The sequence below is a fragment of the Rhinolophus hipposideros genome, assembly GCF_964194185.1.
Source record: "Rhinolophus hipposideros genome assembly, chromosome: 2".
In the NCBI taxonomy this organism is placed as follows: Eukaryota; Metazoa; Chordata; class Mammalia; order Chiroptera; family Rhinolophidae; genus Rhinolophus; species Rhinolophus hipposideros.
In genome coordinates, this window is record NC_138048.1 from 53,784,345 (window position 1) to 53,855,690 (window position 71,346).

General features: G+C 48.9%; 2 protein-coding genes across 2 annotated transcripts; both read left to right on the plus strand.

Annotated features, from left to right (window-relative positions):
• Positions 1–7,425: 7,425 nt before the first annotated feature.
• On the plus strand, positions 7,426–20,740 carry LRRC15 (leucine rich repeat containing 15). Its single transcript, XM_081070346.1, has 2 exons — positions 7,426–7,615; positions 15,302–20,740. Exon 2 carries the CDS (start codon positions 15,305–15,307, stop codon positions 17,054–17,056), a length of 1,752 nt encoding a protein of 583 aa, XP_080926472.1. The 5' UTR covers positions 7,426–7,615; positions 15,302–15,304; the 3' UTR covers positions 17,057–20,740.
• A 12,499-nt stretch (positions 20,741–33,239) lies between these two features.
• CPN2 (carboxypeptidase N subunit 2) lies at positions 33,240–35,129 on the plus strand (the record flags this gene model as incomplete). Its single annotated transcript, XM_081075160.1, has 1 exon — positions 33,240–35,129. One exon carries the CDS (start codon positions 33,240–33,242, stop codon positions 34,875–34,877), a length of 1,638 nt encoding a protein of 545 aa, XP_080931286.1. The 3' UTR covers positions 34,878–35,129.
• Between the last annotated feature and the right edge of the window lie 36,217 nt (positions 35,130–71,346).

Sequence of the window (71,346 nt, forward strand, 5' to 3'; positions counted from 1 at the left end):
TCTAAACCTTTCATCATTCCTGTGCGGCAGGTTGTTATCTGAGTTCACACTTGGGGACGAGGCAGCTCAGAGAGGTGGATTAATTTTCCAAGGTCCCAGTCAGCAAAAGGCAGAGCTGGGATTCGGAAAACACCCCAGAAGCCTGAGTCTTTCTGTGGCAGTCAGCACTTCTGCTCCTGCGTCTGAGACCACATCCATCCAAGAACTTGATGGGTGTCAGGGGCCTGTTTCAAGAAGAAAATGTCATTCCCTCTATCTTTGCTCTTCTCAATCCCTCCCTCTCTGCTGGACATTTCCACTCAATTTGTAGACATGGTTAATCCTCTGTCATCCTAAAAAGCCCTGTGTCCACTCCAGGATTCTTCCTGCACCTGCTCCTGCCACTTCCCTCCCCACACACACACCACTGACCCTGCCCTTGCCACGGGTTTCCTGATGTCCTGTTGGCCTCCTTCGAGGGCTACCACATTCTTCTTAAATCTCTGCCCTCTCTGATCTACAAACACCCCGTCCTGCTGCTCCTATATCCACTCTCCCCGCCCCTTACCACCACCCATCCCCTCACCCCCCACTGCTCTTTCCTGGTCCCTTCCGTTGGTTTCCTCTTCTTCTGCCTGTCTCAGTATTATCAAGGGTCCCAGGCTGCCTTTCTGGATCCTCTTTTTGTCTCTCTACACCCAGACCCCTTGAGAATCTGATGAAAGTAATGAGGTGTCTCTCCAAAAAGGGCACATGCACAGCACATTTCCACATGCTTTGGCACCCATTTTCAGGATATTCATAGGTTGCATCTCCTTTTTAGTCCTTTAGTTGTAGAGAGCCTGCTTTAACAGCTGGCATTTGTAGACTCCAGCTTAAGCGCCGTTTCTGGGCAATCTCCCCAGTAGTCCCAGGGCTCAAACACAACCTGTCCAAAATGAGTCTGCCACCTTGCCCCCCACAACCCTCTCTGTGTTCTCTAGCCCTCTGAATGGTATCCACCATCTACTCGGTCACCCATGCTGAAAAACTGGCCATTTGCTTTCATGAATTTTTCTCTTTCATCACCTGTGGCATGGACTGCTAATATCCCCCCAATGGCTGCTTGCTCCTACTTCTGTAGTTATAAGTGTTTTAGTTTTGTACACAGAGTTCAGCTCAAGACTACATTTCCCTTACAAGTAGGGGCAGCCACATGCCTATGTTCTGGCCAATATGAGCAGATGTGATGTATGTAGCTTCTAGGTCATGCCTTCAAGTGAAAGAACTGAGCCCTTCACTTCCTCTTTACTGCTTTTCCTTTGGCCGGAATATGATTGTGAAGAGAGAAGCTGGAGCAGCCATTTTGGACTGGAATGCAGACTGCGGATGGTCAATTAGAGCAATTAGACGCTGTCAAGCCACCCCGCCAGCCCTAAATGGGAAATAAACCTCCACCTGGCTTAAGCTGGTGCTCTTTTTGGCTCACTTTGTCATGGGGGCCTCACCCCGATAGGAACAGCCCCACTGTGTTACCCCACTCACCACAATAACCAATCCATCACCATGTTTTACCAATTTCACTACTTACGAGTATATCACTTCCTGAGTCAGTCCCTTCTCTCTATTCTCTCTGCCCTGTCTTAACTCAGGCTTTAATCATCTCCCATCTGAGATATTGCTAAAATTTTTTGTCAGGTCTTCCTTCCTTTCCCCATTCGTCCCCTCCCCACTCCCTGCTGTCTCCCATCCCCAAACCCACCCTCTCAAGTGCTGCCACAAGTACCCCGCCTCTGTACCCGTGTTTCTCACCCTCGGTGCTATGGACATCTCAGCCGGGATAAATATTTGTTGTGAGGGGCTGGCTGTCCTGTGTTTGGGAGGATGGTGTAGCAGTGTCTCTGGCCTATACTCACTAGGTGCCATTTGCATTCTCTAAGTTGTGACAACCAAAAATGCCTTCAGACATTGTTAAATGTCCCCTGGGAGAGGAAGCAAAATCACCACTGGTTGAGAACCACTGCCCTACACCAATCTGACTGTATCTGTCCCCGGCTGAACACTTCCATGGCCCTTGATGGCCTACGTCCCAGTTGGTGAGAGCCTTCATCACTGCCTCTTTCATTCTTCCCAGGATGGTGTTTCTACTGAGCTCTCACGTGTACCCTGTTCTCTGGTTACCTTGAACTATTTGCCACATGCTGAGTGTGCCTTTGAGCTTTTGCAAATGCTGTTTGTTCTTCCCAGATTCCCCAAATACCTGCTTATCTTACCATGCTTAGTCCAAAGAGTCACCTCCTTGGAGAAACCTTCTTCCCACAGCCCAGGCATGCTGTGTGGCGCCCTTGTCTGACCCCATCCCATACGTGCCTTACACTTGAATATGACTGTTCACGGGTCTGAATCTCCCTCAGAATGAATTCACTTTTGTGTACTGGCACCTCACCTAAGGCTTTCCACTTACTAAACATTCAGTTTGCTGAGTGGACACTGGGTCCCCATGGTGAGTAGTCAGGATGGGTGAGGGAAGGGACTGTGTGTGTGATGTGTCCAATGATCAGGAGAAGAGGAGGTTTTGGAATGGGGTGAGCCTGTTCATGGGTCTCAAATGTCTGAGGGGCTAGCCCACATGTGAGGCTGGCACCAGGGGGCCGAAAGGGAGGAAGAGAACCCATTGGTGGATGTTCCAAGGAAGTTGTTTCAGTGTAATACAGAGTAACATTGAGAAGAATAGAGTTTGTTTTCTGTCTTTTAATATAATTGTTCTAATTGTCAATTAGATGCAACTGAAGAATGCATTTTTATTTAAATAAAACATAAAACAACATAGTTACAAAAAGTCATCACTGTTCCCTACCCCCACTACTATAGCAGTTTTGAATGTATCCTTCCAGATTTTTTCTAAGCATTTCTATATACAAAGATATACATATATGTATGCATATATACATATATGTGTATATACATACGTACAAGTTCAGATAATTAAGCTCGTGAACTCATCCTAGAAACAGAGCTCCATACCTCATTGCTGAATATCACTACTGTCACCTTCGAAGTACTCCCCTTGGGAAGCTGTGCACCAACACCAGTGCCTCGTCCACCCTTCAAAGAGATTTGGGAACTCTTTCTGGAATGGCCATCAGAGCTGCCGTCCTATTGTCCTCGATGTGCTGAATGTCATCTAAATGTCTTCCTTTCAATATTTCCTTTATCTTTGAATAAAGAAAGAAGTCACTAGGGGCCAGATCAGGTGAGTAGGGAGGGTGTTCCAATACAGTTATTTGTTTACTGGCTAAAAACTCCCTCACTGACAGTGCCGTGCGAGCTGGTGCACTGTCGTGATGCAAGAACCATGAATTGTTGGCGAAAAGTTCAGGTCGTCTAACTTTGTCACGCAGCCTTTTCAGCACTTCCAAACAGTAAATTTGGCTAAACTGTTTGTCCAGCCTTTGGTACAAATTCATAATGAATAGTCCCTCTGATATCAAAAAAGGTTAGCAACATCGTTGCATCAAGTTCACGAACTTAATTGTCTGACCTTGTATATGTGTATCTATACTTGCATAATACATGCTGATATATTATATATATATACATATATCCATGTGTGTATACACACATACATGTGTTACATGTATGTGTGTATAAACACACACATACATGCAGATTTATAGCTGGATGAAATTTTCTTTCAGCTGCACAGTTCTTTCTTATTCCTGCTCATCTGTGTTGGGGAGGGCTTTGGACAGAGACTTTGGCGGCATATTCCTTCCGTCCTGCTCTGAGAGGCTGTCCACATGAGCACAAGGGATGCCTGTTGGTCTTTGAGGTTCACTGCTCTGAGGAACAACCTACAATTCCTCCTTCAGAGAACAGCCAGGGCTGACGGAATGAGCAGGCACCATGTTTGCCCGTTGGGAGCTCAGCCACCCCATGGTCCTCTCTGCCTCCAAGACGGCAGGACCACTGTGAAGGGAGCAGCAGGTGAAAGCAGAGCAGGCGACCTCGTGGAGGAGAGAATTAGGGGGACAGGCAGAGACAGAATCCCTGGATGCCCATCCAAGACAGACTTCATTGGCACGGAAGGGCCATTTGATGGGAAAGCTGACATTTGTACCATCTTCTGGCATTTTGTGTGATTATTGAGATTGTTTTCTTCGCTATGTTTCCCATACGTTGAAATATAACTGAGGAATTATACCTTTATGATTCCCCCCCTCCGTAAATCCAGTAAGTGCAATCATATTATATATACATATATATATATTAATCTGCTTAATACATTGGGTATATTTTTCTTCCTCACCAAATAAAGATGCATCCTATCTTTTCAAATTGGCTACTGGGTATGGATTTTCATGATACATGGATTCATTGTCTTACGGATAGACATTTGCCTTGTTTACAATGACCTGTTTTTACAAACAATACTGCAGTGAGCATTCTTGAATGTACAGCTCTGTGCACACACATGATCACGTCTGCGTGTTGGCACTGACCCTGGTGAGAGGGTTTACACATTTTGAATTGTCATAGTTACTGCTCTAGCAATTTATATTCCCATCAATAAAGACTACCCACATCCTTGCCACCTCTGGGTGTTCTCCATCTTTTTCATTCTGCCTGTCTACGAGGGGGACCTCATCCTGTGGTACCACGCTCTCCATCCCTGAAGTAGACCTAGCAGGGTATAATTCCATCTCTTGAGGGTGCTGTGGAGGGATTTCCTCCCCAGGGGGGAAGCTAGATCACATGACCTCCAAGTTCTGGATGGGTGGGAGGGATCAGAATTCTCTGAAGCCCTGAGGCACTCCTGGCCCTTCTGGTTCTCCTGAGGCAGAGGGATGGAAAGTGAGCCCTGAGGTTTACAGGGCCTGTGGGTGGTGAATCAGGCTTTTACTCTTCACCAATAATAGATCTCATTTCTGGGGGCTGACTGGGGCCATTTTACTTTCTCTGTAGAGATAAAGTCCTTCCTCAGGACAGAGCTAAAACTCAGTGAGCTAAAGCTCAGATATCCTGCAGCTGAAACCCTTACAGCCATCCCCAATCTGGGAAACAGGTCCTTCTTGCATGGCCTGGTCACTGTATTGAAACCTATGTCCTATCCCAAGGGCCAAGGAGTATGATAGGAGTGTTTTGAAAACTGTATGCCGGTGGACACTCACGGGTCCTCCATGAAAGCTGGAAACCCTGCCATGTATCCTGGCCGCAGTGTGGCTCTGACTGTGCCTCTCCCCTCCTCTAAAACCTTTGCTGGCTCCCGTTTGCCTGCAGAGCCACATTGCCCTGCTCCGGGAGGTATCCCAGCCCTCCCCAGTGAGGCCTGTCACACACCTGGGCTCCGACCAGACTCAGTTTTTGCTTGGGAGCTCTCTCTCCTTCCTGCTCTGACTCGATGAATTTCCTTAACTCACTCCCCTCATAATTCCAGATCTCACTCATCTATTAAGATTATCTCCTACATGAAACTCAAGCCCCATCCCTTCAAGTGCACCCACGTTAATCAACCTGACTCTGCAGAAGATTCTACTAGTGACCTCACTCTCCACATCATTTTATAATCCTTAATCTGCAAGCCTCACTTCTATCTATAGTAGTTACGTGCATGCAAGTACGCAACCCGGTGGTGGTGGAAACAGCATACGATCCACCCACAGGCTACAGGTTGGATTCTGTGTCTGTCACTTAGCATGTGACCTCAGGAAAATTATTTACCTGCCCTGAGCCGAAGTTTTCTTATTTGTAAAAGGGGGGCAATTATTCCCACTCACAAGATTCTTTGGTAGACCAGTGGTCTCAACCCAGGGTGTGTGTGTGTGTGTGTGTGTGTGTGTGTACACGCGCGTACTCCCCGGGGACATTTGATAATGTGTAGAGACGGTTTTCGTTGTCACAACTTGGGAGGGATGGTACTGGGATACTAGTGGGTAGAGGTCAGGGATGCTTTAAACCTCTTACAACTCACGGGACATCTCCCCACAACAAAGACTTCTCTGGCCCCAAATGTCAGTAGTGGCGAGGTTGAGAAACTTGGCAAAGATGAAATAAGGTAGAGCTGGAATAAGTTACCCGTGGGCTGTCTGGTTCACAGTAGGTGCTTCATCCATGTCCATTTTTCCTCCCTCCCCAGTGAGTACCAGCTGTTTATGGGCAAGAAATGTATCTCATTTATCCCTGTGTTGTCCACAGCTCCTAGCACAGGCTCTGGCACAGAGTGGCTGAATGTTAGGATTTGAAAGAAAGAAAAGAAGGTAAGGAGGATATTCTTATTTTTGCATTTGCTATGGCCATGCAGTTGAAGGCCCCAATTTTGGGATGCGGACGTCCCAGAGTCATAAGAGGGAGGGAGTTCTCCACAGAGACTATTATTTGGAAGGGAGGCTGGTGGTTGAAGAGATGGGAGTTGTGCGGAGATGCACTCTGAGCCTGACATCCTCTGGGTTGCATGTCGTCTGGGCTCATGGACAGGGCACGTTTTGTTTCTGGCTCTGAATCATGGTGCCAGGGTGAGGAGGAAGGTGGCATGATTCAGGCTGTATGGCTTGACCATGGCAAGCCACCCAAGTGGCTACTTCACTAATAACACTACACACTTTTATGTTTTCTTTTCATCACAGATCTCAAAGGCAGTGCAAACGTTAATTAGGGCTCTTGGCATTCCATGAGGCACTGTGTGTAAATATCACTCTCCCCACTTGTCTAAGAGGGTAAACTGAGCCAGGGGAGGGCAGGTAGCTTAGTTACATGCAGCTCAGACCTAGTTGAGGCTCCTTCTTGGAGTATGGCAACTAGGGGTATAGCAGCCTCCCTGCCCCTCCAACTATGACTTATTTGTCCCTTTCCCCTGCCCTCTTAGTGATGCCATGAATGGAAATGGTTTCTTGTCCCCCACTGGGGTGGCTGGACGTGGCCTCTGACACAGAGGTGAAGCGCCTCGGAGCCCCTCATTCTCAAACGTGTCCCTTGGCTGACATGCATACCCACCTCTGGGAGGGGGCACTGAGGGCACAGAGGATTATGTCAGAAGGGAATTAAAACAATGTTTTTGGGAGGGAGGCTGTGGGGGTAACCTTACCTTTCCTTGGAATTTAAAATAAACGCTTTTTTTCCAAACTGTTAACAATAGGTAAATTGGGTTAAGCAAATAAGTGTTCCTTGTATTATTCTTGCAAATTGCCTGTAACTTTGAAATTACTTCCAAATACAAAGCTTCAAAGGAAACGAAAAGAATGAATGCCTTTTTAAAGCCACCACTCTTTTCTAGAGCCGCAATGGCCAATGCAGCGAGTGAGTCCAGAAGGAACATGGGCGGAAAAGAGAAAAGACAAAAATGTGCTCTTTTTAAAAAATCAAAACAACAACAACAACAACAGAACATGTGGCGGGAGCAGCAACCCCGACACCCGAGCAGGCACGCAGGCCGCGGCGCCCGGGTTTGACTCGCCGTCCTTGCACGTCGGGCCCCGCAGTGGCGCTCGCCCCTCCCCGCCACCACGCCGACAGTGCCTCCCGCCGTGACTCACGCCGGGACCGTTTAAATACCGGGCGGCGGCCGGCAGGCCGCACTCACGCTGCAGCCGGAGCCGTCCCACGTCCTCCTCTCGGGCTCCCTCTAGTCGACGGCGGGCGGCGGGCTGGCGCCGAGCTGCTGGTAAGTAGGCGGGCCGGCCGTCGCCCCCGCGCCCCCACCCGCTTGACTGGAGCTGGCTCTCCGACCCCCACCCCTTTCCTGCTGCCCCGGCTGCCCCCGGGAAAGACTCCAGGAGGGGCAGGGCTGGCGCGGTGCCCGGGAGTGCCCGGAGAACGCGCCCACGGGGCCTGGGCTCCGGGGGTGTGGGGTCCCCCAGCTGCCGGGCGCATGCAGCCACCAGCCCCTCTGCGCATCCCTGACGCGCCTTCCCTGGTCCTTACGTCCCATGATGTCACCCAGAGGTGCTGAGAAGACGTTTGGGAGGGGCAAGATGCATTGGAAGTTGACCAAATTCTCACACCAGTTAACCTCTCCAGTTTACCTCTTTGTGGATACCAGCTCCACTAGAGGAAATAAGAGTTTCTCTTTTTAACATTCCTTAAGAACCCACACTCTCCTGCACCGCACTTACCTGCGTGACCACCAGTGGCCTGTCCTACATTTGGGTCTGTCCAGGGCCGCTGAGACCTGCCTTCAGGTGGCTTTCCCAGGCGAGAGGTCTGTCTTATTTTCATAGACTCGCAGTTGCTGCAAAAGTGACTCGAGCAGATGTGCTGCGGCTTGGTTCAGATTTCCAGTTAGGAATTCAGCTGTGCACTCAGAATTGTTCTAAGTCTGTGTGTGGCTTAGATGACCCCATTCTGGCAGCTTTCCCCTCTTGCCAGCCAGTGTCCGGGGGTGGCTAAGGCCACTGCCTTTGAGCAGGGAGAGTCAGGGCCTGGGATGGATTTGTGACAAGGGTGGTAGGCACTTAAAATTGTGACTGTTGTACCTTTACCAGTGTCTCTGCTCACACGTAGAGGCAGGGGCAGGGCCAAGGAACCAGAAGTGGAAAACTGAAAGTTTTCTAGAGCTTCCCACCTATGCCAAAGTGTGAGACAGCCAGTCTACCTCCAGGGCCAATTGTGTCACCTTAGGGCAGGCTGCAACTATCTCTTGGATGACACATCACTCAGACTGAAGGTGCTGGATGCCCGTGGGTCACACTCTGGCTCTTGCTTTAGGATTATCTGGGATTATATCACTACATCTCAGTTGGTTCTCAGATGTGCGTGGGTGCCACTGGCTTCCTCACCTTAGAAATTCTCTAACAGATGTCATTTCTTTTACTCTGCATCGATTAAACATATGGGGTACATTCCGGGCCACACAGTCTCATTTGCCTGGTCCTGAGTCAGATGGACAGGCTCTGCCGTGATGAGACTAGCATGTGAGAGATGTCAGGCCAGGGGGAAGCGTTCTGAACAGACCCAACACAAAGGCAGGGCACCCACAGAATGATTTCCCCAGGGCCAATGGACACTATTTGAGCTGGCTCAGGAAGTGGAGGGGCTGGGGGAGCACAGGTGGGAGTAGGTCCAGATGTAGAGAAACGAGGAGAGGGGGGAGACGTTCTTCCAACTTGATCCTGGCAGCAAACACTCTGAGGCTGTGATTACACAGGGCAATTTGCTTCCCTCAATTCTGACCACAAAAGATGGACTGCAGCTTCTACTTTCACTGCCTCTCTTGGCTTCTGAGACACAGGCTTTTGGAACTATTTCCCAGATGCTTTGATAAGGGGGCCGATCCATTTCTGTCGAATTTGGGCCCTCTAGGTGATACCCTGAGAAGGGGCTGTAGCCCACGGCTTCTTTAAGAAGAGCCCCACGTGGGAGCTTCTCCCTGCTCTGCGGCCACGTTTGCCAGGCTCTCCTGCTGCTTTTGCCAAGCTAATTGCAGCCCCGCTCTGGCCTCTGCAGGAAGCCGTACCTCTCTAACCCTGGGGCTGGAAAGGACTTGCTTTTTCTTACTCATTTTCTTTTTTAAACAAATGAACAATATTTTGACTTTGTAGGGTCACGAGAGATGAGGTCAGCAATTACACCAGGTGGCAGATGAGGGTGTGGCGGCTCTTCCCTTGGGGATCTCGCATGCTTTGTGTTTAGGGTAGAGCATTCCAAAGTTGGGTACCACCCTCAATGGGGCTGTGTGTTGAGATCAACCCCTCTGGTGACCCCTTCTGTTTCTTCCCTCCACTCTGCCTGACCACTCAGGTGAAACTGAACAAACAGAAGCATCAGAGCAGCCCTAAGGAAGGACATCCTAGGACGTAGCCTAGGAGTTGGGAGAGGCACTAGACCTTGACTCATAAAGCTGGGCAGCTAGAGGGGGGATTGTATATAAGCCTGAGATCGTTTTAGGATGGAGGGAGCCAAGCCACCTCTTATCCCTTTCCAGGCACTGCCAGACACATGGCTGACAAGGTCCTGAAGTCTAGTGACAAGGTTTAGGGGTTCACCAAGCTCTGCGATTAGGTAGAGCCCAGAGCTGGGTGTCATGAATCTTCATGACTGTGTGACTTTGAGCAAGTCCCCTCCTCCCTCTGCGCCCCTTAGTGTTTTTGTTTACAAAACGACCAGATGGTCTCAAAAGGCCTTTGCACCCCGCAGGCCCTGGTCCCTAAGTGCTGCTTCTAGAAGCAGCTTCTACTGCAGGGTTCAACTTAGCACACACCCCAAATTCCTGACGGGGAGGCAGAAATGGCCACGGAAGGAAATATGACAGAGGGAGCTGGACCAGGCCTGCAGCATGACCTCCAGTCTTCCTGATCCTCGGTTAAAGCTCTCTGTTCCTGGCAGCAAATGATGCAGGTCAGCAGCGTGGATCCCAGGCGGTCTAGGCCTCGAGTGGTGCTTCTGAGAGTGGGCTGTGGTCACCTGCATCACGGCCACTTGAGGAGTTTAGGAATTTGCTGAACATGGAGGGTCCAGCTAGCTCCCCCGCCGGCCCCGTGCCCCATCGCCTTACCTAAGGATCTGGGTCTCTGTGCATGGAGCCTCCAAAGACCTTGGTTTTATTCCTCAATACTTACAAGTAATATTTTGGGGCTTCTTATTTGGTGCTAAGAATGAATCGAAACGTGTATTAACTCATTTAATCCTCACAGCTATAACCCCGTGAGATTAGTTTCCCAACCCTATGAAGCAAAGTTCCGAGGCACTTCCAGGCTACTTTTATGTACTGATCTGGGAGAGGGGGTGGTTACCCACTGTTTAGTGAGGTGGGGAGGTCTGGATGTATGTAGCCTCCCAGTCAGAGAGTGTCTTCAGACCTTCAGGACGGAGTACCCATGCGCAGCTTGATCAAGGCTGACGCTGGCTGTGGGGTGCGGGGTAGATAAACCCTCAACAGCTCTGAGCCTGGCATCTCCCTCAGCTCAACGGGTCACCATCTCAATGCAGATGAGGCCATGTTTCGCGCGACCTCGGTGGGGAGAGGGCACGAGATAGGGAGGGAGATCTCTCTGGGCCTCAGTTTCCCAGGTGCCCTGGGACGGGGCATGGCAGAGACTCCCTGGATCCCATGAAATAGCTGTTGGCCATGTAAAGATGGCCATGTAAAGATGACCACTTAACTAGTGGGATTGCCTTGCTTGGCACAAGTGGGCCTGAAAGATGACTATGAAGGTGGGGCTGGTCAGGTGGCACGGTGTGGTTTGGCATGACCTATAGGGAAGCGAGGATGAAGAGAATGGTGGGGCTTCAGGCCAAATCTCCCTTCTGTCTCCGGTCACAAGATAAAAGAGCTGCCAGGGGCCCTTGGAAGTCTTTGCAGGAAGGAGTTCTGGAGAATTTGCCTAAACTTATACTCGAGCTTAGTCTCAAGACCAGAGTAGCACTCATCTCCCAGGCTCTTTCTGAAAGCTTTGCTCCATGGCATTGAAATAAGAAGGCGTCTCCTCCCAGGGAAGCTCGTGTTTAGGGAATGCGAAGGACGGTATTAAACCCCCAAAGTTCCAACCTACCAACCAACGAAGCCCAGGGCTTCGAGGCTAATTATGTGTTTGCTCATGAATCACAGGCTGTTCTTGCTGAAGAGACCCACAGCCAGAGCGCCTGCTCCAAACACTTCACTCCAGGGGAGGGACCGCGTCGGAGTGTCCAAGTGAGCTGTCTGCTCAGCTCACTGAATTCCCGGGTCGGCAACAGATACCCGGCCGCGCCCCCTCCCAGAAAGGGGCTGGACCGAGTCCCTGCAGTGACTGAGGACTCACTCTGCTGCCGTGGGGAGGAGGGTGTAATTAAGGCAGCTTTGTGGGTCTTTAACTGGCATTTGTCATGGCTCCCAAGCGGCACTGGACAGCGTGGGCTATTATATTACACTGCTGTGTGCTGGGCTTCCGAGGGCCACGGGCTGCCGCCTATGCCTGCAACATTTGCTGAAAATCCCAGGGCCTGGCTGGCTTCCAGCCCTGCCCTGACAGCTCTGCCACTGGGTTTGAGGTGGCTCTTTGGAGGTCCTTTGGAGCAGTCAATGCCAGCTGTGGCAGTGACAAGTGCTAGAAAACAAAAAACTGCTACATGCGATGCTGGGTGGGCTCTGCCGACATGAGGATTTCTAAAAAGGAAAATCTGCAAATGCTTGCAATACTTGTCAAGCGGAGTGTGGTCTATTTTAAACAACAGTGGCTCTGTTCCCATAAGGGAATGATCTTTTCCTTCCTTCTCCCAAGGCATGAGCACCCTGCCTTGGCCACGGGAACTTCCTGGGGCTGGCTCATACCCCCTCCCCAGCTGGGCAATGCAGACACAGAGAAGGTCTGAGGTGGGTCCTGGGGAGGGGGCAGAGGGGGGTGGCTTTGTCCATACTCTCTGAGGGGAACTCGACATAGACTGCCAGGCTTGCCAGGTTGTGGACATTTAATTTAGTGCCCAAGTCTCTGACACTGGGCTATGAAACCATTTCAAGCATACTGGCCATAGGCGTATACATTATAAATAAATAAGTGCTAGGTAGCATGTCACCAGGAGCAATTAGAGCTTCACCTTTTGTAAGTCGGTCCAGGGGGTAAATCTCTCACATACAAATGTACCAAGGGGATGGGCAAACACCCCCACCTGCCCTCACAGACCCCTGGGAGCACAGACACATCTTCCTGGTAGGTGGCTCTCATATCCTCGCTCAGCTTTAGATTCCTACAGTCTTGGACAGGACATCAGCCGTCAATACCAATAACATACCAGATATGGGAATCTTCTCTCCAGCTTTCTTATTGAGTAGTTGCTCAGCCTCTGCTTGAATACTTCCAGTGATTGGGGGCTTACTACATCTATAAGCTTGTCCATTCTGATTTGGACAAACTCTCTTTGATGGTGAATTGAAATATGCTACCCCATAGCTTCTTTCCACTAGTTTTGATCTCTGGAGCCACACTGAGTAGGGCTGCATTCTTTATTCCAGGGCAGCCCTCTGTGTATACTAGGGAAGGGCTTGTTGGCTCTTCATATCTTCTCTTTTTCTGGCTATTTATCTATAGTTCCTTCAATGGATGCTCAGATGTTATGGTTTCTGAGTCCCCTTATCATCCTCTCACCTTTCTCCAGAAGACTGTCAAAAGACCAGTTTGTCATTGCTCTTCTCGAAGTTCAGGGTGGAACTGAGCACACTATAGGTGTGGCCTAATCAGGTCAGTATGGAGTAAGACCATCACCTCCTTTGTTCCACACTTAATACTTCTACTAATGTAGTCTAAGGTTACATTATCTTTTGTGGGCAGGCTCCATTTTTTTGTTACCATCAATAAGCCTTTCTCCTGGGGTGGATGATGAGTCACTTTTTCTGTGCCCCCTGTTTAGGCTATTCATTTTCTGCTCTCAAATTCTGGACCTGACTTTTGTCTTTATAAGTTTATCCTTTCAGACGTCTCCATATCTTAATCAGGCCCCGTTTCTTTGCACCAGACTTAATTGACCAAGTTATTCTTTCTTTCCTCTACTGCTCTACATACTTACTCAAGCCCTTACTACAAAAGTACAGCAGGTCAGAGCTTGGATGGGCTGTGAGTAAATGAAAAATCAAGGTCTTCATGGGTAGAAGATGAACCTGAGTTCTGTCCTCAGAGTAAGTTTGTTGGGGGACGGGCAGGGGTATATTGAGCTGAGTTATTAGGAAGCCTGGATTATTCTGAGTTATGGGCCAGATGCAGGACTCCATGAGTTCAGGGGAAGAAAGAGAGGCCAGAAAAATACCTTCTCCACTCACCCAGTTTATACCTTATATGCTTTCATCTGAAATTCCTTCCTCTGACTCAGGGTTTTTGCTCACTGAAAGGAGAGGCACTGCATTAACACTCAAGGAACTCACCCAGGAACCTGGAGATCTGGACTTTAAGCTCTGAGCCTCAGTTTCCCTGCTTCCTTCCTGGCTCCTCATAAAATGATGGGAATGTATGCTCAGCAGTTCTTGACCCTTTGGGAGTTAGGGACCCCTCTGAACCTCAGACAGGAAGTATAGATGCTCTACATGGTTACAGAATCCTTAGTCCCTTGGCTCAGAATGCTAAGATCAGAGGCAGTCTAAGAACTTCCTGTCTTTAAAGTCCACGTTGTAGATGAGCTTGGAACACCTGTGCAGGTTTGCACAACACTGTACAGGATACCCTAACATCCATTCTCCCGTTTGCTTCTCCAAACAGCCTCAAGAGGAGGCAGAGGTTGTCATCCCCACTTTACAGATGAGGAAGATGAGTTCAGGGGCCTCACACTTCATTCAAGGTCAAACAGTTGGTTAGTGGTCTTTACGTATTCAATACAGAGACCAGTCCCCATGTCCCATGTCTTCATGTTCTATACATTTTACATATATATACAATTATCGTCATCCCTGACCTCAAACAGCAAACCTTCGTGAATTTGGCCCCATTCCCAGATCACCATGCCTACATCTGGACCTACCACCTTTTAGCTCAAAGTGCATCCTAAATTTTCTAGGACTTTCCCAAGGCCACTCAATGTTTCTTTGTGGAAACTGGGACTAGTACCCAGATGGTAGGTCCCGGGCTGGGATTAAGCCACAGCAGCCCCTTCCAGTGAGGTAGGAAACTGTGCGGATCATTTCCTTTTATTGGAAAGCCAGTTTGAATGAAACCTAGATGAAACACAGGGGAAACACGTTAACAAAATTTAACAACAGTGCATGTTGTTGGTAGCGGTGATGGGGTGGGGCAGGGCCCAGGGAGAGGCAAGCCCAGCTTTCCTGTCATGTTTTCCACCAGATGAGCAGTGTGCGCCTGCCTCTGTGTGGTGTTGTGGCTCTTCCCAGCAGGCCACCAGGTTTGTGGCCTTCATATCTTTCCCCAAGTTCAGATGCTATGAGGGATACAGAGATGGATAAGATACTGTTCCTGCCTTAAGGAACCCATAGGGATGAAATATGCACATCCTTGCCTTTTAAACACTGACTAGTGAAGAACACGGATAGGAATGCAATGAATGTAATAGGGAGCTGGCTGTGGTATGGGCCATGATGGAAGCTGGGAAGACCACTTGCGTGGGAGGGAAGCTCATGCTGACTCGTGGAACCTGGGAACGCTTCCCAGAGGTGACTGCATTTCAGCTAAACTTGAAAGTACTGGAAAGATTTGGATGGGGAGGAAGAGCACTTCAGGTGGGGGAAACTGAGAGTCAAAGGCATGGAAGTAGGAAGGCGTGGGGAAGGCAAAGGGGCTTGCTGACCAGAGCAGACTACAGGGTGCGTAAGTTAGGAAGGTGCTGACGGGGTTCAGAGGCAAGCCAGTGTGTGGTACCCAAGTTGATGTCGGCTTATAAACAGCTGCTGTGTCGGTGAGATGTCTCTGACTCGTGTGTGCTCTCTCCCCTTGCACAGGCCATGCCTCTGAAACAGTGTCTCCTCTTGTTGGTGGGCTGCCAAGCCTGGGGTGCCGGGTTGGCCTACTATGGCTGCCCGAGTGAGTGTACTTGCTCCCGGACCTCCCAGGTGGAGTGCAGTGGGGCGCGCATTGTGGCAGTGCCCACCCCTCTGCCCTGGAATGCCATGAGCCTGCAGATCCTCAACACACACATCACCGAACTCAACGAGTCCCCATTCCTCAACATCTCGGCCCTCATCGCCCTGAGGATCGAGAAGAACGAGCTGTCCCAAATCATGCCTGGTGCCTTCCGCAACCTGGGCTCCCTGCGTTACCTCAGCCTTGCCAACAACAAGCTGCAGCTTCTGCCTATCGGCCTCTTCCAGGGCCTGGACAGCCTGGAGTCTCTCCTTCTATCTAGCAACCAGCTGGTGCAGATCCAGCCAGCGCACTTCTCCCAGTTCAGCAACCTCAAGGAACTGCAATTGCACGGCAACTACCTGGAATACGTCCCCGATGGCGTCTTTGACCACCTGGTGGTCCTCAACAAGCTCAATCTGTGCAAGAATAGCCTCACCCACCTGTCGCCCAGGGTCTTCCAGCGCCTCGGCAACCTCCAGGTCCTTCGGCTGTGTGAGAACAGGCTCTCAGACATCCCCATGGGCACTTTTGATGGGCTGGGCAACCTCCAGGAGCTGGCCCTGCAGCAGAACCAGATTGGGGTGCTGTCCCCTGGCCTCTTCAACAACAACCGTAACCTCCAGAAGCTCTATCTGTCCAACAACCACATCTCCCAGCTGCCCCCCGGCATCTTCATGCAGCTGCCTCAGCTCAACCGTCTCACGCTCTTTGGGAATTCCCTGAAGGAGCTCACTCCAGGGATCTTCGGGCCCATGCACAACCTGCGTGAGCTTTGGCTCTATGACAACCACCTCACTTCTCTGCCTGACAACATCTTCAGTCACCTCCACCAGTTGCAGGTCCTGATCCTCAGCCGAAATCAGATCAACTACATCTCCCCGGGAGCCTTCAACGGCCTGGCCGAGCTGCGGGAGCTGTCCCTGCACACCAATGCACTGCAGGATCTGGACGGGAACGTCTTCCGAATGTTGGTCAATCTGCAGAACATCTCCCTGCAGAACAACCGCCTCAGACAGCTCCCAGGGAATATCTTCGCCAATGTCAATGGCCTCATGACCGTCCAGCTGCAGAACAACCAGCTGGAGAACCTGCCCGTGGGCATCTTTGATCACCTGGGGAACCTATGTGAGGTGCGGCTCTATGACAACCCCTGGAGGTGTGATTCAGACATCCTTCCACTCCGCAATTGGCTCCTGCTCAACAAACCCAGGTTGGGGACAGACACGCTCCCGGTGTGTTTCAGCCCAGCCAATGTCCGCGGCCAGTCCCTCATCATCATCAACGTCAATGTTGCTGTCCCCAGTGTCCAGGCCTCAGTGATCCCTGAGGTGCCTAGCTACCCGGACACGCCGCGGTACCCGGACACGCCCAGTTACCCTGAGACCACCTCCATCACCACCACTGAGTTCACCAGGCCTGTGGAGGACTACACTGATCTGACCACCATCAGCGTCACTGATGACCGCAACGTGATGGGCATGACCCGCGCCCAGGGTGGGCTGGCCATTGCCGCCATCGTCATTGGCATCATTGCCCTGGCCTGCTCCCTGGCTGCCTGCATTTGCTGTTGCTGCTGCAAGAAGAGGAGCCACGCAGTCCTGATGCAGATGAAGGCACCCAATGAGTGTTAAGGAGCAGGCTGGAGGCAGGCCTCAGGGACGCTGGGACCACAGAGCATCTGGGAGTTCCATCTTCCATGTCTGCCTTCCACAGAGCCATCCTCTGCTCCCTTGCTCTGGTCCCTGAGAGATAGGTGCCCCCACCTTTTCCTGACCTGCTCTTGCAGGACTTCTCACCACCAGGGAGCTCCAACTGGCCATGGCGGGGTTTCCAATTCACGTCCCTGGGCTTCCTTCAAGAAAGCCCCTCCTCCAAATTCTCACCAGCTCTCTTCCAAGAACAACCTTCCCTGCACCTCTGTAGACTCACTTATTACATGTCTGCTCACTTTGTGGGAATAGTTCTCAACCGGGACAGCCCTTCTCCCAAGTATTCTGTAAGTTGATTTCCCTCTTTTTGCTCCTCTTGTTTGTGGCATGGTTCCACCCTGTCCTCTCAAATGAAAGTTCTCCCTTGATTTTCTGCTCCTGAAGGCAGGGTGAGTTCTCTCCTCAGAGAAGGCTTCAAACCATTTAAGTGGTTTCTTGGGAATTTCCAAGTACTGGGGCTATCAGGATGCTATAAAAGAGAGGAGGAACAATGTTGCTCAGTTCCTGGAGACAGAGCTGTCATCAGTGTCTCTCCCGATGTTTATCTGGAAAAGGAAGAAAGGCACCAATGCAACCAGTCAGCCTTTTAGAGAATATTTCAAACTGCAAACTTTGCTTTAATTTTTTTAGTCCTTTAAGGAATAAAATCATGTAGAATTCCTGACCCCTAAAAATATCAGAATCAGCTTATTGGTACTGGATGGTACCTGGGGGGAGGGGGTCCTTGTGTTCACCCCAGGGTTTTTCTCTTTTAACTGTTGTTTATTGATGTATAACATACATACAGAAAAGTGGGAGCATGGAAGTGTATAGTAGTTTGATGGATCTTCACAAATTGTACACACCCGTGTAATGAGAATCCAGATCAAGAAATAGGACATCACCAGTATCGTCCATCCTGGGCTTTTACTGGAGAAGACTGGGGCTTATGGGAATGACATGGACTTACCTGGGAACTGGCTCCCCATGAGCTAGGACAAGCTCCCCACTGTCCCTCCACACCAGTCAGCCCTTGCAAAAGTCTAGCTGCCAGGGGTGGAGGAGATGAGGGTACACCCTGGCTTGGACAGAAGATTTTATTAAATCCCCAGACCCTGAGACATCCAGATTGGCCAGGTCAGAAGCATCTCAACTACAGAGGCGCATGCAACCACACCCTTCCCTGCCAACAAGCTGTCTGCTACTCATTGGAGGCCCTTCTGCCTGGGCCTTTTATGGGCATGATATGCCTATATCTGTTTTTAATTTTCACTCACCATTTGAGGGAAGTGAAATACTTCAGAGATGAGATCCTTTAATTGAACAGCCAAATGTAATGGAACCCAGAAATCCCTCTAATGTGGTGGTAAACTTCTCTGTCAACATTAGTCAGCTAGAAACTGAACTTCAGAATTCTTATACGGAGCAGGAAATATCAGGGTACACAGATGGGTCACACTGGAGCTCCTCCTGCCTGTGGTCTGTTTATAAGTGTTGAATTCTTTGGTCCAAAGTTATTCTCCACCTTGAGTTACAGTGACATGAATACCTGCCCTTGCCGCTCTTCCTGCTACACACATATTCACACTGGTAAAGAAATTATGCTCATGGCAACTCATATCTTTCTCTGGACAAGTGGTCTACCATTTTAAAAGTAAAAGTTCTAAATGGAGACTTTTAGGTGCCCATGTCTGCCCATTAGCCATGAAGAGCTGTAGCCAACAATATAAAGATTTGGAAATTTGCCCTCCATCCTGACTGGCTTTTACTGGTTCCCTCTGCCCCACAAGACAAGTAAAGGAATCCCCTAGGACCTTAGCAGCATAATGCTGACAGGTCCCCAACAAAAAGTCCAGGAAGGGATGTGTGTAAGAGCTAGTGTCTTGGTAGCTTTTCACTCTACTGATGGAGCTTTTCACCAGCAAAAGGTAAACCTGGGTCTCTAAAATGTTTCCAAAATGTTTGTAACAACAGGTGGCCATGTACAAAGGCTTGCCAGGGCCCAAAAGGAAATGAGCGCAGCACTTGGGGCCTGAACATCATTCCGGTCCTGGTGGCCTGCCATGACAGTCCTGGGGCCAAAAGGGGAAGCCTGGCCCGCTCTGCGCCAGCCGAGAAGCACAGTGGGCAATGCATTCTTCAAGGCGCTCCTTATGTGCCTGCTCCAGTGTCTCCTTCTGCAAAAGCACAAGTGGGCCGGAGGTGGCAGACAGGTGAGGAAGGAGGCCTCTTCATCCAGTGTGCCCTGCTGCTCTGAGTACAGAACCCCTGGGTATCCAGATTGGCCAGGACATTGGAGTACCCTCCTCCCTGGCGCAGGATAGGAATATGTGTCCCCAGGCCAAAGGCTAGCTTGAGGGCAACTGTCCTCAGATGATCCCACTACCAACAGCACTTCATGTGGGGTTGGTGGTCCCTTTGCCTGACCTGACCTTGCCTGTTCCTTTTTCCCATCAGAGTGCTTGGATGGAGCCCTTGGGCCTCTTCCTCAACAGGCCTATTGGCCCCTCTGAACCATGTTGTCTGAAAAGCCGGGTGGAAAGGAAACTCAATCCATTATGATGGGAGAAAGGAACAGTTAGAACCACTGTTTTTCAAAAATGTTTATTCTTTGTAGCTTCCTTTTAAAGCACTCAGCAGGCATTTTCTTTTGAACTCTCACAATAGCCCTGTGCACGAGTGCCACGTTATCTTCTTGTGATAGAGTCTAACATGGCTCATTCTTCCACAGTGGTATTCAACAGACTGTGAGTTCCTTCTCTCTTCTAACTTTGCGCAAGACTTCTTGGCCTGTCCTGAGCTTTTATCGTTAAGCCAAAGGAAATGGGAGTCACTCTCCTGTTGCTCCTTTGCTTCCCAGAGTCTTCGCTTGGTACTGACACCTCGCTTGGTACTGTGTGGATCAAACACTGTAAATACAGGGAAAAATTAAACACATCCATCCATTAAAGAAAAAGTGGTCCCTGTCATGGAAATTATTGGGCTGTGTGTACATTGTTCCTCTCTTTAGAATTTAAAGGCACAACACAGTTCTCAGCACTCTTCATCGGCAACAACACAGTTTTCACAACCTTCCGAATGTCAGGGTAGAGCAGCTTCAGAAATCTGTTTCCAAACTCTGGACGCTTATGGGGAGCAGACAGCTAGAGATGACCAGGTAACTAGATTTGGTAAACAGACAGCAGATCCATCCCAGTCCTTAGCTGTAAACCTCTCAAAGAAATCAGCCCATGGATCCCAGCCAGACCTGAATCCGGGTTGTTGGGGAGCTGCTGGTGGTCTTGGGGAGGAAGCCAGTTCAGAGAAGGGGGGTGGGTGTCCTCCAGGCCAAACTCCGCCTGGTCCGAGCTTTCTCCTTTACCTAAGGGAGGATTGTTCTCCAATCCGCTGCCTTCATCCCGCCTTCAACAGTAGATCATGTTTGCCTCGCTTAGAGACTCATTGCAAATAGTCCCAGGTGCTTGGTGATGCATTTAGAGATTTCTAGGCCCCCTGGAATTTTATAGCGTGTGAGCCCTGGTGGGCAGGGTTGGGGGTCCATCTTTGCTGGGGGGTCTGTCTCTGCTGTATGCTGCTCGCTTGTAGCAAATTTGGTGTACAGAATCAATAATAAATGGTATACACAGGACACATGTGCTCTCCATGGATGTCTTCATTAGGATCTCACAACAGTTATTCTACCCTTATCACATGTGTGCAAGCCCGACCCAGATAGCCCCTCACAGAAAATAGATTCCAGGCTGGGAAAAGACCTTTGGAAAATGGGTGGGGACCAAAATGGAAATAACAAATGATATCTATAGGCTACTGTGGCTGGAAGAGGTCTTAAGAATGGGTTCAACCATTTTATAGCTGAAGAAAGTGTGATCAAGACAGGAAGTAAATTTCCCATCATCACCTAGTGAACTAATGGCTGAGCTTGCACACACCCAGACCTCCAGACTCCCAGGTTGGAGTTTCTTCTATGTCGCCAGAAAGGCACTGCCATTCACTCAGCATTTGTTCAACGTGCACACGCATGCACATGCATGCAAACGCACACAGACTTCAATGGGTAGGGCTATCCTGCGCCTATGGACTCCTATCAGAGCTCAGCACCAGGCTCAGTGAGTCACAGACTCTCAGAAGACACCATTTGAGTGAAGGTGACTCCCTCCAAGTGTCCAGGTGGCCCAGGACTGTATCAGGTCTCCAGGTTCCAGGGGCTGCCACAGCTGCTGGCACAGTGCTTAAGAGAGGTGATCCTCTCTGCTGTTCCTATATCCCACTGCAGTGCCCAGAAAAGGGGCTTCAAACCGTTTTTGCCTGGGATGTCTTAGCCCTTAGATCCCCTCTGCCAGGTGTAAGCCTGTCCCAGGAGGCTGGACCCGGACAGTGGTCAATAATGTGTTCACGTATCACTGGGCTGGACGCCTTCAATGACGAAGGGCAGGGCCTTGCTGTCCTTCCCTAACCACTGCACCTGTCCATTCAGACAGGTTTCTGGAATTTGGGATAATGGGGAAAGGGTTATAGTCTTCATCCCTTCTCCCAGAAGATCCCTGGAGTTCTTTTTTTTTTAATATTTATATTAAAAATATGGCAAACATACAACATTACATTAGTTTCAGAGGTACACAATAGTTATTCAACATTTCTATACCTAAAGAAGTGATCGCCCCGATAAGTCCAGCAACCATCTGACGCTGTACTATGTTATCACAACATTATTGACTATATTCCCTATGCTTTACTTTACATCCCCATGACTATTTTGTAACTACCAATTTGTACTTCACTTTTTCATCTTGCCCACAAACCCCTTCCATCTATCACCCCAACAAATCTGGTACCCATCTGACTCCATATATCGTTATTACAATATTATTGACTATTCTTTATGCTATACCCTACATCCCCATAACTACTTTGTAACAGCCAATTTGTACTTCACAATCCCTTCTCCTTCTTTTACCCCAAACCCCCTCCCATCTGGCAACCATCAAGATGTTTTCTGTATCTATGGGTTTGTTTCTGTTTTGTTTGTAATTTTCTTACAATTCTTAGATTCCGTATATAAGCGAAATAACACTGCATCTGTCTTTCTCTGTCTGACATATTCCATTCAGCACAACACCCTCCAGGTCCATCCATGCTGCTGCAGATGGCAAGAACCCATTCCCATCCATGGCCAAGCAATATTCCACTGTATATATGTACCACCTCCTCTTTACCCATTCTTCCATCAGTGGACACCCAGGCTGCCTCCACAGCTGTACAGCTGACTACTGGAAACAACGCTGCAATAAGCATATGGAGGCACACGTTCCCTCAAAGTAGAGTTTTGGGTTTCTTTGCATAAATCCCTTGAAGTGAATTACTAGGTCCTTCACTGTCTCTTCTTGTAATCTTTGTTTTAAAGTCTATTTTGTCTGGTATAAGTATTGCTACTGCAGCTTTTGTTGTTGTTTCCATATTCATGAATATCTTTTTCCATCCCTTTACTTTCTCTGTGTGTGTGTCTTTCAATCTGAAGTCTCTTGTAGGCAGCATATGTAAAGGGTTTTGTTTTCTCATCCATTCAGCCACCTAATGTCTTTTGATTGGAGCATTTAATCCACTTACATTGAAAGTAATTGTTGATAGATATGTAGCCATTGCCATTTTATTATTCATAATTTTGATTTTTTTTCCATCTTAAAGAAGTGCCTCTAACACTCCTTGTAATACTAGTTTGGTGGTGAACTCCTTTAGCTGTTTCTTGTCTGGGAAGCTCTTGATTTGTCCGTCAATTTTAAATGATAGCCTTAATGGGTATAGTAGTCTTGTAGGTCCTTGCTTTTCATCACATTGAATATTTCCTGTCAATCCCTCTGGCCTGCAAAATTTCTGTTGAGAAATCAGCTGACAGTTTTATGGGAGCGCCCTGACAAGTTATTAGTTGCCTTTCTCTTGCTGCTTTTAGAATGCTCTCTTTGTCTTTAACCTTTGCCATGTTAATTATAATGTGTCTTGGTGTGGGTCTGCTTGGGTTCATTTTGTTTGGGATTCTCTGCACTTCCTGGACTTGTCTGCTTATTTCCTTCACTAGGTTAGGAAAGCTTTCAGCCATTATTTCTTCAAATAAGTCCTCAATCCCTTGCTTCCTTGCTTCTCCTTCTGGTACCCCTATGATACAAATGTTTTCATGCTTGATGTTGTCTGAGAGGTCTCTTAAACTAGCCTCATTTTTATTTTATTTTTTGGATTCCTTTTCTTTTTGCTGTTCCAATTTTGTGTTTTCTGCTACTTTGTCTTTCAAATTGCTGATTCGATCCCTTGCTTCATCTAGTCTGCTTGGGATCCCTTCTAATGCATTCTTCATTTCAGTTATTGTATTCTTCACTTCTGACTGGTTCTTTTTTTATGATTTCTATGTCTCTTTTTATGCATGCTATCTGTTTGTTGAAGTTCTTACTAAGTTCCTTGAGCATCCTTATAATCATTGTTTTGAACTGTCTCTGGTAGGTTGCTTGCCTCCATTTTGTTTATTTTTTTCTGAAGTTTTCTTCTTTCCTTTCATTTGGGACCCATTTCTTTGTTTCCTGATTTTTGGCTGCCTCTCTGTGTTTGTTTCTATGTATTGAGTAATCTGCTATGACCCCCCAGTCCTTGGCTGGGTGGCCTTAGTTAGTAGGTGTCCTGTGGGGCCGAGTGGCACAGTCTTCTTGGTGACCTGAGCTGGGTACTCCAAGAGTGTCCCTTTTGTGGATTGTGTGTGCCCTCCTGTTATAGTTGAGCCTCGATTTCTATTGGCACATAAGTGGGTGGGATTGACTCTTAGGCTGACTGGCTGTGGGGTTTGACCATGTCCTGGGCTGTGTGGGAGGTTTACCTTACTGGGTAGGATGTGCCCCAGCAGGCTCCAGTGCCTGTTGAGACCATCCTTTGTATGTGCCACTTGTGGGGCTAATTGGGTGGTGCTCTACTGGGGTGAAGCCAACCTCCAAGTATGTTGGTTCTGGGGTCTTTTGGGGGGGGGCTCCAGTGCAGGCCCAGGACACCCACTGCTTGTGACTGGCCAGGGGCTATCTGTAAGGAGCTACAAAATGATCTATGGTTGTTCACTGCCTGTGCTAAATTTGGAGGCTTGTGGGAGAGGCCATGCTGTGAACTGAGTATGGCTGCCACCAATATGAAGCCTGGGGTAACTGCAAAAAGCCAGTACATCCAGAGGCCTGCTGCCACCTGCCAGCTCCCTTAAGGTGCAGCTACTGATAGAGCCTCATGCTGTACACAGTTGGGTGAGACAGGGTCTCAGGGGATCACTGGAGTGGGAAGAGTTGTGGTCAATGGGTTAATGTAGACTATGGTTTGGTGCTAGTGCTGAGCCTGGAGAGACTCAGCGAAAGTCTCAGAGCTCACTGAGGCCAGTTGCTACCCACCTGGGGCCCATGGACTATGATAGCTTTCCAGGAAAGAGTGTAATATGGGAGGGGCTGGCTGCTTGAAGAGAAAGTCCCTCTGGCCTGGTGTGAGTTGGGTGGGGTCCCAGCTGAGTCAGCAGGGCAGAGCAGCAGAGCTCACCAGACCAATCAGATTCAGATTTGGCTGTAAGCGTAGGGGGCGGGCTCAAGACGTTAAAGATGGCGGCTGCCTGCCCGGCTGCACAGGAGAAGAAGCTTACCAGGAAAATGCTGACTGCCCCCCAGTCTTCCCTCTGAAGCCACACATCTCAGTCTGTCCTGGTATGTCTTCAAGGTTCCCTGATCACTGTCCCTCCGCTGGAGCCCAAGGTGAGTGCCTGTGAGCGAGTGAGTGTATCCTGGATATTTAAGAGTATTCTGGGTTTCCCACATCCTTCTGTCTCACCTGAACAGTTGGAATCGCCACTGTTTTTCAGCCAGATGTTGTGAGGGCTCCTTTTCTGGGCACCAGTACAATGGAATGGGGAGCCTTGTTGGGGGGCTGGGGTCTGTCACTCCTCCAGGGGGAACCTCTGTGACTGAGATATCCCTCCTGATTCTCAGCTGTCACAGGGAAGCCTGGGGCCCGTTTTTCATCTCCATCCTTCCTATCAGTCTTGACGTGGTGTCTTCTTTATATTTTTAGTTATAGGACTTCTATTTGGCTACACTTAAAATGGTTCTCCAGGTTGATTGTTCTATAATTTAGTTGTAATTTTAATGTGTTCGTGGAAGGATGCAGGTACACTGTTTATCTACTCTGCCATCTTGGATCTCTCTTCTCTAGAGTTCTTAATGCAAATCTTCCTCCACTCATGCATATATGCCCTTCCAGCTGCACATATCTGCAGTTTAAGCTCTCTGTCTCTCTGTCTCTCTCCCTCTCACACACTCACACACACACTCACACGCACGCACACACACACACCTCCCCAGGCTCCCTGCCACACCTATTCCACAGATGAGAATGAAGATATTTGGAAAAATTAAATAACTGATGTAAGGATTGTCTAGTTAGTTGAAGAGCTAGGATTCAAATCCAGATCTGTGGAATGTCAAATTTCTCTTGTTCACCAAGATGTTGACAAAGAGACAAGCTCTCTTTCTGTAGGTGAGTGTCATTGCCTTAAGAACTTGTTCCCCATGTACTGGTTCTTCTTCAGAGGCACACCCCCACCCACCAACGATCCTGCCAGTCTGGGTGTTACTGAGGGAGTATTTTGTTCATAACTTTTCTCCCCTCTTACATGCTCCTAATTTTCCCTGCCTGTGGATTTGCCTGTCTCCATTGAAAAATGCTTCCTTCCTATACTTTTTCAGACTTTTGCAATTTGATTGATGAAATCTGCTCACATACAAAAGAAACATTAGTTCAGACTTGAAAAAGAGTGATGCAAATATTAATACCATTCAACAAGTTTAAAAGCCATGAAAGTGTTTAGACTCCAGACATTGAAAATGATCTCAGATTGCTTACTTAGATCATCCCTTCACCCTGCACCCCTGAAAACCTATACACACTTATACATACTCTCTCTCTCTCTCTCTCTCTCTCTCTCTCTCTCTCACACACACACACACACACACACACACACACACACACAGAGGCACGTGCTCTTCACCTCGTTCTTCAGCCCCTGGACAAACACCTCCAGAGACAGGAAATTTACCATCTCCCAAAGCAACTTCTTTTATCCTTGGATAGCTCTGGCATAAAAGTTTTCCTTTTCAAATTGAGCCAAGTCTTTCCCCCTTTTAACTCAAAAAGGGTTTAGAAAGTTAGTTTATTAAACAAGCAAACAAACAAAATAAAACAACAAACCCACAACCGTGTTAGAATTTCTCCTGGTGTTGACAGCCAAGCAGGTGCTTGTGGCTGCCTGTCCTGCTGAGGTCTCGCTCCCAGGAACCAGCCTGCCTTTTGCGAGGAGGGGTGTGAGCGTAAACCCCTAGTCCCAGTTCTCACTCCTGGAGTGGCCTCTGCAACTTTCTCTGTGGGTGCCCTGGGGGTCCTAAAGTTGCCAATCCTATGACCTTAACTGGATTTTGGCCCTGTTTGGGATCTGTCAATGGGAACAGTGCAGGATCATTTTGTAATCTCCAGAGACCTTGCCCCAGCTTCTCTCCTGGCCTGTGACCCGGTGATGTTCCAGGAATCCTCAGGCCACGTGAGGGGAGGAGCTACTTCCTGGAACTTTGATCAGTGCCTGGCTGCTGGGTCCACACTGACCACAGACCACACCAGACACCCTTCTACTCCCGAGGAAGAGCCAGGGCAGCGGTAGGTCTCCTGGGGCCACTGTAGGACACTTGGGTCTGCGGAGATGTGGCAGAGATGCCTTGGCTGGGGGCAGACGAGGGGCTGGTGATTTCTGGCAGGCTTCAGAACATGTCCCCACCTCCAGGCAGGCTGTAGTATCTGTGTCCCATGGCCTGGGAGGGGAATCCCCTGAGGTACAGTGCCAGGGTAGTGCTGGGCTGAGGCAGGAGGCCGGTCAAGTAGGGAGATTCTGAGGTAAAGATGACCTGGTTCCTGTGCTCAGGAAGCCCATAATGAATGGTGGATATAAGCAGGTGACCATTGTCCAGCTTGGTCTGGTTCCACCCTCGTTTGTGCCTGTCATCCTGGCATAATTATCAGTAGCTCTCTTTATTTCCAGAAGTGTTCCAGTTTAGATGATAAAGCATGTAGTCATTCTAGGAATAAAATGTGCATGCAGCTACCTTTTATTGAGCATTTACTATTTGCCAAGCACTGTGTTAAGTGCTTTATATTTGCTATCTAATTTAGCATATTTATTATCCAACTGAGTACTAATTTTAGCCCTATGGGATGGGGTTGTAATTAAGGATGGGGAAATGAAGGATTAGGGAGATGGAGTGACCTGCCCAAGCCCACAGGTAGTGAATACAACAGAATGTGATCTCCTCCAATCAGGATGCAGAGTAAGACCTGTGTGTCAGGGTCATGAGAAGCATGAACACATCCTGTTCAAATCAGTACACAGGGCCTGGGCGCCTTCTCTGTGCTCAGCCCCAAGCCAGGTGCTGGGGTGCACAGCCAGGTAGAAGAGGCTGCAGGGCTCACAGTCAGGTGGTGCAAAGGATAGAGCAGAAGGACCCAAGTGGTCAACAGAGGACCTGTGGAATCTAAAGGAGGTGCCGTCAAGGAAAGCTTCCTGGAGAAGTGACAAGTGATAGCCGGGGAGGTAGGTAGAACGGGGACAGGTAGCAACAGAGAGAGGTAGGCACGGGCATCCTAAAGTGGGAGGGACTGTGTAAGCGAGGTCTAGAGCTGGAGCCCTGTGAAGAGCATTTGCAGAAAGGACAGTGCCCAGTTTACAATTTCCTCATATTTCAGAATGTTAGCTGTCTTCTCTTTAAGAATGCTACCACAGCTGCTAGACAAGTTCCCTTGAGCCTTTGCAATGTAATTTGCAAGGAAGGGGAAAAAAAATCAAGAAAAGTACGTGCCTGGAACTGTGCTGTGTATTTTATACAATTATCTCAATTTTTATAACTTTCAAAGTGATAACTATTATTCTCAAAATGTAGAAAACACAGGACTAAGCAAAAGGAAAACATTTAAATCATCCACCATCCTATTGTTCAGAGATAATGAATACTTTGTGTATAATCTGAAGCTATAGAGGGGCCCATCAGGAGTTACTTCATTCACATAAACTTGGGTGTGGATTGAAAGGGGCTTAACCAAATATGTATTTCTCATTATACACAATATCACAAACCCAATGCCAGTTTTCTCATTTAATTGCACAATAACCCTAACAAGGCTGTAATGTAGGTAGTACTGTTATTATCATGATTGGTCTCAATTTATAAATGCAGAAACTGGGATCTGAGGGGTTACTTCACTGCCTGGGACACACTGGGCACCAGGTTGGGGAGGGCTGGCTGGCCCTGGAGGGGCAGAGGCAGGAGCCCCTATCAGGTCTGACCGCCTCGGCTGCTTGGCTTGTGTCCCTGGGTTGTGAGGGAAGGCAGCTGAGGTCCTGGGAGCAGCAGGCCTTCCCTGGTGACCCAGATGAGGTGGTCAGGGGACCTGGGTTCCCATTACGCTCTGGAAGGAGTGAGGGTTAGCTCGTGGTAGTGGACAGACTGACTTGTAGCACATGGAAATGTACCAACTCAAAGGCAATTTGAGAAAAGGATAGAGTCCATTTGCAACCAGTAACCCTCCCACACCGACACACACACACACACACACACACACACACACACACACACACACACAACTTCCTTGGCTTGCTGAGAGCATGGAACATTTTTGTGGGTATTTCTGATTTCTGCATAAATGCAGAAGTGGTTTTTCAGATGAGCAGATGAAAAGGAGGAATCTTCTGGCTGCAGCCCCACTGTCCCCTCTGGTGCCAGCCTCCACAGTGCCCAGGCAGGGGCACTTCTGATCTCCAAAGCCCCTTCCCCAATCTGCTCTTGAGGGCAGATTGGGGAAGGGGTCCAAGGCCAGGGCATCGTGGCCAGAGCCATCAGAATCTGCGCTCCTCTAAACCAAGGACAAAAAATTACACGTTTCCCTTGGCTGGGAGGAAAGAGCCAGAAAAAGTGCTGTAGAGAGTCATAAACATCCCTGGTCCATAAATGGGGTGGTTGAATGATCTCATCAGTTATTCCATAGCCACCCTCTATGACTCCTTCAGAACAAAACTGGAATTGGCCTGAACGGAGAATAATCAGGGTCACTAATGTAGAATATACACTGTGCCAGGCTCTGGGATTGAACATTTCAATGCATTTTCTCATTCAGTCCTCAGAACAAGCCCACAAGGAAGGCAGTATTGAAACTTATTTTGAAGATGAGGAAAGTGAAGCACAGAGAGGTTAGCTAATTCAGACAAGGTCACACAGCTAATAAGAGTTGGAGACAGGATTTGAACCCCAATTGTCTGACTCCAGAGCACAAACTGTTAGCTATTCTAGAGTGACATGACAATGAGTTGGGCTGGGAGTGCATCATTTGGAAATTATCAGTGCTCCATACCCTCCCTGTGAATACCATTCCCTGCTTCCTCCCATCCCAGTAGATTGGGGCACGAGGGGTATTTCCTTGGACTTTAGAGGCCGTGTTCTGGCCCTTTCCCCCACCATGACACTCTAAGGGTAAGAAATGTGCAAGATCAAAGGTACATGCCCAGCAAAGGCTGTGCCCCATTTAAAACGATGCTTCAAGTAGCCCGGACCCAGGGCCCGTGTGTTTTCCATCCCCAGGTCCCTCTTCCCTAGGCTGACCATGTCACAGAAGTGTTGGCCCTTAGGCATGTGGAGTCTATTCACAGTACTGGGGCCAGGTGGGAAGACAAGGGGACAGATTACAAGTGAGGTCTGGTCCGTTATGTATGTTCACTCTGGGTTTTGCATAATGAGGAGCGCGGGCCTGCCTCCCGCAGGGTGTCGCAGCAAGCAGCTCACTTAGAGCTCAGGCCATCAGGACTGATCCTGGGCCCTACTGAGCTGTATGCCCTTGGACCAGTTGCTGTGGTTCTGGGACCCCCAATTTCCTTTTTCTGGGTCCGTCTAGATTTTCTCTGAGTATCAAGATGTATGTGCAGGAGCTTTGGGAACTGGCAGGTGGAAACAGCCCCCTTAGCTCTGCCCCCGACATCAGGGAGGTTCCCCCCACCTCCCTCTCCCAGCCAAAGCTAATTTGCCTCACTTGATTTTCTGTGTGACTGATGCCATAGTTTTGATTTACATCTCAAATCTTGAGTTACTTCTTTTGTTGGAAAATTCTAAAGCTTATGTTTTGCAAATGGCAGTGAATTATAAGTTAGCGGCACATCCAGGGGATGAGGGGATGCCTTCTTAGGCTGGCTCAGTAGGTGCAACATATTTTCCCCACCAGGCTTTACTTTCCTCTCACTTGCATCTCCCACTTTGGTCCTAGCTTTCCTGGCAGGAGCATTGGGGAAAACCAGGAGATCTGGGTTCAAACCCAAGCTCCTCTCTATGAGGAGGCTGGCCAGGTGGTCCCTGGAGCCCTCAGGCCCATTCTAGTGGGATTCTTTTCTGGAAACTGCCTGTGAGAACCAAGGACCAAAGGGGTTGGCAAGGTAGGTGACAGGCGCATGATAACATTAAGGCATGCTAACATAGGAACTGCTCCTCTTACTCACGGGAGGGCGAGGATGTGAGGCCACTCTCATGGTCTGGCTGGTGCTCATTCACTCCGGGCTTGAACAATTCCAGGGAGGGGCCCCTCTGCCTCCCACGCTGCTCATCCCAGCTGTGGAGGGTTCAGTTCAACAAACACTAACCGAACCCACTGTAAAGCAACACTGTGCTACATGCTGAGCAATGAATACACCCATCTTCTCAGGAAAAGGACTGCCATGAAAACTCTTTGTTTTGGAGAACTATGCTAGATGTTAAGACAGAGAAACATATTGCCAGGTGCCTTGTTTCTGGGGTCAGGGAAGGCATCTGTCGGGGCAGCCCAGGTGGTGGGTGTGATGGGACAATGCCTACCTCATCCTTCTTCAGCCAGGGCCCTCTGCTTCTTATCTATTCTTTGCACACAAACTTAAGAGAATAAAGTCTCAGGCTAAAGCTGAACTCTATAAAGATTTGTCTAGGGATTGTGGAACCAGGAGGCACACATTTCCTGAGGCTAGTTGCTTTCCCTCTTGTGTCCTGAATGGCAGGCAGGCACAGTTACTGTTAGAGTCCTTCCCCACCGTGGTGGTGTAAAACCCACCTCTGTGGCTTACTCGGCATCTACGTGTGCATGCCAGGAGCCTCAAGGAAGGTCTGCACTGCCTCTGGGAGAAATGGACACTTCTCCATTGATTAGGCAGGAAAAGTCCTGGAAAAACTGTTATTGAGTGTCTGAATGGGAGGAAGACACAGGGGCTTTTGTAAGCACCATGTTTGCTGGAGACTTTCACATATGGGGACCTTTCACCCGAAGTTGAAGTTGAATTTTGTGATGGAGGAGGCAGCTAGGGGCCAAGATGTCCCCACAGGGAGCCACTTTGAGTTCTCATTGAGGACAGGTAAATTGAGAAAAATTAGGATTACGTTGCAAGAGGGTTTTCCTTCCTCCCTCCCTTCTTTCCTCCCTCCCCGCTCCCTCCTCCTCTCTCCCTCCCTTTCTTCCTTGCTTTTGTAAAGCGAAATGTATTCTATCTAAAGGGCATTTTGTTTTTCCTACTTTTTTGGTGTTCAAATAACTTTTTCTGTAATGATGGTGGTTTGTAACTTTTAACAGTAATTAACATAGTTTATTAATTGCTCACTCAGCTCTGTCAGATACTGATCTAAAACCTTTACCTGTACTTACTCATTTAATCCTCAATTACTCTAACACAATTGGCACTATTATTATCTCAATTTTATAGATAAGGAAATTGAAACACAGCCGGATTAAGGAACATGCCCAAGGTCACATGAGTAGGAGGTGATGGAGCTGGGGTTTGAATTTATGGAAGCTGAATGACTCCAAGTCATGTAAATGATGATGTGGGTGGAAACAGTAATGACCTGGGAGGTGCACATCCCCTAATGGGGCCACTGAGCCCCAGCTGGTCTCGTCCTGTGGGAATGTGAGCCCACTGCCCCTCGATCATCCTGAAATCTGGACTTTTAATGTGATATTTCTCAAATTTTGCATGTTGGCTAATGGTTCATACATAAAAGGACTGAGCCATCAACAAAACACACCTGTAAGCTGCATCAGCAACTTGTAACCTGTGGGTGCGTGCTGGCATTTTTAAAAAAAATTAGTATTCAGTAAATTAAAAACCTGGTTCCCTTCCTTATTTAAAACAAAATCCCCGGGACAGCCGGTTAGCTCAGTTGGTTAGAGCGCAGTGCTCTTAACACCAAAGTTGCTGGTTTGAGCCCCACATGGGCCACTGTGAGCTGTGCCCTCCACAACTAGATTGAAACAACTACTTAGCTTGGAGCTGATGGATCCTGGAAAAACACACTTAAATAAATAAAAGTTAAAAAAAAAAGTCCCCCAAACAAAAACCTACTGGTCTGTGGAATCCCTGCATCTGGGACCCTCTTGTCCACACAATGTTGGAAAGTTCCATGGCCTCCATGGTGGTGAGGGCTGGGGTGCTGCAAGGCAGGAGAGCATTTTGGTAGCAGTACTGAGGAACCTCACTGCTTGTTTCAAAATAAGAGCTGCTCTCACCCTCAGTGGCCGTGCAAAGAGCAGATGGTAAGATCTCTTTATCATTAGGAATGTGCTGAGATTTGGAAACTCAGGAAGAACTAGAGCTTAAAAATTTCCAACTCAAAAATAATCTGCCCATATTTTACATATTATCTTCATTCCACAAAACCCGTAGTCTCTTTTTATACCTCACTTCTGTGTCTTTCTGCCTCCTTTCTGCCTTTCTCCAATATGGAAAGAACACAGGAAATCCAGGAGACCGGAGTGTTGGTCCTGCCACTAACCGGCGGGGTGGCTGTGGACAGGCCCTGTGTAACCCTTGCTGTCAGGAGGTCAGAACCCTAGTTCCACCCACCTTGCAAGGCTGCTGTGAGATAGTATGAAAACAACCCTTAAAAATCTATACTGCTGTCCAAACGGGTGGGCTCCCTGACAGAGCTCATCCCCATCTTCTGGCGCCCCATCTCGTGCACTGGTCACTGAACCACACTGCGCTCGACAGAGGCACCACTTCTGATCTCTTCTCACTCGGATCTAGGAAATGCTTCCCGGAGCCTGGCTGCACTGCGCCTGCCTCCTGCTCCTGCTCAGGCTTGCCCAGCCTTGCCCTGTGGGATGTGACTGCTTCGTCCAGGAGGTGTTCTGCTCTATCGAGGAGCTAGCCTCCATCCCGCGGGACATCCCATCCCATGCCACGGACATCGTCTTCATAGAGACCTCTTTCACCACGGTGGAAGCCAGGGCCTTCAGCGGCAGCCCCAACCTGACCAAGGTGGTCTTCCTCAACACCCAGCTCTCCCACTGGGAGCCAGATGCCTTTGGGGGGCTGCCCAGGCTCCAGGACCTGGAGATCACCGGCAGCGCCTTTTCCAACCTCAGTGCCAACATCTTCTCCAACCTGACCTCGCTGAGCAAGTTCACCCTCAACTTCAACACGCTGGAGGCTCTTCCTGAGGGCCTCTTCCACCACATGGGTGCCCTGGCGTCCCTCCAGCTACAGGGCAACCGGCTCCAGACCCTGCCTGGGAGGCTCTTCCAGCCTCTGAAACACCTGAAGACCCTCAACGTTGCTCAGAACCTCCTGGCCCAGCTGCCCGAGGAGCTGTTCAACCCCCTTGGCAGCCTGCAGACCCTGAGACTGAGCAACAATGCACTCACCAGCCTGCCTCAACGTGTGTTTGCCAAACTGGGAAGCCTGCAGGAGCTCTTCCTGGATGGCAACTCCATTTCTGAGCTGCCCCAAGAAGTGTTCTCGCAGCTCTTCTGCCTGGAAAAGTTGTGGCTGCAACGCAACGCCATTGTACACCTGCCGCCCTCTGTCTTCTCCTCCCTGGGCAACTTGACCTTCCTGAACTTGCAGGGCAATGCACTGTGGAAGCTGCCCGCTGGCCTCTTTGCCCATACCAAAGGCCTCATCGGCCTGTCTCTGTCCCACAACCGGCTGGAGACTCTCTCCGAGGGAACCTTTGCCAACTTGTCCAACCTCAGTTCCCTGACGCTCTCACACAATGCCATCACCCATCTCCCAGCTGGCATCTTCAGGGACCTCAAGGAGTTGACGAAGCTGTACCTGGGCAGCAACAACCTGACAGCCCTGCAGCCAGACCTCTTCCAGAACCTGTCCAAGCTAGAGCTGCTCAGCCTCTCCAGGAACCTCCTGACCACACTGCCAGAGGGCATCTTCGACACCAACTACAACCTGTTCAATCTTGCCCTGCATGGCAACCCCTGGCAATGTGACTGCCACCTGGCCTACCTCTTCAGCTGGCTGCACGAGTACAACGACCGGCTCTTTAACATCCAGACCTACTGTGCAGGCCCTGCTTACCTGAAGGGCCAGGTGCTGCCCGCCTTGAAAGAAGAGCAGCTGGTATGCCCCGTCACCCGAGATCTCTTGGGCTTCCAGGCCCCAAGGTTGGAGGACGGGGAGCCAGGGAGCAGTTGGGATCTGACTGCAGAGGAGAGGGCAGCCTGGAGCAGGTGCACCTACAGCAACCCTGAGGGCACTGTGGTGCTTGCGTGTGACAAGGCCCAGTGTCGCTGGCTGAGTGTCCAGCTGTCTCCTAGGCAGGGCTCCCAGGGACTGATGTATAATGCCACTCAGGAGTGGACATTGAAGTCCAGCTGCGGCGACATGAAGGTCATTGTGTCGATCAAGGCTCAGGCAGGGGAGCCCTAGGCGCAGGGCCTACAGAGCCAGGGGCCTGGGCAGACGGCCTCTGCGGCCTGAGCCAGCAAGAGGTAGGGGCACAGGACAGGCTGAGGCTGGTTTTTCAGGTGCAAAGGATGGAGGTACAGCCGAGCTTGAGGTGGCTAGGTCCACCAGAGTCTCCTCCTTCTCGTCCTTCATTACCTCATCTTGGAGTTCCTTACGCTTTGCAAAGCACCTCTAAAAGCTGCATCATGGTCTAGAGAATAAAATAACGCTGCTCCCCTGATGTATTTTTTGTTTGTCATTTAATACCCACCCCACTCTCATCCTCACCCTGAAGTTCCAACCCTGAGGTATTATTCTACAAAACGGAGGCTACTCTCTTTTGACATCCAGTTCAAAAGCCAAATGTTCGTTTCTATTTGTCTCCCAGGAAATTTGATTTTAATTGATACAGGGGGTGACAGAAGCAGAGGTGACCAGAAACATTAGAGTAGGGGTCTGACTTTGGTATGTGGGGAACTCACATTGGAAGCGTCCGCCTCCAGGCCTGTGTCCAGGAGAACACAAGATGAAAGGTGCCTTGGGAAGGTAAACACCTGCTGTTTGGCTTTCACTACATGAAGCCCCCAGAGGGGGAGCTGCGGCATTGTCTGTTGAGCACACAAGATGGTTGCTCCTTGAGTTGAAAGAAAATTGCTGAGGAGAGAGGGGAGGATAGTGAACTGGGTGGGCTGGGAGGGGTGCGTTTCGGTTCTTAGCTTTCTCACAACATCTGACTGTGAGGCAGTCACTCACTGAAATTCTTCTCCCTTGGTTTTCAGGACACTGCCCTCTTATCCAACCTCAGCCATCTTTTCAGTCTCTCCAGCTATCTCTTCCATGCTGGTCTCCTCAGGGTTGGCTGTCATTTGTCCTCCCTGGGCAATCTCATGCATGCCCCTGGAGTCGGAGGCTTTCTATATGTTGACAACCCCAAACTTCTATCTCAGGCTCAGGTCTTTTTGGCTCCATGCTGAGATATCCGCCTGCTCAGCAGCCCCGTGTTCTATCATCACAGCCATAAACACATCTAAACCAAACTCTGTCCCCAACTCCTCCTGGAGTCCCATGCAGCAAATTGCCAAGCGTGGGGCGCTGGGAGTGTTCTTCAATTTCTTCTCCCCCCTAACCTTCATTGCTAACTAGTCAATGAATGTGTCTGAGTATCCCTCTCTCCATTTCTCCTTTCCCGTTCCCAGCCCAGGAAGGCACGTTGTCTCCCTGCACTGAGCCATCCCGCAGCCTCCTACCTGGTTCCCCTGCCTGCAGTGGACTGGCCTGGGAGAAATGCTGGGATGGGGGAACAAGAAATGAATCAGGTTTATAGCAAGCTCTCCAGGAGCTCAACCTCTGGTGGGAGAGATCCGACAAGGGTGCACAGGACAAAAGCACGAGCATGAAGAGTTTGGTGCTGGGAAAGCCCTGGGGAGTTCAGGGGAGGCAGAGGCCTGGGTTAGCATAGACCTCAGGAAAGACTGTATTTGATCCCAGGCCTTAAGGGGGCAATAGGCAGTGCAGAGCGGGCACTAGAGATATGTGCAAGCGAGTGTGAGCCACGGGATGGAGACAGGCAGGCAGGGAAGTCAGGGCAGTGGGCGTCTGGAGCAGGCTACTGGTGAGAGAGGGGAGGAGGTAAGGCTGGAAAGCCAGCTGGAGCCAGATTCCGTAAGGCCTCGAAGGGCTGAGGGAGAAGTTTGCATATTTATTAGGGACGCCTGGCCGTTATTGGAGGACATTATGCAGAAGAGAGCTATGCTCTTGCCTGTGCTTTAGGCTGTTGGCTGAGTACAGTTGGAGGTGAGCAAGAGGCAGGGAAACCAGTGAGGACTCTTGCCTGACTTCAGATGAGAGCCACGAGGGCCGAGGATGCTCAGGAAATAGAACGAAAAGTTTCAGCATCTGAACATCACATACACAGATGGATTTAAAGACCAACATGTGCACATAGAAGCACATTCACAAATCTCCAGCAAATGAATGCCTGTATGAGCTACAGCTCTTGGTCCAAATAGTCACGCATTCACTGCCAGGGATAAAGGCACAAGATAATCAAGCAGCTATTTCTCAATTATATTTTCCCCAAAATATAACTCTTTATTAAGTCAGAATATAATAATTTTTCTCTGTGCCAAATGCTGTTGAGGAAAGAGCCCTGGCTGACAGCCAGGGGTTGTGTAGTCTGGGCAAGCTGCTTGTTCTCCCTTTCCAGCGGGCGAGGCAAGACCAGTCACTGTGCTCTTTGGCGTAGGATTGCCAGAGTTAGAAAAGAAACAGACACATGTTGCATGGGACATACTATTACTAAAAAACTATTCGTAGTTTGCCGGAAATTCTAATTTAACTGGGTATCCAATATTTTATCTAGTGATCCAACCACCTGATGAAGGTGAGGAAACAAAGGAGAGGAGGTGGTGGGGGAGTGGATGGTTCTCCTCAGGGCCGGGGAGGCCCAGGCCAAGTCCGCAGAGGTAGAAGTCCTGACCACTGAGGGGGCCACTGAGATCTTGAGGTTGAGGTTGAGCTGACAGGAAGCAGAAGGCACCGAGCATCCTCCGGCTCACCCCGGGGTAAGCAGGTGAAGAGTCAGCTCTCCATGAGCCGTGCGCACCAGGGGTCCTCATGTCCTGCTGCCTGTCTCCTGTGGGGTGGTCCCCGTCTGGTGCAGTCGGGAACTTTGGATGATTTCTGGACTAGAAACCAGGACACTGGGCTCCTCCCTTCCTAAACATTTGCATTTTGGCAAATCATGGCACCTCTCTGGGCCTCAGTTTCTTCACTTACGTAAACAGGAGTTTGGTTCTCATTGCTGATTAAACCCTGGAAGGGTTAAAAAAATCAACAACAGGTGACTGGGCCCCACTTCCAGAGATTCTGATTCAGTTGGCTTGGGAGAGACCCAGATATCAGATTTTTTAAAAACTCCCCCAGAGATTCTAATGCTTAGCCAAGGTTGAAAAGTCAGGGCTCAAGTTTGTCCAGTTCTAGGTCTTACGACTGTTTGTAACTAGACCCAAGGCAGTGGAGCCAATGCTAGTCTTGTCAGACCCACTGGGTGTAATGCTCTGGATGAAATAATGAACAAAACAAGCCACAACACTAAGAATAAAAATATTTCATAGGGCTTTTCTCTTGTTGGTGTTTTTTAATTTTATCCTCCTCATGCTCTCAGTAGATTTTGAAGAAACAACAAGCTGGGTACACACTGCCTTGTTTTCTTATAGCAGGAGGATGGCCGAGTCATTCTAAGCATCTCCTTCGAGCAATTGGGACTTCTTGCCCAATGCCTTGAATGTTCCACCATTTTCCAGTGATTCTCTGCCACTTACCAGCAATGTAAACGTGGCCAAGTTACTCAAGTTCTCTGCAGCAGTTGCGTCATCCATACTCTTTATCACAGGTATAATAGTACCTACCTCATTGTGTTTTTGTGCGTTCATGTAAAGAACCCAAAACAAGGACACATAGTAAGTTCTCAAAATATTATGATTTCTAAAGAAGTGTGGTGGGCATTAGGGGAGGCAAGAACTGGTTAATTGGTTGACCATGGCATTTGTTTAGCCTGTTCCCATTGGTGTTTCTGGGCGAATGTTAAAAACTGTTGTTATGTTATAAAACTTGCATTTGGGAGGATTGGAAATGGCATTCACAAAATTGTTCAGTGCCGGCAATGGATATTGGAAAACTGGATGGCGCTGCCAAAGATTAGACCATTTAGTACTACACAAGTCCAATAATGAATTCTTTCTCACGGTGTTTTCAGCTTGCCTCCGTCTCTCTTGGAAACTGCAGACATTGCATTTTAACGTTGCACAAACTTGCAAAACATTCCGAGTCTCGGGTGCAGGCGCCCCCTTGTGGCACACGGGAAGAACGACTCTCCTCACTCGGAGTAAGGTACAGGCGCCGGATGGCACCGGGAGTTACTTTCAGAAAGTCACAACCCGGGTCTCCCAGAAAGAGTACATTGACACGGTGGTCTGGGGGACACCTTCGGGCAGGTGGGCGTAGCTGCCCAGGCTCCGTCTCCTGCGACTCTGGAAACGTGCGTCCAATGAGCGCTGGTGCGGAGGCTAAGGTCCCCACTCAGCGGCACCGCCACCTCGTGGCGCTTGGACACACTGGGGCTTTGTAGTTTGGCCTACTGATGCTAGGTGTCCTGCACTATAAGACAATCCTGCACGGCAGTGAACTGTCAGACCATTGCAGTGGGTGGTAATCTGTTTTATGGTAATGCTCTCCGCCTCACAGCTGCCTTTTCGATATAAATCAGAGTTGTCCCGCTGTCTTTGCTATTTGCACACTTTTAGTTTCCAGGACCGCCCTGTAGCAGATACATTTTCAGAGGATTGTGCTTTGTTTTCTTTGGAATTTTATCAAGAGAAGTTAAGCATTTTTGGAAAATCTTTCCCCCTTGGCAATGCTTAACCCTTATTTCAAAAAGTCAAATACAAAGGAAAAGCAACTTCAATTCATCCTTTACTCATTTAAGTAGATGAGAGCTTCTAACTACTTCACCAAGTCTCTGGTGAGGTGTTATCCAAGCATTTACACAGAGAAATGGATATTTTATTATAAACTACCTTTTATTTCTCACTTATTACAGTTAGAACATTCAGTTTTAAAATTCTCTGTGAGATCTGATTATATTATCTGTGAAATTTATTTCAGGAGACTGAAGGGGGTGTTAAGGATTATTTGCTATAAAAAGGGTGTTAGATCTGTCAGCAATGAGATCCACGGCTCCAATGTAATAGAAGGAGCGAAAACTAGATGGCAGGGTCTCCAGAGAAACAGAACCAGTAGGGTTTTTAGAGAGAGATATAAGGGGAGATTTATTATAGGAATTGGCTCACAGAATTATAGAGGTGAGAAGTCCCATGATCTGACATCCTCAAGTTGAGAACGGGAAAGTCGGTGGTGTAATTCAGTCTGAGACCAAAAGCCTGAGCACCAGGAGCTCCAGAGGGCAGGAAAAGATGAACATCTCAGCTCAATCGGAGAGAACGAACTCACCCTTCCTCCGCCTTTTTGTTCCCTTTGGGCCCTCAGTGGATGATGCCCACACACATAGGTCAGGGCAATCTCCTATACTCAGTCTACCGATTTAAATGCTATTCCCCATCAGGAAATATCCTCACATACATATCCTTCAAGGTATGCTTGCCTGGCCCAGGGGATGGTGGGCACCAGCCAGTCTAAACTCTCAGGCCTCTGAGGACAACTAGATTTCTGGGCCACAGCTGATGTGTAAAGTGCCATCATGGCCTGCTAGCCTGACCCCTCAGGCCCTGCCCAGTGATGGCCAGCTCACTCTCTCCTGATGCAGCCCAGCCTTCCCAATGACTGTCCGAACAAGCCTCCCTATGGTATCCCCACTGGCCCGACCACGTGGACACCTCTGTCCACACAACAGCCCTTCAGAAGTGGAAATAGCCTTTACATCCCCTCACTCATCTTGGCCCTTAGGTCATCCCAGCTCTGGTCCAAACACCCCCAGTCTCAACTTCTCGTAAGGAGCTGCTTCTCACAAAGAAGCCATGGTTGGAGTGATCTTGAAGGATATGCCATGTTCCTGCTGTGGATAGAGTACCAATGTGGAGTGTAGACCTGACCACCATTCTGCAGGCTTTGGCTTCTGGCCAGTGGCCTCATGGTAGACAGGAGAGACATTTTTCTCGATGCTGTTGTCTGACAGGTTTCATCCATCACCGACTCGTGTGGTCTTTTCATTTTTCTCAGAACAATGCAGCTGCCCTGCTATTTCCTTTGGTTCCAATCCTATAGAATGGATTGTCCCAACAACAGCCTTTCCTTATCAAGCTGGATTCACAGAAATTCCAGAGACTCTGAGGCCAGACTTCACAGAGAGATATTTCTTGGTCAAAGACATTCCTATTATTGGCCGGGGAGCACTAATGCTCCTGCAAGGTTGAAAGAAAGTGGAATTTGTGCAGCATTTGCCCAGGACCTTTGAAGCAGGTATACCAGGACCATCTGGAAGGCTAGGTATGCTCAGGCATTCCTAGAGCACCCCCCTACCTTGAGGCCTGTCTTTAAGGTGCTCAGATACCACTTTGCCAGCTGCAGAAGAGGAAACTCAGTCTTGAGAATGACAGATGAATCAGGAGAAGAGACTGTTTTATGACTTTGAGAGATGGAGAACTGTTACTGAACGATATTGATATTTCTTTCCTGTCCAAGGGGCCTGGGTATCAGCCAATCTTTGTGTACTTCTTGGAGAGAGATATCACTGTCCTCCCTGAGAAAGCCTTTCGGAGACTGTCCCACCAATGCCCTTCCACTAGCAGAAACCATAATTGAACATCACCCTTCAGGATTCAGGACAACCTAGTGTACTTGGCTGAACGGAGCATTCAGGACAATGGGACTGGGATTTTCTGGAAACTCCTTGAGTTGGAAATGATGAATTTGGAAAGGAACCTTGCTGGGAGGCTCCTGTCTTATGCCTTCTCTGGGTCAGTCAAGCACACATGGGAAACTCAGCCCCACCTAGCTGGGACACTCCCAGTCCCGTTATTCAATGCTGCTCTCCCAGGAGTGGACCGGTCGGAACTCCTGACAGCTCTGTGCTTCTGCCAAATTTCCCTCAACCAAGAAGCTGGCCATTTCTTATGACCAAATTTCAGCTCTGCCTTGGGGAATCATGGATTTGGGAAACACAAGATTTCAGCTTGGAGGTCAATTAAAGCACCTCTTCAGAGGGAATACATTTTCTTCCCTTGCTAAATCTGAGGAGTCTCTTCCAGCAGTCACAGAGGTGGGAAGCTTGTCTCAAGGGCTATTGCATCTCCGTCTAAGCTCTCATCCATGACGTTCCTCCTCAGGTGGCCCCAGGGCATCCCCAGGTGGGGGGAGTCATTAGCATCTCACTGCCACCCTTTGTGCAACAACTCAGGGGCCTGCTTTGCTTATAGATGGCCCTTTGAGGCTGTACCATCCTCAGAAGCACCAATATTATCACTGATGACCAATTCAACAACCCCCCTACCCCGGGCCCACCATACTCAGCCTCCTACCATATCCTTACCAGCCTCCTCTGTGTGAACTCCAGCCCTCAAACCACACGTAGTGACCAATCCCTGGTGGCAGCACTTCATTGATCCTGATGTCCTTTTAGCCACCATGAGCCACAGCCTTTAGTCCTCCCATCACCTGCCCCCATGCCCAGAATACCAGTCTTTGGGGTCTTCCTGGCACTGGATTGGAGCGCGGGCCCCAATGGGATATGCGTTCCTCTGCCTGGACTTCCAGACTGTCTCCAGCAGGGAGTTCACCAGCACCTTGTGGGGCTGAGCCCATCCAAGAAGGAACTCCGACTCACCATGTGTCTTGGGAGGTCCCAGAGCCAAGGCCTCTCTCTGTCTCGCTTCACCTTTCCCACGACAAATCCGCACGTGCTTTTGCCCACCCTGTTCTCAGCAGCATAGCAGACACTCAGAGATGGCTCCACTGACCTCCGATTCCCCCCTTTGCCCCTCCCGGGGCTTTGTGGTGGGTTACAATCAACACACCTGCTGCAGTTTGTTCTTGAACCTGTACCTGAAGCTTGCCCCACTGTGAATATGAGGATGAGAAAGCTGCAGGGGAGGAGGCAAGCCCAGAGCAGAATTCCTCCCACACGAGAAATGCCATCGAGTCACCCTGAAGCCGGTGTGGGCACACACCAACTCCTACACGAAAAGGGACATATGACTCTTAGGAGAGGAAAAGGGACCTCTGGCTGAATGGAGGGATCTGTATTCAATCCCTGGACCGACTCTATTTTCCTTCTGAAATCTGTGTGTCAGCCACCATTCTTTGGTGTCTGATATTGTTTTGACATTTATGAAGCTGGCAAACTTGTGATGTCTCCTAAAATCTTAAAATTGGATCTATGAAATTGGCATGTCCTACTAAATGGCAAGCCAAAAGCCTTAGGGCCTTTGCAAAAGGTATTATTAGACCTTTGCCCACAAGCACATCCCATATTTAAAATGAAATATAAAAAGTCATTCATACAAAATTTCACTATCCAATCTTTACACTCTCCAAATTAGAGCTCTCAGTCAGGAAAAAAAATAAACATATCTTCCAAGAAGCCAAAAATCAATTTTCGGTGCCTTAGATGAAAGCTTGTGCATTTGCTCACAGGACATTCCTCCACTCAGTCTGTTCACTTTTATGTCAGACATAAGTCTATCGAGACACAAACTTCAAGAGAAGAGCAGCCTGGGCCATTTAGTGGCAGGCAGCAGAGCAGCTCCTGAGGGCCACACTTTATTCCAGCAGGAGCTGGAAGTCAATGATGAGCTGAGGTAGATAATGATGACCCCGGGCTGCCTGGAAAAAAATGGACATTATGTAAATACTGTCTTCATTTGTGTGTCCATGAAAGCAGAGCCTAGGGCAAGGACTCAGATACAGTTTAATTGGGAGGTGATCCCTGGGAGCAGGACTGGGAGATCCTAGAAGGAGGTACTGTGGAAGATGCTGCTGTGGTTAAAAAAAGGGGCTCTTTTCTGTAAGGACTACCTGAGAAACATCCAGAACATCTCCCGAGCTGCCCTCATAAAGGACGAGAGGCAAAGCATTTATCCACCAGCTCCATTGCACCACATTTCTGGGAAGTGGGCATGGGGAAGGCCACGGGGCAGAGTGACGATGGAAAGCCAGACTTGAGGTGGGCAGCTCCTGTCAGCGACTAAGAACTGAAGCTTCTGCTGCAAAATGGGCAGGAGGAGCTAGGCTTTCCTGTTTACAGTAGCAGCTGTAAACTCTAAGGGGTGGTAAGTGTTAAAATGTTTTATCAATTAACAGGGCAAGTCCTCAGTTATCCAGAAGATGAGCCAATCCACAACGGTAATTCAAGACGGCTCAGGGTTCACCGAGTGTCCCTGGGGATGCAGAAACAGCCCGGGTGCCTGTGGTTCTGCTCTTGTGGGTGCTGTAGACTTAATAACATTCATAGGCTGTGTTAATTAATCTGAGCTTCAGCCCTCAGGGTGCTTCAATGCAGCTCCTCCGGCCACCCGCCTTCACAGCTTTCAGTTACCTTCTATTTGCATCTCTTTTAGGCTGGTGTTAGGGTATGATCCCTTCATTCAATCCACAAATGTTTCCTGGGGCCTTAGATCAGGCTCCCCAGAAGCAGACCTTGAGCTGAGGGTCCAGATGCAGGTGATTTCTTACAAGGAAGTGATCTCAGGAGAAACCAGTAAAGGGAGTAGGAGAAACAGGACAACAGGGATTGGAAGAGATTGCAAGTGGAGAACCAGTCCCAGCCAAATTCCACGGAGAAAGCTCTGGAGTGTAAATTATTTCTCAGAGTTCTCCCCCACTTGAGCCGAGGAGCTGGGCTTTATACCCCTCAGTATGTCTCTCCAAAGAAAGTCACAGGGGCCTAGGTCAGGAGTAAAAGCACTCAGAGCCTGGGAAGGGCACTCAGAGACAGTAAAAGAGACCTTGGCCATCTGGTGGGGCAGTGACAGTGTTCATTACAGTTGGGCCCTACCCTGCCTGGTAGTGAACAAAAAGCGTGGCTTTTGAGGGGGATCAAAATTTTGCCACCCCAAAATCTGCCTTTTGGGGTACTGATTTTAAGCTGGTTTTAAGAAACAAAAGACTCAGAAAGAAGCTCTGACCCTCTCCCCTTTACCTGCCTAAAGGTATTCAGATAGAAAAACCTGCTTACATGAAGGGAGACTTACCTGAGCATCAGAATATAAACTACCCTGGAGGACAGGGAGAAATCTAGCAAAGCCTGTTTGTTCAACTTTCCTCTGCGTCCCATTGTTTCTGGGTGGCCCAGAAAGAATTTGTTTACCACATGTTTGCTCTTTCTCTTCTCCCTGTAAATTACCTGCTTTCCGTTGAAATCCCAGACCCCTGACCCTTTCTCCTTTGTCTAAAATGGCTTATAAGACTGAACTGCCCAATGCGTCTTTGGGTCTCAGATTTGTGTGACATCCCCCCGCATGTACATCCATAATATATTTCATACATTTTCTCCTGTTAATTTATCTCATGTTAATTTGAGTATTAGCCCAGCTAGAAGAACTTAGAAGATAGAAGGAAAATTATATTTTGACTCTCACTGTGTTTACTCTATTCACTTGGTGAAGAACTGGTTTCCTGTCCCAAGTGCAGTACATCCTAGGAGACCCAGGTCGTCCATCCTGCCCTGGGACTTTAAGGGCCTCATCCCTTATGCAAATGAGGGGCTTTGACTCTCCTCTCCCCATTTATCTTCACAACTAACTCGGTTGTCACTGAAGCTTAACGTGCTAGTGTGTGTTCACCGACAAAGAGTACACTGTTTAGCAACCATTTTGTCATCTCTTATCTAGAGATACATGATTAAAACTCTGTTATTAGGCTGTTGATGATGTAACCAAGTTGTTTTTATTAGGTGGTAGCGTGGACTCATGAACATGTGACTTATGTGAATTCAACCCCAAGAGTTCAGGAGAAAAATTGAGGGCAGGAGAGAACGAGAGGAAGCGGGGTGGGGATGTTTTTAGGATGGTGAGATAGTCGAGGCAAATCAGTCTTAACAACAAAAGGGAAGAATAAAAGGGAATAAAAGGGAATCGCCACTCGAGGTCAGGACAGAAAAAGTGTAAACAGTGGCACTACAGTATCCTCTGGCTTTTGCCACCCACATGGCAGAGCGCGCACTGACCAGCTTTTTCTGTAGAGCGAGCAACTGTTGTAAGGCTGTGGGAAACCATTGTTGTGTGGGAGCTGCCATGTCCACATTGGCCACGTGGATGGTGGCCGTAGCCTGCTTCCTGGAGCCCATCTTGGAAGGAGAGGCATTTTGAGTGATGACAGTTGTCCTGCCTGTCTGTCTCCGCATCCATAAAAGTATATTGGCAGGACACGGGAACACCAAAGCGGTGTGCTCCGGGCTGACCCGTTCTGTGCCTGGGAAGGGACACAGTGCCCCAAAGAATGCTTGGGGCCAGGGTCAGGTCACTGCGGAAGCCTGAACGCCAAGCAGTCATTAGGGGAGATTGATGGAGGAGGAGTGCCTTTCAGGGGAGGCCCCAGGCCTGCTGCAGTTTCATTGCAGTTATTTATGACCTCGCTGGGGTGTCAGAAACCGGGTTGACAGCTCGTTGTAAGCTGACCTGGCTGGCACACAGCCTGCAGCCTTCTGCCTGCCCATCCCTCAACTTGAGGAATGTCAGCCTCAAAGACAGTGACCAGACGCAGTAGGTGTGGAAGGAGAGATTCCAGAACTCATCCTAACCCTCAGACCTCTTTATCAGAGAGAAGCATGTGTGTGTGTGTGACACATGCTTGTAGCCCCTAAATATTATTATAAGCAGACATTTTTGAAATAGAGCACAGCTAACTCGATTCTTATTTTTGGTACAGGGGAAGGAACCACAAATAATCCCAAAGAGTAAGTAAGTAATCCAGAAACAGTTCTTTGTCATTGGCTTGGGGAATGTATATTAAAGGTTTTTTGTGTTTGCTGGTCTACTTGGTTTGTTTGCTTTTGGGGTGCGTGTGTGCGCGGCGTGCGCGTGCCTGCAATTTTCTTTTGACAACCGAAGTTCCAGTCTAATCCTATTCAATTTACCTGAGCTTTTGTTTTCCGTGCTGAACTGACACTGCAGGTCAAGAAGGTTCTGGATGCTAAAGGCTAATCTGAAATGGTTGCACATCTGTGGGTGATTCAGTCACCTCAGCTCCATACACCAGGACCCATCGCTGTGGCCAGTAGCAGCCTCGCTGACAGTGGCGAGAGCAGGCTGAGGGGCAGTGTGCAGGCAGAGTGGTGTGTGAGCGTTTCCTTTTATAAAATGGGACTTGCCATCCCTGCCGGGTCAGGCCTCAGTCACTGTGTGGCATTCAAGTGAAATGATGCAGGAGCCAATGCTCTGAGAACTGGAAAGCTCCTGGTAAGATCCGTATCGGTGTGAACCTTCTCTGCCTGGAGGGTCTCCCCGGGAAGGAAGTGCAGGGAACAGGACAGAAGTCTGGTCTGGGACAGCAAGCAGTTCAGTGTGCGGCGCCCTGGGGAGGGCAGCTCCCTGTGGGGTACAGCCTGGGGGGGCGGGGGGCCACACCCCCAGCAGAGTCCAGGAGGGATTGGGAAGGAGGAAGGGATGTTCCATGGGAAGAAGACTGTCTGTCGTTTGAGGACCTTTAGAGTCTCAGTCTGAGAAATAAAAATAAGTATAACTTGGAGTTTTCACGAGGCCGAGCTGCAACACTGAAGGGGGATCATTGCACTGGGGCCCCTTCCTCCCTTACGTCTGTTTGCCCCACAGACGTAGCTCCGTGCACCCCACAAGAGACCAACGCGACCAATTCATAAAGCCTTAAATGAATACATGCTCACCAATCCTTCATTCGTTTAACATACTACGTGTTTTAAGAGCTGTAGCTCAAATATTCATTTGAGCTAGGAGTTCATTTCTGATCTACCTCATGTCTCTCCCTCGTTTCCTGCTGCGCCTTCTCAATCATTTAGAATATGGATTCCTGGTCCTAAGGGGGCTGGTCAGAGATGTGGCTGGGAGTTAACACCCATCAGAGATTAGAGTTGAAGTACAGAGGTCCGCAGCAGGGTGATGGCACCTGCATCTCTTCAAGTGCATGTAACCCCGTGGGGCCCCAGGAACGTGTCCAACTCGACCCAGCCCTTGTGCTGAAGGCCTCCCCCAGCCAGCGGCACAGCGGAGCCCGGCGGGAACTGGCATTCGTGTGGCATCTTCCGTCTTCCTGGAGTCGACAGAGCCTCCCTGTCACAACGTGCTTCATGTTTCGATTCTCCCAGTGGGGGAGGGGGCTCCACGTTACAGAGGGGATACTGAGGCCCAGACAACATCATTCACTTGCCCAAGATCACATAGCTAGTTGCTGTCAGAACGGGGCTGGTGCCGCTGTGGGTCTGGCCAGCCCCGTTTGCACCACGCCACCTGGTTTCCCGCATGTGGGACCTGACATATCACGCAGGTACCACCTCGCCCTGCCTCACCCTCCAGGAGGCTCAGCTCCAGGACAGTGTGACTCAGGCAGGAGGCAGCTTTTGCCTCAGCTGAGAAAACCTCAAGCAGAGGTCCAAGCTGCTCCTTCCACATCTGCTTCTCTGGCCTTCCAACCCAATGTCTTCATGCTACATATCCTCCCAGGGCGGCACCTCATGCTGCCCACATCCCAGTCCGCACTCATCGTCTCTGTCACCCCAGTGCCTGCTCTGATGTTCCTGTGGGGGCATCGGCTCCTGCTGTCACATCAGGGCCACCTCCTTCTCCGCCTGCTTTCTATCACAGGGGACAACAGTTCCTAGGTGCCTTGATATCTGGACTTTCAAGTAGGCTTGGCCAACAGCACGTGGAAGGCGTGAGGTTGGGCAGCGAGAGCAGCCAGGGTATTTCTTTAACTGTCTCTGCTCTAGGAAGCATCTGCAGTCGGGGCTGCGTCTCCCCTCCAGCTTCCACTGCACAGACCTGCTCTGGTTTCTGCTCAGCTACATAGCTCCTCGTCTCCTGGCTCGAGTTACCCTGTCTCCCTTTTTCTTCCCTCCTGCTCTCGATGGGGCCAGCGGCTTCTTCCCGTTGTTCATCTGGCACTGCCTCAACACCCTGCTGGGCTTCTTAGCTTTGACATCACTATGCAACCTGTATTAAACTCCCTCTGTTTGAAATACTAGTGTGCTTCCTGCTGCCCAGCTGGACTCTGGACTGAGACCATTCCTTTCTCAGAGCATAGCACCAAGTCAGAGCATTCAGTCACTGACCTCGCCTCTCCCCACCCAATTAGTCACTGAGGCTGTGACGAGTGTGGCTCTAGCATGCCTCCTGAGCCATCCCCTCCTCTCGTCCCCATTGCAGCAGCCTGGGCCAAGGCCTTGTTACCTCTGGCCTGGTTGGAATCCCACCAGGACATCCTACATCTCACCTTCCCCCAGAAGCTGGAGGGCTTTAGACGAGGCCCCCAGAACATTCTCACTCAGGCCCGCATTTCAAAGCTAGCCTATCCAATGTGGTCCCAAGATGCCTTCCGCCCTGGCCACCCTCCACGCTCTTCTCCTCACTCCACTCACCCCACACCCTGTACCAGATGAGTCATTTCCCAAACACGCCATTCACTGTCCTCCACCCTCTTGTGTACCTGTCCCCTCTGCCTAGATAGCCCTTTTCTTTTAATAATAAAAGTCTATTGATTCTTTAAGACCTAGAGGGTCGCTGCCTCCTCTGGGGGAAAACACATCAATTCCCATTTTGTCTTGCATGTTCCCTCGGACCTGCCTCTTTAAGAGCCCTGCTCACAGGTGGTAGTGAGTGTTGCAGGGCTGGGACCCTGTCTGAGCTCTCCTTGTCCCCAGGTACCTAGCGCCATGGCTAACCTTTTCACAGGAATTCAGTAAATGATGGCTGGGATAAAAAGTGCTAGTTGGAATCTGCTGGCCTCCCAACCCTTTGGAGATGGAGCCTGCCCCCAGGTCCCTTTCCTGTTTGAACAATCCACCAGAGGGTGAGGGGCCTCTTCTCGCCTAATACCAGGGCTGTTTCTTTCAGTGACATTTTCAATGATCCTGGTTAATGTTTAATTTCAGTTCCTTTGTTTTCTGTAAAGCTGATAACAGGGTGGTATAGCTGGGAATATAAAAGACCACCAGAGGAAAACAAACACCCACCCATTTTTGCTTAGTAATTACAAATTGGTTATTTTCCCTGAGCCTTTTTGGGAATAAATGGAAATAAATGCAGAACGCTAAAATGTAGCCCTCCAAAATTTTATAACCGTATAAATATGTTGGTGATTCTCTCATCACAGGTTCCTAAAGCTAGAGCTTTGCATATCAGCAATATGCTGGACTCTAGAAAGACAGTCTTCCTGAAACTTCCATCAGTGTCACTTTCCTCCATCACAACTGAGATTGCTTCCCATGGGATCTTGGATAAAGCCCAAACTCATCAACTTTAAGTTCAAACCCCACCCCGTCCCACTGCATTTTCCCCCCGCTAGACATCCTATTTACATATCCCAGACAGGCCATGAGGTGATGCTCACCTGTGCACCTTTTGAGGACAGAGTAGAGGAGTGGTTGGAAGCATGAGGTCCCAATTCGGAGAGGCCAGAGCTCATGTCTAAGCTCCACTATGTCTCAGCTGTGGTAGCCACACAACCTTCAGGCAGCCCACTTTGATTTCCCAGGCCCACAGCTGTGTATCTCTTCAGAGTTCACCTGCTCCAAATGCCATCCCTCTCCTCCACCATAGACATTGAAACCTCCATAGTCTTTTGATTTCTATTTCATTTTCATTTTTTCACCTATGTTTGTCTAGTCTCTCCATCCGGACTCTGTGTACCCCTCAGATTGCCAGCCTAATGACCAAAACAGATGGATATCCACCATGACCTGTGGCCAAAGCTGGCCATCTAGCCCAGTTTGGGGACAGGATACTCAGTGTGTATAGATTTGCCTATAAGATGGATGCCTATAAGCCAGGCCTCTGATCTGTCTCCTTTCCTTGAGAATTCAGAAGACTAATCATGAACAAAAAATGGGTGAGTCTCAACACTTAGGGTCAGTGGCTGACACTCAACTCTCAAACACTGGCCCTCCTGAGTCGTCTCATACAGGCCACCTCCCACCGTGTTCTCTGCTGCAGCTTTCCTGTGTGTCTACTGGCTGCCTCGGTGCACTCCCAAGCAGACAGGACAGGAAGGCCCCCGTGAGTGCATGAGGTACCTGACTCACGGATGAAGATCAGAACTCAGAGGTGCCACGTCCAGGGGAGAAAGGGGATATTTACGAGTACATGACATTTGAGGTGCCCAAGATAGTTGTCCCTGGTCAAGTTCCTTTCCTTCTCTGGGCCTCTGTTTCCCCCGTCTATCATGCAGAAGAATTGGATCAGATAATCTGGAATGTTCCCTCCACGCCTGACCAAGTGGTGTTTAGAGCAGTGCTTCTAAATCTTCATGTCCTATGAATCACCAGCATCTAAATAAAATGTAGATTCTGATTCCGTGGATCCGAGGTTGGGCCTGAAATCGGCCTGTCTAACGGGCCCACACTAAGTAGTACAAGGTTAGCGCTGGTTCTCAAGGTGCGACCCAGGACCCAGCATCACTTGGGAACTTACTAGAGCTAATAAGTCCCCACCACAGACCTGTTGGATCCGAAACTCTGGGGTGGCACCCAGAAATCCATGTTTTTAACAAGCCCCTTAGGTGATTCTGATGCAGTCAAATCCGAGAGCCACTGCTGTAAGAGAACTGGTTCCGAACTTGACGGTACATAGGAAACACCTAGAGAGTTTTTAAAAACACTGGCAGCTGGGCCCCCTTTCCCAGGGGTTCTACTTTAATTGGTAGGAGGTGCCTCCTGGGCATTGGGATTTTTCAAAGCTCCTCAAGTGATTCTAATGTGAGGCCAACGAGCATGTTAGAATGTATTAAAGGTGTCAAGCTCCACACCTAGGCCTGCGGAATTCCTAGACGCGCTGTCCGGGCCATGGCCACTAGGGCGCGCTGTCGTGCCGCTGCTCCGGCTCTTCCCCGCCGCAGGAGTAGCTCTGGGCGGGGAGGCCAGCGAGACCCGCTCCTGGCGGAGCCTGCCCTCCCCCGTGCATCTGCACCGAGTTAGTACTAGCCGCGGCCTCGCTGCGCTTGACGTCAATGATGTGCTCCAAGTCGGGGGAGACGACGCGGCCATTGCAGCCACGGAGCACAGGTTGCTTCACCCCGCCAGCCCTGCTGCCCGCCTCCTCCAGGCAGGATGCTAGGCTCACCCTGGACACTGAACCTTTGCTCACGCTCCTCTGAGGTCACGGGCCCCCTCCCCATTTCCACCCAACTGAGGCACCAGTGTCCCCCGTCTCCCCCAGCAGTTCCCTATCCCTCTCCTACTTTGTCAGGACCCCGGGGGGCCTGAGAAATCCTCAGGCCTGAGTCCTCAGGTGTGCCAGGTCCGCTGCAGGAACCAGCTCCTATTTCTTCCCCTTCTGAGTTTGTCTTCTCCCCGCCTCTCCTCTGCTGAGTTCCCTCCCTGCTGCCTGCTCTTCCCTTCCCTTCTCTTATCTGAGCGGTGTGGACTAAGTATTTCAAGCTAAAGTGTTTTCATATGGCAGGAGTGGAAGAGATGGGGCCCGAGACTGCCTGGGTTTAATGCGACAGATAAAGCAGTGCTATTTGTAAGGAACATTGTCTATGTTGGGTGGGAAAGGTGGAGTGAGTTCTGGTTGTTGATGGAGCTTTAGTTTAAAAAAAAAAAATTACTCCCTTTAAGAAGGGGTGGGAATTGATTCTAGGGAGGAGAGCCCAGTCAATCACAGTGATGCTTTCCTGTCTCGCTTCCTCCCGTGGCTGAAGCTACCCTTCCCTCCCCTACAGCGGTTTCCCTGGCCAGGACGCCAGAGTTTCCTTTATAATAAAGGCTCCATTTCATCCCTGCTTATTTCCCCTTTCTGCCCTCCACCTGTTTGATATTCTGGGCTTCACTGGTATGAGATTTCACCTGGAGAAAGGCTGTGTGGATAAAAGCACCTTGAACACTCCTGGTCTGGACAATGCCTGGTGACCCTTCTGTCTTCAACAATTCTAACAGGAAAGAAGAGGTAATTCTGGGAAGCAGGAAGCAGGCTTGATTCCTGCCTCTAACCTTGATTTCAAGTGCCTCTTCCTGGTTTCTCCCATTTGAACCCCTTGCTGTTCCTACCCCCCAACCATGGCCAGCCACTGAGGTGGGCATTTCCTGCAGCCCCAGATGAGAGAGGCGGCTCAGATGTTAGAGACAGATACTGTCGACCCTGGGCAGATGGCAAAGGGTCAGGTCAGCCCAAATGGGGAAACTGAGGCTCAGGGAGGGGAAGGTAACTTGCTCAAGGTCACACGACTGGTACTTGGCAGATTTCTTTTCAAGCTAATTCCTCAGAAGCCCCTGCCAGGGCCCTCAGAGGTCCTGCTCAGCCCCTGGTATGACACTTTTAGGCAGTGTTGAGGGGTTGGTAGCAGGATTCCAAAGGGAGCCCTTTTCATTGGAAGAATAGTACTTGTTTCCCAGAAAATAAGACCTAACTGGAAAATAAGCCCTAGCATGATTTTTTAGGATGACATCCCCTGAACATAGGCCCTAATGTGTCTTTTGGAGCAAAAATTAATATAAGACCTGGTCTTATTTTCGGAGAAACACCGTACTCTCCTTGAATCCAGATGAGTGACCCTTCATGAGGCAGATGTCATTCCAGAGCTCAGCCTGACCTTGGGGCAGTATCCAGTCACAGACCCAGCAGGAGCTCTGGGTGGAGACAGCGTCCTCAGGGCTCAGAGGGGATTTGGCTTACCAGGCAAGGACCCCCACAAGTGAGAGAGGCCAGGGAAGAGGTGTGAGATGTCAGTAAGGATCCTGCTCTTTCCAGTGTAGCCTCTGAAAGTAAAGGTCTGAGCCTTGAATTGTATCGCACATGGGCCTGGGAGGCGGCCAGGGAGATCTAGGCAGCCGTGACTTTGGGCCAGTTTTCCTACTGCCTCAGCAGTGCATTGGCAAGACCCCGGTGGAAATCAGGGATCTGTGAAGTACCAGCTTGGGGAAGACCAAAGAGATCTGTGCTCATGTCTTATGGGTAAGAAATTAGGGTGGGGCAGGAGAGGGACTGACCCAAACCCACTGGATAATTCGAAGCAAGTCCAGCGTTTAGACATAGTCTGTGTACTCTGGGTTGTATGTCCCTGCCACTGCCGTTTTCCATGTGAACAGATACTGTGACCCCGCTCTAAGGGGTCACCCTTTTTCCTCTCCTTAAGATGTGTAATATGTATATAACTGTGTATGCGGAGATATTTCCTGTTTTCTGTGTCTCTGCCTCTAAATCCTATCTGCTTCATAAAACCCAGAGAAAAAGATTCTCTAACTTCATCACCTATTCCAGGATCACTACCAGGAAATCCTTGTTCCCACCTAGCCCAAATCTCCCATGCTCTACTTAAGTCTGTCCAGGTGGGGCTGGCAGAGTCTGTGGGACTTACTCCAAGGGCCCCAGGGAAAGGGCTGGGCTGTTTCAGGAGGCATGCTTGCGTGGGGGTGTGTATACCCAGTGGGGCTGTCTCAGAACCCACATTGCCATTTCCAAGCATGAGCCCTCTCTCTGCCTGAAATCTTGCATAATGCTGCTTTTGGGGGGTGCTGGCCCCGGCTAGTGATTTATTGCCTGTTTACTCAGAAACTGCTTGTTCATCTCTGCTGGTGGGAAGGGATAGAGGGAAGTGAATGTGTCCTCTGAGCTGCAGAGGGAGCTGGCAGGGATGACTTATTCACTCCCCTTGAAGGGTGACCTCCCTTGAAGGGTGACTTCCGTAGCTCATCCTCCCTGCCTCTCTCCACCTGATGAGAAACAGAATATAGTTCCCTCCCATTTGGGAGGCTTCAGATACGTTTTCCACTCAGAGGCCATTGAATGTAAACTTCCACTTAGAAGATGAGGAAGGAGCAAAGAAGTAACTCTGTGGAGTGCTGCTCTGTGCCTGGTTATCTCGCTGGATCCTTGTGCTGCAACATTAAGATGCAGGAATTGTCTCCATTTAACAGGTGAGAGAACGGATACCCAGGAGGCTTAAGAGTCAGAGGTCTCACAGAAGTGACCAGAGCTGGATCCTAACCTGTATCTGACCAAAGCCAAAGATCATGCTCTCTCTCCACTAGCGTTTCTTAAGAGTGCATCATGGGCCACCTGCCTTAGAATCATTCCCTCATTCCCTCATTCAGTCATTCTTCTTAAACCCATATTCCCAACCCAGGCCCTGCTCTCGGCTCATAGGGTTTCGCAGTAAACATGGCAGGTTCTGCCTTCATGGAACATCCATTATTGGGGAGTCCCCAAACAAACAAGTTGTAAGCAATAAGTTAATTATTTGATTATCTCGGTCAGCTCCGGCTGGTATAACAAAATGTCCTTGACTGGGCAGCTTAAACATTTCTTTCTCACAGTTCTGGTGGTTGGGAGGACCCAGACCAAAGTGCTGGCAGAATTGGTGTCTACTGAGGGCCCTCTTCCTGGGTTGCAGATGGCTGCTTTCTTGCTGTGCCCCCCCAGGGCGGAGAGAGAGCTGAGTCTCTTCCTCTCATGGCACAAATCCCATCATGGTGGCCTATGCCCCTGACCTTTCGAAACCTGATTACGCTCTAAAGGCCCCACCTCTAAATATGATCCCATTGGGGGGTAGGGTTTCAACATGAATTTGTGGGGGAAGCATAGACATTCAGTCCACAGCAATGGTACAACAGAAGGTGATAATGCTCGGAGAAGAAGGAGAACAGGATAAGGGCTGGGAAGGGAGTGGAGAGGTGGGATGTGGATTGTGATTTGAAATCTCATGGTCAGGACTGGCCTTACCAAGATTTCTCAGACATTTTAACCAAGACTTCAAAGAGATCAGTGTTTTGCTATTGAACCTATGCTTCCTGTGCCCACCTCAGACTTGCTCATTCACAGTGTCCCAGGGTGGGGTCTGCAATATGTATTTTAACAAGTTGTTTATACACACCTAAATTTGGAAGTCCCTGCTCCACATCTTGGTGCTTCTTCTCCATGCTAAAGACTTCTACCGAACATGTCAGGAAATACCGGGGCGCCAAAAAAATGTATACAAGTGGACACTTTGGTCAGCGTTGCTCAAGCAGTAGTTCACATAATCAGAAGTGTCTGGATGCTGATGGTAACCACTTTGAGAATCTCTTGTAATTGCAGAAGTCACACGTGACTTGTATTCATCTTCTGTTATTGGTATATATTGAGCATTACAATTTTAATAGCTTTTTCCCTTTCTTAAAATCTATGTATTTTTTTTTTTGGCACCCTCTGTATTTGTGCAAATCTAGGTGGGACTTAACTCGTTCAGGAATGGAGCTGGAATCCAGGGTCCTGGTGACGATTCCCTTGGTGACTTGATAATTGGTTAATGCTTAATTAACTAAAACAATAAAATGTACTCGTGACTATGACTGAGTCTGGAGACCTCTGTGTGAGTACAGGGCAGGGTGCTGATGTGTCTAGTCAAAGCACAACCCAGGGTGTGGAAGCAGTAGGCGGGAGGCAGGGAAGACTCGGGCTCTCCGTCAGGCTCTGTGGTGATTTGGGGCAAGTCACTTGCTTTGAGGAGCTTCCGCTTCTAGGTTTGTGAAGATGCTAAAGCTTCCCTACTGATCTCACAATGCTGCCACCTCCTCTCCCACCCGCCCATTTGTGTATCTGTCACATTCACGCAGTCACCTGTCCCCCCACTCCTGATCCATCCATCCATCTATCCATCCATCCATCACTACTACCATCAGTATCCTCATTTCATTACTATCAGCATTTCTGATATTGCCTATATTCAGAGCAACAAAATTCCTTTTCAGTAAAATAATTTGGAACATGCCTAGAGCTATTGCAAAGGAATTTGGCCTGAAAAATGATGAAGAAAAGCCTGTATGGAGAGTAATTAACTGGGATACTGAAATCTTTAATCTTGGAAGACCTGTTCAATGAGGTCTAAAGGTGGGGTCATGCTGCTGGTCTAGGGGAGCCAGACAAGTGCCTTATAACTTCAGTTGCAGTGAAAGCTGCTGTAAAAGGCAGCTTCAGATTTCCCCTGCTGGCGGGGAGCCCTGCCTCAGTGCCCAGCCCTATTAACTGTTGGCTTCCCAGTTGCTGAATCCAGCCAAAAACATCCTTCGCCGTTTGAAGTGCTTATTGGAAAAGCAGATTTCATCTTGGCTGGAGCTCTGAACAGTTCCTTGTGTGGGGTACTCCCCAGGGCTGTAATTGAACACAAGAAAGCATCGCCTCCTTTTGGCATTCCTGCTTTCATCTCAAAGTCACATTTTAAAATTTATATTTTAAAAAAGTCAGGGAAAGGGGCCAGCAGGGCTCACGCAGCCACTGGTGCCAGAACCCCCAACACGGCAGCTCCAGGAACGAAGGCTGTGGAGGATTAGCAGGGAGAATTAGGACCATACAGTGTGGCTATGCTTCATGCCAGGCTCCCGGGAGCTTGCAAAGTGCTTTTGAGGCTGGGCTCTGGTGTGATCTGGGTTTTGCAGAACAGAAGTCCTGAGGGTCAGACCAGGCCCCACTCATACCAGTCCAGTCAGATGAAACTTTTTCTAAAAGCCCCAGAAAACAGGGGAATGTAAAGGCTGCTTGGACATCCAGACAGGGGCTAACCAGCCTGCGCAGCAGGAAATGCTTTCTCTTCCTAATCCAGATCCATTGTGCAGCTCGGGAACCTGCTTCCACAGGCTTTTATCCACACTGGTGACTGTGAGTGGGAGGAAAACGTTGAGGGAAAAGGCCTAGACTCTGTTTATTTTCCTCCGGATGCTCCATTTCCCAAGAGCTAGGACAGGATTCTGAAAACCGTAAGTGTCTAATGGATGTTTTTTTAGATAATGCAAAAGATTACAGTTAAGCATGATACAAAATTTTTTTTTTTTACAAGTTTTAGTAAGACCACTATCTTTTCCAAGGGCCAATATGAGACTAAAACACTAAGCTTCATGGAGAATTGAAGTAAAATAGCATCCTGGAGAAGGAAGAGCCCTCACAGTTCAAACATACCCAGTCTCTGAGGCCCAGCTGCCCTTTTGCACAGGGTTATTTATTGCATCATCAGCTTGTGTTCCACTATGACCCCTTAATCATTTTTAGAAATTTTTGTTTACGTGAAATCATTATTATTTATGGAGCTGCTTTCCTCTCTGAGTGCGAGAGCTTGCATTTAACCCTGTTTTACACGAAGATCATTGATACATTGTGTTTTGCCAAAAATAAGAAATATTGGGTGCTTTATAACAAAGAACATGCATTTAATAAGATTATTAAAATTCTTGTCCTATTTTCAGGATCACAGGAAGGAGGAGGGAAGTAAATATACAAAACCTAAAACTATTATTAAATTTAACTCTGAGGCTCCTCGTGGCCGAGGAAAAAAGGGGAGAAGTACATTTGTCCCTTAGAGGAGATAAATTTATCCTGTTTTTGAGTCTAAAGGAAATTTCTGAGGGGCTCCTATAGGCTGATACAATAAAGCAGTGTGTTAACAACAGTTTTATGCTAAATACACAAGTAGTGTTCATGCGAATATTTTCTATTATGACCTTAACCAGCTTTTAGGGCATCACTATGACCAGTCTGGGAAGTGGAAGATGATCTTGGGGGTACAACTGAATGTAGGAAACTCTTAGAGGACTGGTAAAATCATCTGGCCTATACATCATGCATTCCCTACTTAAGGGCAAGTTTGAGTTGGATCTGTCTGGGGCCAAAAAGAAGGCAAGCTACCAAAGATACAAGCCAGAATATATCTCAGGGGAAGAAGGAACTCCACACATGGCCAACTCCGGTTCCTCATGCCCCCACCAGGGAACAGAAAATGAATCATCTGGTTCAATCAGCTAAGACCTAAGTTTTGGTGTTGGTGCCCATGCGCATGCACGTGTGTGGGCGTCGCTCCAAGCCCTTCTCCCCTGTCCTACTGTCCCCACCCCCAACACACACCTACCAGAGACAAGATACGCAGCATCCTGGAATCAGCTCCTCTGTTGGTTACTGATTTTTGATAACCAGCCCGAATATAGGATCTTTCCAAAGTCTGAAGATCACTAACTCTTGGGAAGAAGAAGAACCACAGGAGAGTTTCTGAGTGCTCAGCTGTGGGTTAGAGCCTTGATTACTCCAAGTAAATATTCAGGAATGGAGCCAAGCAAGCCAACAGAATCGGGAAGGAATCTGTGCTCCATGGCTGCAGGGGTCCTTGTTAGACGAAACTGAGCTCCCCTGAGCAACCAGGCCCCCACAGCCCTGCTCTTTGATGGTGTTTTCCCTCCTTTGGGAGGCAGTGACGTTACCAAGCAAATTTAAAGGATTTATCCTAAACTGAAGACACAGTGTATTCCAAGCACTGTGCTAGGCCCTGGAAGTGCTGACTAACAGGTTCCTGGCCCTGGAGGAAGTGAAGGAATCCCCTCCACCAACACGCACATGTGATTAGGAGCTGACGGAATCTCATGTGATGAGAACATAATAGGAAATAACAGTACATTCTAAAATTCCTTATTCCCCAGACTGTGGCTTTCCTTCTCTAGAACCACAGACCATTTTTCTTTCTTCATCACGATTATGAGCGTTACTGACCCTTGGGCATGACTTTGGCCTACGAGCTGCAAGTTTGACTGCCATAAAAATCCCTTCTGAATTCTGAGCATGGGGCCTTCCCCTCCATGGGGAAGGCTCTGCTGTGCCCAGGCAGCTTCACTGAGGACTGGGTTGTCCACCCTGGCACTCTCCTCTCGTCAGGTGCCCCTGCAGCCTAAGGGCAGATCCCAGAGAGGCCCCTCACCGTGGCCACGTGGCAGGACGAGCTTCCTGGCCCACGTGGGCTTGGAATCCATGCCCTAGCCTCCTCACATCTGCTCCAGCTGAAAGAGCAGCTGGCGGTGATTCCCAGCCTTGTTTCAGGCCAGGGCCAGCAGGGAACTTTCCAGCCCAGCTCAGAACTGCGCCCGGGGGAGCCAGGGACACTGATGGAGGCGGCCTTGGTCACATGCTCATCTCAAAGCCCCCAGTATTCTACTGTGTGGTCACAGTGTCAACACCAAGAGGAGCGATAGGAAGGTTTGCTTTGTTCCTTTGCGATAAACAGCAACTGGTTGCTTTGCAAAACCTGTGGTTCTTAACTAGTTTGTAGCTCAAAGCACCGGGAGGATTTTTAGCATCATCCCAGACCGGTGGCATCTGCTTCACCTGCACATTTCTTAGAAATGAACATTCTTGTCCCCACCTCGAAGTGGCTGAAACAGAAACTGGGGGTGGGCCAAGTGGTTTATGCTTTACAAGCCATTCGGCTGATTCTGACGCTTGAGAGCCACTGAGTAAGAACAACTCACCATGACAGCCATTCTGGGTCAGGGGACACTCCCCATGGCATGTGCCCCCTTCTCTGGACGGCACATGCAGTTTGAAAAAGTCCCTAAAAAGTTTATAATTTCTTCAACAACTTGAAATTCATTGATCTAGAAACTCCTTTTGCATTGCAAGAAGGAACCATCTCATGCCACTGTCTGTGTTTTGATGATTTTGTTGTTGTTAAGTTTTGGAAATCTTATACCATGAAGTGACTTGGCCTGGAAATCTCCCTCCATAGTTGTATACTGAGACTTAATTTTACTTTGAGACTTTAATACAGGAAGAGTTTCCTCATAGTGATTTGGGAAAATCTGTGTTGTCTAGCTTGCTGATTAGGAAGACACTGATAGAGGCAAGAGCCCACCCCAGGAAGTGGGGACCCACCCTCGAACCCTGTGCCGCGTGGGGAGTGTAGCTCCATGAACAGTCTTGTTGCTTTGCCTTTCCTCCAGTGTGCACGGCGGCCTTATGTTTTTTAACAGTCTCCTTAAAGGAAACAGATGTTGGGAGACTCCTTTTATGGCTCGTGACAGGGAGAAGATAAACCTTAAGTTGTTTGTTTGGTGTTTGCAAACATGGTAGACTTGAGTTTTTTTGTTTGTTTTTTCCTCTAAAAATGGTTTACTTGGGAAGCTGCCCTGGATTTGGGATGATGGTGGGTATTTAAAAAGTAAGGAGAGTGTAATCCACCCCATCTCACTGCTATGTGCAGGTGTTCAAGCTGCTTTTACTTGCCAGGAAAACAACTAGAGGTGGAGACTGCTTCTTAGAAAGTGGCTTTTCCTGTTGAGGTGGGCAGCCCCAGCAGGCCTGCTTATCTGGGGACAGGCTCCACCCCCTCACAAGGTGGTATTTCCCTTGTGGCTATGGAGGCAGGAAGCAGGTGGCAGGGAGCTGACCCCACAGGTCCCCCAGAGCAGGCTGGGGTTTGCCACCAACCTACCACCAACGGTGGCCGCTGTTGATCTGATGATTCCTGAGTAGCTTTGAGTCTCTCTGAGGACATGGAATCAGCTGGCGTCCTTAGTAGGTCCAGTGCTGCAGGCTGGGGGTGGGAGACTTCCAGGCCTCGGCCTCTGGCCTCTGTCAGGGAACAGAAGGTCTGAAAGGACCAGGACCCAGTGCTGCCACTCAGTCTTTGAGCAGATGGGGTCAGGAATCCAGTAGCCCAGCACGAATCTCTCACACCCTGGGGGAGGGAAGCCAGCTTTGTTATGTGACAGCAGCCACCTGAGCCCTGACCTATGCCTCCCTGGAATGCATGCAAGGGATTTTATTGGCTTCACTCCTCACATACCCTAAGCATCTAGAACAGTGCCTGACACACAGTAGGTTCTTAATAACTATTTGTTGACTAAATAATTGAATTCCTTCTCCTCCCCCCTCAAGCCTCGACTCAAGACTGATAAGGAAGGAATTAAAGGTCTTGTCCCTGCACTGTCAGCTGCTCTTCTAGTTCCCTGGGGACAAAGAAGGGATCTCAGGGAAGACTGTCACCCCTCTGCAGAGGTTTCCAAGTGGCAGTTCTGAACAAGGAAGAGTTCTGGAACAACAGGCAGTGTGTCACATGTTTATAAATGTTAACGGAGCCAGCACACCCCGCCATCTTCACCCCCTTTCCCACAACACTCAGGACTGAAATCCAGCATAGCAAGGATATACAAGGTGACTTAGACACACAGGCCTTACAGATATTGGGGACAACCACTCCTCTGACAGGTGTGAGTAAGTTCAGTGTTTGGGGTTGGCGGGGAGGCTGGATGGCGGGGTGGAGCCCTGGATACCCGCGTGTGGGTTTGTGATCCTGGTTGAGTGCAACGTGGCAGGGGACCCCTGTCACCGGGCTCCGGGCTGTGTGGGTCTTGGAAGAGGACCCAGACCCTCAGGCTTGAAGTGTTCTTCAGGATGCCTGTCCTACTGCGTCACTAGAAGGACCCTCTTCTCCATAGCCCCACAGCTGTGACTGGACCAGAAGATTCCAAACAGCTTAAAGTATTAGTCGTATTAATACTAGATTAGTAATATTAATAGAGCCAAGGCCACCATGAAACTTGACAGCAATGACTGCAAGTGTGTTAGAATGGCACCGGGCATCTGGCTGGAGGCCACTTAGGATAAGGCTAACTAGTTTCAGGTCCTGTGACCATTTGCCTATTTTGAAAAGCTAATCAATTATGCAATGAATCATCCACCAATAAGTGTCTTTTTAACACTGAGTCTGCCACCGAGGAGCAATGGTGACAAAGGTTCCTGCCCTCGTGAGCTTACAGTCCCACTTCCTACCCTCCTTCTCTATTTCACTGAGAAGATGAAAACAGAAGAAATTGGCATGAGCTTTGGTCCCCACATTGCCGCTGTCCCACCCCATTTCTGTGTCAGCTCTCCTGTCTCTACCTCTGTCCTGTTACTAAAGGTGAACTTTTCATGCCTGGCCAAGACCAGCCCCTCCACCTGCTAGGGCCATCCACGCCCTACTGGCTGCTCAAGGACACTGTGCCAGTGTTTCCCTTCTCCCTTGCACCCTCAGTCTTTCTTTTCCCCAATTTGACCATGACAGCATTTCTCCCATCTAAATATACCCTCTCTTGACCCCACTTCCTTTTCCCCAGATGGCTCCAGCGCTCTCCTCTTTACAACTAAACTCTTGAGATAGCTATTTGTCCTTGTCATCTCCAAATCCTCTCCTCCCACTCTCCATGCCAGTCAGACTGTCACTCCTGAAACTGTTCTTGTCAAGGTCACCAATGTCTTCATTTTGCTAAATCCAGTGGACATTTCTTGGCCCTAATCTTGTCTGACCGATCAGCGCACTTTACATGGTAGGTTCCTCCCTCCCTGTAGAGCACTTTCTTTACACACCTTCCAGGACACCACCCTCGTGTGGCTTTCTTTTTACTTCTGGCTGTTCCTTCTGCCCTTCTGTTAGCTTCTCCTCATCTGCCCGACAAGGGAAGTGCAGAGAACATCCAGTTGCAATTGTTGAAACTCTCCTCTACCCATCATTACTCATCCAGCTTGTGGTTTTAAATGTGACTTTTACGCTAACTCCCAAGGTTATGTCTCCACTGAACCCATTGTTTGCCATGTCTGCTTGGCAGCTAACAGATATCTCTTCCGGAACTGAGCTCCTGATCATGTCCCCCTGCCCCATGTACATACCCCCTCGCCTGAACTTTTTCCCATCTCAGCTAATGGCAAGTCCAAAAAACCATTGTGTTCTCTTTGATTCTTCTTTTAGGCTTACTCCACATTGACTGAGTCATCAAATACTGGGAGTTCTACCTTTAAGATTTGACGCTTCTCATCACCTTTATTGCTATCACCTTGGTCCAACCCCCCATTATCTCTTGGCTAGCATGTTACAAGGCTCCTGACCTGTTCTCCCTGCTTCCACCCTTGCCAATAACGGCCCTCACTGCCTTCAGTCTATTCTGCACACAGCTGCCAGAGTAATCCTTTCCATAAGCAATTGATCATGTCTTTTCTTTCTCATCTCTTATTCATCCCAAAGGCCGATAGAATCCTCTGTGGTCTGTCCTCCCATTACCTCTCTGACTATCTTCTCTTACTCTCCCCCTTGCTCACTCTCTTTTGCCTCAGGCCCTTCGCATTTACTGTTTCTTCTGCTTGGAAATTTTTCCCTCCCAGATCTTTCCTCGAATGTCACTTTAGTAAGGCCCACCTTGCTCACACGATTTAAAATTGCAACCTATCCCACCCACATTCCTTACCCTCCCCCGCCCCCATTGCTGCTCTATTTTCTCCACTGCAGTTATCACCCTTTCACGTAGTGGCACACCAATTCAGTGGTGGGGATGGGGAACCTGCCCTGGGTCCAGGCAATGAGGAGGTGCATCGTCCATAGAAAATTTAAAAATATTCATGAGATGTACTGAAAACAGCCCTGCTCCTGTTAGCGCCACACATTGGCGATTCTAAACAACATTATGGGATACTCATCCCCACCAGGGTGGACAGCACCCACTGACTCGCCACTGTTGAACACACTGCATTTCCCTTATTTATTTGCTTATTTCCTTCCACTAGGATGTATGCCCCTTGAGGCCAGCATATTTTGTCTTTTGTTCACTTCTATGTCCCTAATGTTTGCCACGGAGTCAGTGTCCAGTGAGCTTTAGTGGAATGAATGAATGAAGGAGAGGTGCTATAAGTGCCCATAGGTGGCGGTTACCAGGAAGGTTTCTTGGATGAATCAATATCTAAGTGGTCCCAGCAGATGGAACAGTAGGTACCAAAACTTGGAGCAACTTTGCTCTTTGGGTAGAGAGTCAGAATTCACAAGTGACGTTCACCAGAAGTTTTTCCTTCATAATGTTAATGCTTGGTAAATGAATGTGTTTCTTTGTTACTAGTTGGTCAAGGGTCCATGGTGACATCTTGCAGAGAGTCAGCTGTCACTTTAATGGGAATGGCTATTCCCCACTCATGCTGAAGAACTCCGGGCCTGGGGCAGTGAGCACACCCTCCTACACACTAACATTCACTTATCCCTTGCATTCAGTGTGGAAGCTGTGAGACCACTCAGGAGCTGTGGTAAAGTTCCAGATTGTGATAATGAGACCCAGGAGCCATTCCCAAGCCACCTCCTTCAAGAAGTCTTCTCTACTTTCTCTTCCCTCTTCTGGGCAGAGTTTGTACAATGAGGGAGGAAGAAACTTTCCTCTAGTCTTCAAGTTTCTTTTGGCTGGTCTAATAATTAAATTTACATGAGAAAGATTAACAAGAGAAAATAATCAAATTCAGTTACATACATATGTATGGGAAACCCACATACACAAGAGTCAGAGACCCCCCACATACATGAGAGGTTCAGGGACAGAAAGTTAAAGTGAGGTATATATGGCATTCTGAGCTACGGGTGAGGCAAAGCACCTGGGAGCTTCAGAGGAGAGGAAGGTCACTGCAGGATGATAAGAAGAGCAGATGTTCAGTAATTAGTAGTTTTCCCTGCCATATAGATAGGTCATAAAAGTTATCTCTGATCATCTCTTATTGTAGGCAAGTCTCCTTATTTAAATTCTAGGTAGTTGAGGGGGCAAGTCAAAATTTCTTTTGAGCCCTCAAGGTCTTGGTTGCCTTTAGTTAAAAATAATCTGTATACCACAGAGGCACATCTCAGGGTGACTCATTCTGAACCCCTATAATGCTTTTCTCCTTTTGGTTCCTTGTTCATTTCTTTTTGTTTTTTAAATTTTTATTAGGGAATATTGGGGAACAGTGTGTTTTTCTAGGACCCATCAGCTCTATGACAAGTCGTTTTTTTCAATCTAGTTGTGGAGTGCAGCTCAGCTCCAGGTCAAATCATTGTTTTCAATCTAGTTGTGGAGGGAGCAGCTCACTGGCGCATGTGGGGATCGAACCGTTGACCTTGGTGTTATGAGCACTCGCTCTAACCACTTAGCCAACTGGCCACCCCACCTTGTTCATTTCTTTATTTTAATACTTATAACATATAACCATCTTTATTTGCTTCCATGTTTTTGTCTTTTATTGAATGTGATTCCAAGAACAGAAATGATGCTGATTCTTTTCAATTGCTGGTTCCTAGCACAGAACCTGGCACATGGAAGGAAATCACTAAATGTTTGTTGAATGCATAAATAACAAAAGCAGATTATTGTATAAAGCACTGTACCAATATTAAATGAATATAGTGGTTATTGTGATGATGCTTTTGAACGCAATCTTAATAATGAGAGTGACTACACTACATGGTGATTATGTAAAATATAGAATATATATAATATACTTTTTTTCTGTGAAGGTGATATGTTATTTAACTCTGTTTTTTAAAATTCCAGAGGCCCAATATCATCCACAGTTATTCAAACATTATTGATGCAGAGTGCCTATTAAAGCGTCACATATGTTAGAGCTTCCAAAAAGTGTGAATTAGACTGAAGACCAATGTTTTTTTTTAAAATTAAATGGTGTTAACCTAAAACACCAGTTTTATATACGTACCAAAGCTGAGCTGTGGAGACTAGTTCATATGCCAGTGCACTGACTCATCCACAATTGGCAGGTGGGCCTACCCCCCGGGAGAGAAATCTTAGAGGCTTCAGAAATCAGTCTAATGAAATAAGATTTTTAACTAGTTCAAAATCAGAGTTCAAAAACAGTTCAGTTAATATTTAAATATTGAGTTAAGACAGAAGGTTGAACAAAATTAATTTCGAAACTTTCATACAGTTTTAAAGGAGCAAAACTTTAGACTTAAAATTAACTGTTTCATTATAGGCAATGCATTTGAGTATTAAATATATGTTAAATTTTCATTTAGCAGATTCCTCCCCAGACTTTTAAAACCACCACCAATAAATATTTACATATTTCCTCCCTCCCCAAAGCATTTCCCCAGGTGCTCACAAATACCACTCATTTTAAGGTCCTGGTGCTTCAGATTAAACAGGTTTTCCTTCCAAGAGAGCAGCCCATCGGACTCTGCTCCAGCCAGAGCAGGGTTTCTGGCCCTTGGATAATTTTACCACCTCTGGTTGACTGAGCAGGGCCGAGAACCTCATTATGGAAGACGTTCACCTCCTTCCCAAGCCAGCCTGAGAGAGGGGGCCAGCATTGCATCATCTATACTGGGTCTCAGCCCACCTTGCTTGAGGCCAGCTCACCAAAAGTGTCTTAAGAGCATTCCAGCAGTCAAACCACTATTTACTCCACCATCCCAGATGCTGGCAAAACTTGTGTAGCGAATTTTGAAACTGCAAAACTGTCAGACTCCAGAGCATCTAAGATCTTGTTTACAGATATGTCGTCAGTTTGGCTCATATAAGCTCTTACAAAAATTCTCTACAGGTTTGGACATTCTTATGTTGACAGTGTATAAACCTGGGGTCTAAAGGCTGGGAGTGTGACCCGTCCTTACCCATGCCCCATACTGGCTTGTACACAACTTCCCAAACACCTCAATATCTTTGGGTAATTTATAAGCATTTTAGTCTCAATTAGGACTCCATTTCTTTCCCAGAATATCTAAGTTCTGAGCCTATCCAATCGGTTCTTTTTTTAAAATTAAAAAAATACATTTATCACAATTCATGAGCATTGTAGAAAATAGGGAGGAAATGTGAATAAAAGGAAAACATAAAAAATTAATACTAAAAGGTTAAAATATATGCATGTCAAAGAAGGAGGTATATCTAGGTCAGTTATTAGGCAGCGCCGCCAGAAATCAATCCAGCAAAAAAAGATGGTGTGCTTCGGAAATGCCAATCTATTGCTTTTCCCGTTTTCCTTTAGGGACCCTGGGACAATAGCTGGCATGTCATGATGGCTAGGTATCACTGGTGCCCAGTACGAACAGCATGGAGGAGGAAGAGGAAGAGCGTACTAACCCATCTCTGAAGGACCGCAGCTGGCCACTGTCCTACATTTTCCTGCATTCTCCCTTGCTGCTCGTGAGTGTGGTCTTGATTAGGCTGTGGGCTGGGACCTGGAGTGAGGGTTCCCCATACAGCTGAATTGCTGTGTGCTCCAGTCTGCAACAAATCCCCTTCTCATCTCCACTCTCAGCAAGAAGGAACAAACGGTGTTCTGTTGGAATGGGGGCAGGATGTGTAGCTGTTCCCAGCTGCCCATGGGTTAGTGCATCCCACCTGGTGGGCCCAAGCTGTTGTCTGGTGTTACCACGAGTCTTCCAGTCCTTTGTGTAGCCACGATGGAGGCAGCCTTCTAACTAACCCCAGAATGGCACTGAGGAGCTGGAGTGGAGAGCTCTTTGGTGTTTTGGGAAGTTCCCCTGGGAAGCTGAGCTCTTATTCTAATGCTGAATGTTCTTCACCCATGTCCTGCGGGTGCTGGCTAGATCCGCTATGAGAAAGGAGCGTGGCCATGGTTCAATCTGGAATTGCCCTCCCAGCTACCCAGAAAGATCTGTCTATTCCCATTACCCCCTGGCTTCCCATGAAATGGCCCTTTGGCTTTTCGTCATGTCTTATGCCTCAGAGCAGCTGGGAATGTCTTTGGGCCATTCTCCAATGGCTCAGGATTTGCCTCCACGAAACACTGGAGGGTTTGTCACAGGCTCTGTAGGTCCCTCTGAAGGAGGGGAGGAAGGAACAGAGGGCTGGGAGTCTGGAGCAAGCTTTCTCTCAGGGAAGGGCACCCACTGAGGCCTGCTGGACCTGCTGCTTGCCCCCACCCCAGACCTCAGCACTCCAGGAGTCCTCTCCAAAGTGGCTCCAGTTCAATGCAGTTCTATGTTCTACGTTCCAAGGTCCAGGTTCTAGGTTCCGTGTTTTAGGTTCCAGTCGTAGGTTCCATGTTCTCGTGGCACTATAATTATGATTTTAGCAGCACCTACTAGAAAGAGGTGTGTGGCATACATTATTGCTCACCCTCAAAACTGCTTCTCATCATTTTGCCCAACAAGAGGCCCAGAGAATGTTTGAGGTCCAACATTTGTCTATTTTACATTGAAATCCTGGCCCTCAGATGCGCCATTACTGGTTATGGTCAGCCAATCCTGCTTGTCAGATGGTGGCAGGGGAGAGTCAGACAGCAGTCAGGCCAGTCTCCAGGGCTGGGATCTTCTAAACGGGAGCCCTGCAACCGCCATCCTTCCCTCACCTTCAGGCTGCTGGAGTCTTCCCCCAGTCAGGAAAGGGACATGTCAGGGGTGGTGGCATTTGCCGGGGCAGATTGTGAGGGGCTGGGGCAGGTTTTCTCTGGGTTGGGGGGAGGCTCGTTTGTATCTGGCGGGCAGCGGGGAGGCCGGCAGGTCGGGAGGTGGTGGGTGAGGGCCGGGGGGGGGGGGGGGGGGGGACCGGGGGCTAGGGGCAGGGGGGGAGGGGGAGGGCTGGGGGAGGAATGAGGAGGGCTGGGGGGGCGGGAAAGTGGGCAGTGAGTAGTGGGCAGTGGGCCGGGAGGGTTGTAGCCGCGGCGGTGCGGACCGGGGCGGGCCCACTGGTGTGGCCGATGAGCCCATAATGAAGCCGGGCGCCCGGGCCCCCTTTGTTCCCGCAAAGCCTTTTAAAAAGCCTCTTCCTCAGCCCCCGTACGGGGCGATCAGGGACAATGGCCCGCGGCGCAGAGGGCGGGGCGGAACACCCCCTTTAGAGAGGCCTTTCCAGCCACCAGGCGGGAGGTTGCAGGCCCGGGGCGAGGCCAGGGAGGGGGGGGGGCAGCGTGCGCGGGCGCGCTGGTCCGAGCGGCGGAGACCAACATTGAAGCGAAGATGGAAAAAACGCGCACATCTGCAGAAAGGCACCGAGCGCTCAGGCCTGTGTGTCCTTGCAGATGGCCGAAGCGGCTGCCCAGGCCCCCACCTGACACGAGGGCAATGGGACGTGCACGCAACTGTGGGGCGCGTCTCAGCGTCGCTTTTTCCTGAATGCCACTGTGGCACATTCCTGGCCTTTGCAATTATTGGGAAATGAGAGGATCTTTTCTTCCATTCTTCCCCCTTCCTCCTCCCTTCATGTTTCTTCCAGGCATGGAATTATCTACTTTAGCAGTTCAAAAGACATTCCATTCCCATGACAAAAATAGAACCGGTGATGTTGGCATACCGTAGCCCTCTTTTTCTAGGGAGATTCAGGCCATAAATCATAATGAATAAAAATTTAAAATAGCTTTTCTTTAACTTTTAATGGTGTATTTTGCTTATTTCCAAAGTGCCACTAACGCCTCCCTTTCCTGACGTTCACCAAATAGAACCCACCTCAGAGGCTGAGCTGGCAATTTTCTTTCTTTAATATCCTAATGAAAATGGATTGAGGAGGTTGGTTTTGAACTCCCTCTCCGCTGTAAAACGCCTTAAGTCTCACTGAACAAAGGCTGGCAGATTTTAAAACAGAGTGGGGAAAAAACTACCACCATTTATTCCTCCATAGTGCCCTCCTTCCCTCCTTTGGCAGACTCCCACCTTGCACCTGTTCCAGAAGCAATGACATGTATACACTGACTCACCCAAGGCACCTCATATCAGTGTATACCGGAGTACCAGGAAATGGTTGATCAGAAACACTCTCAAATAATGTGTAGTCCTGCAGGGGACAGAAACGGATAGGAATGAAAGCTCGGGAGGATATTTCCCCAAGAGAACGAAATATTCTAAAAGTTTGAACCCATCTGTAAACAAAATCATCTCAGGCTTTCATCCCTAAATGTGTTGCAATTTACATCTGGGCTGGAGGATGGAAGGGCATCCTACTGAGTAACTGTTTCCCAGAAGGGTCATTTGGGGCTCTCAAATTGTGGCTCTGGTATGTCACATTGCACAGGTATTTTTCACAGCTCACTAGGTCTGATGGGTCTGACAGTATTTAAGGCTGCCCCAGAGAGGAGCCCAGGGACATGGTGATTAGGAGTTTTCTGAAGGAAGCATGGGAGCAGGGACAATGGGCCAATTACCAGCAAAGCTTGCGGTCTCCCTTGGAGAGGTTAAGGAGGAGAGCACACAGCCTTTGAGCTACCGTGTCATCTGTCCTGGGGCTTAATCAAGTTATCATATCACCCCGGTGTCTCCAAGCCTCTATGCATCGATTTGAATGAAGACAAAAATTTGCAGACAAATTTCTAGCAGCAGGAAGTTGGTGCTCTCCTGCGAGGCTGGATGAAAAGCACCTGTAACCTTGTCGGCCTCGTCCAGCTCCTGCTGGGAGCCACTTCAGGCTGCAGCCTGCTGGCTTCAGAGCCGCCTGACAGCAGGAGCTGGGGCTGAGGGGGAGATGCTATTCTGTGTTTTAAGAGAATGCCCTAGAGCCAGGCCGGCTGTGGCCAGGACAGCACAATGTGGCCAACTACCCGTGAATGGGTAGGTGGACACTGTCCCCTTCCCTTTGATGTTGGCTTGGAGTCATATTTAAGTTAAGATAAGGCTAGCCTGTAACCACCCTCAAGAGGCAGGGAGTTCTCCAGAATGCCATCCAGGCAGATCTTTGTTCCTATCTGAGCTTCATTTCCCAGTTTGTGAAATTCAGGGATGTTGCAATTTACATATAATCTGCAGGGTGGAGGGGAGAGGGAGTTTGATGTAGTTGATCCAACACTGATTGGGGGTCATGAGACTTGTGTTGAAGGCCTAGTTCTGTGATGAGGAGAAGTTGGCTTAACCTCTTTTTTTATAGTTACTGCACTTGTAAGATGGGGATAATGATCAGGCTGTTAACTATTTTATAGGTTACGAGTAAATGTGATGACATATCTGATCAGTAATGAAAAAGCCTCTAAAACCACATTACTGGTGCCTCTAAAGCTCTTCCAGCCATCAGTGCTCTATGATTTGATGTCACAAAGAGGGATAAGAGAAGAGGAGAGTTGTTAATTAGCACTAATATAACAGCATTTCTACCTGAGAATAGGTTGATTACTGAACATGAATTTCATAGTCATTAGCAGGAAAAGCCAGAAAATATGACAACACTCATGTCTTCTTGTTGATCTGGTCAAAATCAACTTTTCTGAAGTCCTCAGGAAATTGGACTTTTTGACATTTTTATGAAGGGCTTGCAGCCTAAAAACAGTGGAATGGAGACCTGGCCAATAAATCACTCCTTCTCCTACCC

Coding starts and splice junctions, on each gene's coding strand:
- LRRC15 (XM_081070346.1), top strand. CDS start 15,305: ATGCCTCTGAAACAGTGTCTCCTCTTGTTGGTGGGCTGCCAAGCCTGG.